This window comes from Pseudophryne corroboree, chromosome 6 (assembly GCF_028390025.1).
Source record: "Pseudophryne corroboree isolate aPseCor3 chromosome 6, aPseCor3.hap2, whole genome shotgun sequence".
Taxonomy (NCBI): domain Eukaryota; kingdom Metazoa; phylum Chordata; class Amphibia; order Anura; family Myobatrachidae; genus Pseudophryne; species Pseudophryne corroboree.
In genome coordinates this window covers 787839869-787911957 of record NC_086449.1, presented here as the reverse complement: position 1 = coordinate 787911957, position 72089 = coordinate 787839869, and positions in this window count along the sequence as shown.

Sequence of the window (72089 nt, the reverse complement as noted above, 5' to 3'; positions counted from 1 at the left end):
ATAACCCATTCTGATATTATACCGGTGGTTATCTTAGAGGAAGGCACTATAATTGATACTTTCATTGAGTCCCAGGGGTCTGTATGTATTTAATTTGAAAATCCATTCAGTTTCTCGTTTGAGCAGTTCTCTAGTCAAATCCCCTCCTCTTATTCCCATCTGTACTTTGTCCAGACCAAAGACCTTGAATTCTTTTGAAAAATCCGTGTGATGGGAATGGAAATGTCGTGCAACCGGAGTCAATTTCTTCATGCGGATTAGATCACTGGCAACATTCCGGCAATTCCCTGCGTGTTCCAATACGCGTTCCTTTAATTTGCGTGTCGTCATCCCAACATATTTCAGATTGCAACTGCACTCTATACAGTATATAACTCCTTGGGTACTGCAGTTGAAAAAGTGTTTGATCTGAATTGGTTCTCCATATCGATCGATCACTGAATTGATTTTAGATATGAGGGGGGCATGCTTTGCAATGCCCACAGGGGTAAGAGCCAGTTGGTATGTTTGATTTTCCCATTGGTTTTTGAAAATGACTCCTCACAAGGAGATCCTTTATATTCTTGGCTCTTCTCCAACTCATCTGAATTTTATCATCTATGAAAGGTGGTAGGTCGCTGTCTAATTTCAAAATAGGGAGATGTTTTTCTATTGCTTTTTTTATTATCCTCCATTCCGGGCAGAATGTCCCAATGAATCTGATTTTCTCATTCTTCTCTTGATATGTTGTTGGTTTGAGTGGAAAAATCAGAGTCTCCCTTGGTATTTTGGTTACTTCCACGCATGCTCTCTTCAGTGATCTTTTACTGTACCCCCTTTCCAGTAATCGTTGGGTCAGTTCATGACTCTTGGCTTTGAATACCTCATCTTCTGAGCAATTGCGTCTGAGTCTTAGGAATTCTCCCTTGGGGATATTTTCCACCGTAAGGGGAAAGTGTGCACTTGTTTGAAACAGTAAGTTGTTAGTTGCCGTTTCCTTCCTATACAATTCGGTAGTCAAGTATCCTTTGTGAGATTTGTATATATATACATCCTGAAAAGCTATTCATTCTTGGCTGATGGTATGTGTTAATTTCAGGTTCAGATTGTTGACATTGAGGAGTTGAATGAATTCCTGAAGTGAATCGAGTTCTCCATCCCAAATGACAAATATGTCGTCTATGTACCTCAGCCATAATATGATATGTGCTGTATATTTGTCATTGGTATCAATGAAGACAAACATCTTTTCCCACTATCCAAGAAATAGGTTCGCATACGTGGGTGCACACGCTGCCCCTATTGCGGTACCCCTAACCTGAAGATAGAAATGTTCTTGGAATGTGAAATAATTCTTCTGTAATACAAATGCTAGTAAGGTATACAGGAGATCATTGAAGGCACTCTTCTCTCCTTCATCAAGGAAATATTTGGTAGCCCTCAAGCCTGCTTGGTGATCAATGCTAGTGTACAGAGCTTTAACATCTAAAGTCACTAGATGGAAACTGTCTTCAAAGATGATATGTTGAATTTTACGCAGTAAATCTGAGGTATCCTTGAGATATGAGGGTAATTTTTTTTTCACTCTCTATCCTCTTAGCTAACAGCTGACTCAGTTTGTTTAAACAATCTATAGCCTTTGTCACAATATAAACAAATATATGTACAAATCCAACACCATTTAAAAGCTACCAATGAATTTAACTAACCCATGCCATAGTCAATTATAAATAGTGTTTCAATTGGGCCTAGAGAGAGAAATAGTGAGATAAATACTTAACTTGATGTAAAAATTACACACAGATGAAGAGTTTCCCCCCCCCCCCCCAGGATTTGTTAACCTTCTGCTTGCTACAAGATATGCTATTGAAATGTTAATGAACCTGTTCCACTTCCACCACTCTGGAACAACAAGCATGTGAACATCTGTTGATATGCAAATTAGAGGCTCTGTAGAAACTACATTCATTCAGTATGTGTGTATGAATACATGTGCTGTGTGAGGGGTTTCATAGAAGTGTAATAATAATGTGTGTATATATATATATATATATATATATAATATTATTTTATTATTATTATTATATGGGTATTTATATCAGTGTATGTTCTGCAAGATAGCTATCCAATCTGAATCATAGCATTTAAATTATAGTCAATAGCCGTATTATATTGAAGTGTTTTAAAATTGAATTTAACTAACCCATGCCATAGTCAATTATAAATAGTGTTTCAATTGGGCCTAGAGAGAGAAATAGTGAGATAAATACTTAAATTGATGTAAAAATTACACACAGATGAAGAGTCCCCCCCCCCCCCCCAGGATTTGTTAACCCTCTGCTTGCTACAAGATAGGCTATTGAAATGTTAATGAACCTGTTCCACCACTCTGGAACAAAAAGCATGTGAACATCTGTTGATATGCAAATTTGAGTCTCTGTAGAAACTACATTCATTCAGTATGTGTGTATGAATAAATGTGCTGTGTGAGGGGTTTCATAGAAGTGTAATAAATAATGTGTGTATATATATATATATATATATGTTATATTATTATTATTATTATTATTATTATTATTATTATTATTATTATATGGGTATTTTTATCAGTGTATGTTCTGCAAGATAGCTATCCAATCTGAATCATAGCATTTAAATTATAGTCAATAGCCATATTATATTGAAGTGTTTTAAAATTGATTGTTAAAGTGTTATTGTTAACGAAAATTTGCAAAATATTTGCATTTCATAAGTGAGGCTCCGTTCCTGCCTAAAAGTTTAGATAGCATATAGCGGAAGCTTTCCGGCAGGGGACTTCCGGTGCTCAAAGGGAATGTGGAAGCATTTATCTAACTACTACAATACAATACAAATAGTGTTTTTTTTTTACTTTTATTGTATTACTAGAGTTGAGTAACAGAGTGTGGCAAGCTGCGTGCAAAGGTACGCAGCGATACACATTTGCATACGCAAGTATACACGTGTCATAGTACAATAGTACGTGGACGCGTATATAGCGACGCACGGGTACACACGTGGACGCACAGGCAGGAAACGTGAGTGCATATTTATGCAAGCGGAAGTTAGCCGCATAATAGAAATTGATTGTTAAGGTGGGATAAACCACATTTTAACAGGTAACTATCTGATTTTAAAGCACATTACTATAATACTTTTTTTAAAGTGTAATACCTTTAAGGGGATGTTATCAATCACTGGTAAATGACTTTTTTTCTGTACAGAAAATCTAAAAGTATGTTGAAAAGTAAGTGTGAATGCATTGAACTCCATGACCAATTCAGGTTCCTGTAGAAGACGCTGAGTTAGCAGAGGCTTGGCGGCGTGAAGGCTAGCGACCTTACGTACTGAGATTGACGCACGTAATGAAAAAACATGCGGAGGAGCGTGATTTGATGTTACGCTCTGGCTGTGGAGCTAGTGGAATTTGACTCCCGTGATCGTAGGGCGTATAGAGAACAAGTATCTATAAGCTGTGCGATTGGACAGCACGTCTGTGTGAGATACACAGCGCAACGTGATACCATTTGCGTTATCTTGTGCAACTGCTTAATCATACACGCTGATAGCATACGCAGACGTGATTTGTATAAAGAAAAGGAAGTTTCGCTGACTCTCTCTCTTGAAACATTCCATCAGGCTTTCAACCTCCACTGAAAAAAGTGGGGTATTAATTCTGTTAATGCTCCATACTTCCAGTGCAGGTGTCTGGTAGGTACATTCCAGTGGAGAAGGAGCGGGTGAAAAGCGCTCTAAGGGACTTATCACCGTCGTCTCATGTGGGCCATTTGGTGTGTTGTGAAAAAATCCCACAATGGGAGCCAAATGGGCATGCGAGAGGCGTTCAGGAGCCAGGGTTCAGGCTGAGGAGCAGAGACCAAGAGGGTGCACTCGGTATATTATGTGTGGGAAATATGGTCCACACACAGAGGCTTTTTGTAATGATTGAGTATGTATGAATGGTGGAATATAATTTCCAGTAATTGGTGGTTTTGATCCTGAGGTATTGCAGGAAGTATGTTTAACCAAAGTCATATAAGACAAGAACGAAAACATAATAACTGTTTGAACTTGTAGCAACAATAAATAAGTAAAAAGAGAAAGCAAGTACACCACCATATGTGGATGTGGAAGCAGTTACATCCAGTATACGAACTATAGAAAAAAATAAAAATATGAAAAATATGAATGTAACCTATATATGTACTAATGAATGTCAAAGTTTTATTTAGGAGGAGAAGGTGACATGACTGGTTTCAGCCATTTCTCATGCACTCAGAGGAGCTGTAGCCTGCAGGGGAAGTGGCTGAGACCAGTGGAACTGGTAAGTATGGAGCCATTCAAGTACATATATAGTAAAACCCCCCAAAAAATAAAATAAAAATCAAGAAAGTAATGTCATAAATAGAGAATATCCTGTCCGCACATTAGTATTTCCCAGTAGGAAAGCGGACAGAGATAGGGTAACCCCCGGGTATTTCTTTTTAATTACCAAATAAGAAGTATTTATTTCTAGGAATGCCCTTGTCTAGATAAGCTCAGAAATGTTTGTGGGACCATGTACAGACCCTTAATACGGGATGAGAAGGATTGAATTAATACTTCGCATGACCTAGAACAGGGGCGGACATCCAGGCAGTGACAAAGAGCCAAAAAACCTTGTTAGGTACATCAAAGAGCCGACGGCGCACATGCAAAAATGGAATGTGGCCTTGTGCCTGCTAGACCACGCCCCTGGTATAAAATACATTGAAAAAGCCAGAACGACATAAAATAAAAAGTTTTAAAGTCAGATCCATTGAAAAAGCCACTTTCACATAAAATAATTGAAAAAGCCAGATTCACATAATAAACTTAAGTTCACCGATGTGACACTCCTGCTAGCACCCTCCTGTCACTCCAGCCAGCTCTCCCATGTGTCACTCCTGCTACCACCCTCCTATGTCACTCCAGCCAGCTTTCCCATGTGTCACTACTTCCAGCACCCTCCTTCATCACTCCAGTCAGCTCCTCCATGAGTCACTCCTGCCAGGACCCTTCTGTGTCACTCCAGCCAGCTCCGCCTTGTGTCACTCTAGCCCACCCTCATGTGTCACTAAAGTTCCCCCACTAAGTTGTGCCATTGCTGCAGCCCCTAATGTGTTCTCTGTTTGCCAGTGGGTGTCTCGCCTCTAGTATCTGGCTCCTTCAATTTTCAGTCCCTGTAGTGCTGCTGCGTGTCTTGCTGAAGTGTAGCAGTTTCTGTATCTGTTGTGGTCACATGATTTAGAGTGTTGGGAGCCACATTTAAATAATGAAAGAGCCTCGTGCGGCTCAAGAGCCACTGGCTGGCCACCGCTGACCTAGAAGCTTGTTTATTTTTTTGCTGTACTAGAAAATTCTCTGTCAGGATAAGATCACTGGTAAACACTAATTCGGCAAATGGGAGGAATGAGAGAAGTGCAACATTACCTTTTGACAAAACCTGCAGAAGTTACGATTGGGCCTATATGATGCTAAACCCTTTTCTTTTTTTTCCTAGCAGCAGTGGCCCCTGACTAACTTAATCGACAGAGATTTTGTTATGTAAATTGAAATGTGAATACATATATTGTACTCCCGCTCAGGAAGTACAAGGTATGTTAGATACTCCTCAAAGACTAATGTTGCATTCCACTGTTCTAGATTCATGTCCATCACAGGTAGAGGAAATTACAGGGTTCCCTATGGACTTAGGATGGACAGGACACTGGATTGATGGCTGAGGTAGTCCCAGTAGTGACACAGCAAGCACAAGCTTTAAGGGGGGTAGACCAAGTAGTTAATCAATTCCCCATAGTGCCCAATCCAGTTGTCATTTTAATAAAATCCTCTCCACCTCTACAAACTTTACTGTCACCAACCTCTATTCTGTTTTCTTCACAGTTTCCTCTTCATCTTTGCGTTCACAAAGGGGGTACAATACATGGACCCGATTCTCCCAAGGTTTCAAGTGACAGCCTGAGTATTTTCTCCCAAGCCCTACATGACTATTTACAGTCCTTTCAGCCTGAGAATGGGTCAGTGCTGATACAATATGTTGATGACTTGTTGTTGTGTGCTGATTCATTTGAGTCGTCCCTGGCAGATACGAAACAGTTTCTGTTTCATCTCTTCCAGACAGGACACATGGTCTCAAGGGATAAACTACAGTTTTGTAGGACAAGGGTCAAATACCTGGGACGTAGTACTGGTACATGATTTGACAGTTCATACACCACATGCCGTATTGGTCCTTCAAAGTTCTGGCCAAACCTGGTATGTTTCATCAGCACGATGGCACCAGTATATTACTGCAGTGTGCCTTGTTATGCACAAAGGGTGGAGGAAGGATGAGAATACTGGTGAAGGAAAATTTTGTATAGACACTGATATGCATGATGGTGTGGAATATCTGAATCAGACCTTTACTACGAGACCAGACATAAGTGACAGCCCATTGGTGAAAGCAGACCTGATATTTTTTTTTCTCTTTTTCCCTCTAGAGTTGTTTTTTTTTTTTTGAGTTATGCTCATGGTACTCTACATTTGCAAACACACAATAAATAAATTGAGATGCAAATTTGTGTTCCCTACAGGAAAGGGAGGTCTGGAAGGCGAAGGGGTATGGTCAGGAGTCCTCAGTATACTAAAGGATTGCAAAAAGCCCAGTTGTAGTAATGGATTTGCTATAATCAAGGTTTGTTTTGTTCTTTCTTTTTCCTGTTGAGAAACATTTTTTTTCAGGACATTCTATTTTTTTTAAACTATTTATAATAGGAGAAACAATCAGGTGCACAAAATACGTTTAGATGTACAATGACAAATACAGAAAGTTCTCCTAAACATTTTTCAAGAATAAATTTAACAGTCAAGAAATGGGGTAGTCCCACTAGGGGGGAACGAGAGACGGGGAGAAGAAAACAAAGGGGAGAAGAGGAGAAGGAAGAGGAGGAAATGGGGAGGGGAGAAGAAGAAAAAGGCAGATATAGATGAGCCAAACCAGGCCGAACCATGCCATGGGTTGAAGGTTATACCAATCATAACAGTATGCAGTGTATAAATATAGCAATATACAAAAAGATAAGTGAATAGATTGCAACTGATTAATCTAGAAGCTGCTAGGAAAAGTAGATGGGCGTCCGGAGGGAGGATCCAGGTATAGTGTGGCGAGTAGCTCCAGAAGGTCTGAACATAGGGGCAGTTAGAGTAACAAGTAGCAGGAGACATCTTAAGCAACCAGGGATTCCAAACGAGTTCAAATTTGTGTGGACAATCATGCAGATAATAAGTGATCTTTTCCATATTAGCAACAAACCACACGTAATTATTTAGTGCGGAGACAGTAGGGGCAGCGGGGGTCTTCCAATTCCTGGCTATCAAGGATTTAGCTGCCACCACTATATGGGAGAACAATTTATTTAGAAGCGGGTCAAGATCTGGATATGGACGTGCCAACAGAAATACCCAAGGGTGCAACGCGAGGGGAAGGCCAGAGAGGGATTTCAATAAGTCAAGCACCTTATTCCAGAAGTGAGCTATACGGGGACAGGTCCACCAGATATGGATGAGAGTTCCCCGATGTCCACATCCTCGCCAGCAAACCGGGGTGGCAGAAGGGAACACCCTAGACAGCTTATCTGGGGTGTAATACCACCGGATATACAGTTTATAGGATGTTTCCTTGAGTCGAGTTGAGATGAAGCTTTTAGCAATGCCCTCCCGAACTTCCTCCCAACAGGTATCATCTGGTGGGGGACCCAAGTCCCTCTCCCACTCCCGTCATGGCGAGTCTGCGGACCCGAGGAGGCCCCAACTAACATTGAGTATATTAGCGAAATTAGTCCTCTACATATGGGTCTTTTGGAGCATAAAGATTCAAAAGTGGTAAGATCCCACAGAACGTCAGGTTGAGGTAAGGAGAATAGGAAAGGTCGGATCTGGAAATGTTCAAAGAAGGGAGGGGATAGAGTAAAGAACTGGCAGGTGATATCTTCCAACGTCATCCAATGATCTCGGAGATAGAGATCATGCACCACATGAACTCCTGCGCTATACCAGGGAGTGAAACGAAGGGTCGAAACCCCAGCAAGGAATGCAGAGGGGGGTGAGAGGTGAGCAGGGGGAAGACAGTTTATATTTCGTGCGGGTTATGCCAGATAGAAAGATGGAATTTGAGAGAGGCAGAAGAGTCTGTCAAAGTGAGCTGGTATGGTTTGCCCAGACCCCATAGCGAAGCCAATGAGCGGATCCCCAAGGAGAGAGCCGCCACATCCACCCAGGCAATAGAGCCACGGGCAGGGGCGGAACTCCTGGAATCAATGGAGTCACCTGCCGCCGGGGCTCCAGGCCTGAAGGGGGCACTTTCTCCATTGTCCCGGGAGGATCGGACTGCACTGTGGGGGCCGGGGTGCCAGGTAATTTTCCCATGGTACCCATTGCTTACAGGCCATACCCCTCTCTGAAGGGGGGGGGGGGATCAACAAGCGGTGATCGCAAAGGCAAAGGGGGAGTGTATTTACTGCAGTACCCAGCACGTTCTGCACGTGTGCTTATACAGCATCATCAGCGAGCATGGGCATTGGGCATTTTCCTGTGTCCGGCTGTCAGTAAGCACTGTGCACTCCGAGTTTACACTGCAGTGGCAGCGCATCCTTCCTGACTCTGATGTGGCTGCCTGAGCTGCGGTGCGGAATGCCTTATACATGTAATCCCTCCCCTCTCTGCCAGATCCCCGAGTCTCAGCCTCAACCTGCTTAAGACAAACGCCACTCACACACGTCCCTGCCCCTCCTCTGCCCTATCTGTCTATTATAATTTCCCTCATCATGACTCCACCCCTTAGCCCGAGTCCCCGCCCACTCCTCTGCCCTATCTGACTATTATAATTTCCCTCACAATGACTCCACCCCCTCACCCTGAGTCCCCGCCCACTCCTCTGCCCTGACTATTACAATTTCCCTCACAATGACTCTGCCCCCTCACCCTGAGTCCCTGCCCCCTCCTCTGCACTGACAATTATAATCTACTCCCTACTGACCCTGCTCAAGACCCCGCCCCCCCAAGTCTCCACCCCTTCACTCTGTCTCATTCCTGATACGTGTGTGTATTCTGTTACTGTTCCCTGGAGCTCAGCAGGACAGAGACGAGTCAGAGCCTCCTACTGGGCAAGTAAGGGATGGGGAGGGGGGTTTGTCTTAATATTGACTGTGCTTGGGATGCTTTATTTATGTTTGTGTGTGGGGGGGAGGGGGGTGTTTGTATTTGTATGCCTTCTTTTATGTTGGTCACTGATGGTCTGCTATATCTAGTGGTCACAGCGGCGCTCTCTGCATTATCTGACTGTTACAGCGACGCTCTCTGCATTATCTGACTGTCAGCGGTGCTCTCTGCATTATCTGGCGGTCAAAGCGACACTCTCAGCATTATCTGGCAGTCACAGCGGCACTCTCTACATTATCTGACTGTTACAGCGACGCTCTCGGCATTATCTGGTGGTTACAGCGACGCTCTCGGCATTATCTGGCGGTCACAGCGACGCTCTCTGCATTATCTGACTGTCACAGCGACGCTCTCTGCATTATCTGACTGTTACAGCGATGCTCTCTGCATTATCTGACTGTCACAGTGATGCTCTCTGCATTATCTGACTGTTACAGCGACGCTCTCTGCGTTATCTGGCGGTCACAGCGATGCTCTCTGCATTATCTGACTGTTACAGCGACGCTCTCTGCATTATCTGGCGGTCACAGCGATGCTCTCTGCATTATCTGACTGTTACAGCGACGCTCTCTGCATTATCTGGCGGTCACAGCGACGCTCTCAGCATTATCTGGTGGTCACAGCGGCGCTCTCTGCATTATCTGGCGGTCACTGCGACGCTCTCTGCATTATCTGGCAGTCACAGCGGCGCTCTCTGCATTATCTGGCGGTCACAGCGACGCTCTCTGCATTATCTGGCGGTCACAGCGATGCTCTCTGCATTATCTGGCGGTCACAGCGACGCTCTCTGCATTATCTGACTGTCACAGCGACGCTCTCTGCATTATCTGACTGTTACAGCGATGCTCTCTGCATTATCTGACTGTCACAGCGATGCTCTCTGCATTATCTGACTGTTACAGCGACGCTCTCTGCATTATCTGGCGGTCACAGCGATGCTCTCTGCATTATCTGACTGTTACAGCGACGCTCTCTGCATTATCTGGCGGTCACAGCGACGCTCTCTGCATTATCTGGTGGTCACAGCGGCGCTCTCTGCATTATCTGGCGGTCACTGCGACGCTCTCTGCATTATCTGGCAGTCACAGCGGCGCTCTCTGCATTATCTGGCGGTCACAGCGACGCTCTCTGCATTATCTGGCGGTCACAGCGATGCTCTCTGCATTATCTGATGATCACAGCGGCGCTCTCTGCATCATCTGGCGGTAACAGCGGCGCTCTCTACATTATCTGGCGGTCACAGTGTCGCTCTCTGCATTATCTGGCGGTCACAGCGGCGCTCTCTGCATTATCTGGCGGTCACAGCGACGCTCTCTGCATTATCTGGCGGTCACAGCGGCGCTCTCTGCATTATCTGGCGGTCACAGCGGTGCTCTCTGCATTATCTGACTGTTACAGCGATGCTCTCTGCATTATCTGACTGTTACAGCGATGCTCTCTGCATTATCTGACTGTCACAGCGATGCTCTCTGCATTATCTGACTGTTACAGCGATGCTCTCTGCATTATCTGACTGTTACAGCGATGCTCTCTGCATTATCTGACTGTTACAGCGATGCTCTCTGCATTATCTGACTGTAACAGCGACGCTCTCTGCATTATCTGGCGGTCACAGCGACGCTCTCGGCATTATCTGGCGGTCACTGCGACGCTCTCGGCATTATCTGGCGGTCACTGCGACGCTCTCTGCATTATCTGGCAGTCACAGCGGCGCTCTCTGCATTATCTGGCGGTCACAGCGACGCTCTCTGCATTATCTGACTGTTACAGCGATGCTCTCTGCATTATCTGGCGGTCACAGCGACGCTCTCTGCATTATCTGGCGGTCACTGCGACGCTCTCTGCATTATCTGGCAGTCACTGCGACGCTCTCTGCATTATCTGACTGTTACAGCGATGCTCTCTGCATTATCTGACTGTTACAGCGACGCTCTCTGCATTATCTGGCTGTTACAGCGACGCTCTCGGTATTATCTGGTGGTCACAGCGGCGCTTTCTGCATTATCTGGCGGTCACAGCGACGCTCTCTGCATTATCTGGCGGTCACAGCGACGCTCTCTGCATTATCTGACTGTTATAGTGACGCTCTCTGCATTATCTGGCGGTCACAGCGACGCTTTCTGCATTATCTGGCGGTCACAGCGACGCTCTCTGCATTATCTTGCGGTCACAGCGGCGCTCTCTGCATTATCTGGCGGTCACAGCGATGCTCTCTGCATTATCTGGCGGTCACAGCGGCGCTCTCTGCATTATCTGGCGGTCACAGCGGTGCTCTCTGCATTATCTGACTGTTACAGCAACTCTCTCTGCATTATCTGGCGGTCACAGCGACGCTTTCTGCATTATCTGGCGGTCACAGCGACGCTCTCTGCATTATCTGGCGGTCACAGCGGCGCTCTCTGCATTATCTGGCGGTCACATCGATGCTCTCTGCATTATCTGGCGGTCACAGCGGCGCTCTCTGCATTATCTGGCGGTCACAGCGATGCTCTCTGCATTATCTGACTGTTACAGCGACGCTCTCTGCATTATCTGGTAGGTCACAGCGACGCTCTCTGCATTATCTGGCGGTCACATCGACGCTCTCTGCATTATCTGACTGTTACAGCGACGCTCTCGGCATTATCTGGTGGTTACAGCGACGCTCTCGGCATTATCTGGCGGTCATAGCGACGCTCTCTGCATTATCTGACTGTTAAAGCAACGCTCTCTGCATTATCTGACTGTTACAGCGACGCTCTCTGCATTATCTGGCGGTCACAGCGGCGCTCTCTGCATTATCTGGCGGTCACAGCGACGCTCTCTGCATTATCTGACTGTTACAGTGATGCTCTCTGCATTATCTGGCGATCACAGCGACGCTCTCTGCATTATCTGATGGTCACAGCGACGCTCTCTGCATTATCTGACTGTTACAGTGATGCTCTCTGCATTATCTGGCGATCACAGTGACGCTCTCTGCATTGTCTGATGATCACAGCGGCGCTCTCTGCATCATCTGGCGGTCACATCGGCGCTCTCTGCATTATCTGGCGGTCACAGCGGCGCTCTCTGCATTATCTGGCGGTCACAGCGACGCTCTCTGCATTATCTGGCGGTCACAGCGATGCTCTCTGCATTATCTGATGATCACAGCGGCGCTCTCTGCATCATCTGGCGGTAACAGCGGCGCTCTCTACATTATCTGGCGGTCACAGCGGCGCTCTCTGCATTATCTGACTGTTACAGCGATGCTCTCTGCATTATCTGGCGGTCACAGCGACGCTCTCTGCATTATCTGGCGGTCACAGCGATGATCTCTGCATTATCTGACTGTTTCAGCGACGCTCTCTGCATTATCTGACTGTTACAGCGACGCTCTCTGCATTATCTGGCGGTCACAGCGGCGCTCTCTGCATTATCTGGCGGTCACAGCGGCACTCTCTGCATTATCTGGCGGTCACAGCGACGCTGTCTGCATTATCTGGCGGTCACAGCGACACTCTCTGCATTATCTGACTGTCACAGCGACTCTCTCTGCATTATCTGGCGGTCACAGCGACGCTCTCTGCATTATCTGGCGGTCACAGCGGCACTCTCTGCATTATCTGGCGGTCACAGCGACACTGTCTGCATTATCTGGCGGTCACAGCGACACTCTCTGCATTATCTGACTGTCACAGCGACGCTCTCTGCATTATCTGGCGGTCACTGCGGCGCTCTCTGCATTATCTGGCGGTCACAGCGGCGCTCTCTGCATTATCTGGCGGTCACAGCGACGCTCTCTGCATTATCTGACTGTTACAGCGACGCTCTCTGCATTATCTGACTGTTACAGCGGTGCTCTCTGCATTATCTGACTGTTACAGCGACGCTCTCTGCATTATCTGGCGGTCACAGCGACGCTCTCTGCATTATCTGGTGGTCACAGCTGCGCTCTCTGCATTATCTGGCGGTCACAGCGACGCTCTCTGCATTATCTGATGATCACAGCAGCGCTCTCAGCATTATCTGGCGGTCACAGCGGCGCTCTCTGCATTATCTGGCGGTTACAGTGATGCTCTCTGCATTATCTGGCGGTCACAGCGACGCTCTCTGCATTATCTGACTGTTACAGCGGCGCTCTCTGCATTATCTGGCGGTCACAGCGACGCTCTCTGCATTATCTGACTGTTACAGCGACGCTCTCTGCATTATCTGACTGTTACAGCGGTGCTCTCTGCATTATCTGGCGGTCACAGCGACGCTCTCTGCATTATCTGGTGGTTACAGTGATGCTCTCTGCATTATCTGACTGTTACAGCGACGCTCTCTGCTTTATCTGACTGTTACAGCGACACTCTCTGCATTATCTGGCGGTCACAGCGATGCTCTCTGCATTATCTGACTGTTACAGCGACGCTCTCTGCATTATCTGGCGGTCACAGCGGCGCTCTCTGCATTATCTGGCGGTTACAGCGATGCTCTCTGCATTATCTGACTGTTCAGCGACGCTCTCTGCATTATCTGACTGTTACAGCGACGCTCTCTGCTTTATCTGACTGTTACAGCGACACTCTCTGCATTATCTGGCGGTCACAGCGGCGCTCTCTGCATTATCTGGCGGTCACAGCGACGCTCTCTTCATTATCTGACTGTTACAGCTACGCTCTCTGCATTATCTGACTGTTACAGCGACACTCTCTGCATTATCTGACTGTTACAGCGACGCTCTCTGCATTATCTGACTGTTACAGCGACACTCTCTGCATTATCTGGCGGTCACAGCGGCGCACTCTGCATTATCTGGCGGTCACAGCGACGCTCTCTGCATTATCTGACTGTTACAGCGACGCTCTCTGCATTATCTGACTGTTACAGCGACACTCTCTGCATTATCTGGCGGTCACAGCAGTGCTCTCTGCATTATCTGGCGGTCACAGCGACGCTCTCAGCATTATCTGGTGGTCACAGCAGCGCTCTCTGCATTATCTGGCGGTCACAGCGGCGCTCTCTGCATTATCTGGCGGTCACAGCGGCGTTCTCTGCATTATCTGGCGGTCACGGTGACGCTCTCTGCATTATCTAGTGGACATAGCAACGCTCTCTGCTTTACATGATGGCCACTATATCGTCTGTATTATTTGTCGGGCGCTGTGATGCTCCGTGTATATAATAATTATATTATAAGTCTGTATAATATGGTGGTCATTTTCAGCGCTCTATGCCACACCCCTTCAATCATCTGCCGCTTCGCACCACCTCTCATCAGTGGGCCCCTACCATTTGCCCTGTGGACCCTTCATGTCCTAGTCCGACACTACCCCATTCCCTGTCCTTTCAGACCACACATTGGCCCTCATTCCGAGTTGTTCGCTCGTTATTTCCTTCGCATCGGTGCGATTTTCCGCTAACTGCGCATGCGCAATGTTCGTACTGCGGCTGCGTCAAGTAAATTTGCTAAGAAGTTTGGTATTTTACTCACGGCATTACGAGGATTTTTCTTCGTTCTGGTGATCGGAGTGTGATTGACAGGAAGTGGGTGTTTCTGGGCGGAAACTGCCCGTTTTATGGGTGTGTGTGAAAAAATGCTGCCGTTTCTGGGAAAAACGCGGGACTGGCTGGAGAAACAGGGGAGTGCCTGGGCGAACGCTGGGTGTGTTTGTGACATCAAACCAGGAACGAAACTGACTGAACTGATCGCAGAGGCAGAGTAAGTCTCGAGCTACTCAGAAACTGCTAAGAAATTTCTATTCGCAATTTTGCGAATCTTTAGTACGCAATTCTGCTAAGCTAAGATACACTCCCAGAGGGCGGCGGCTTAGCGTGTGCAATGCTGATATAAAAGCAGCTAGCGAGCGAACAACTCGGAATGAGGGCCATTGAGAAGAAGTGGAAAGAGGGAGATCATGACAGCAGGGACACTGCTCTCCATGTTGAACAGCGCTGCACTGGCTGTTGTGTCCCTGTTTTAGCCTGCAGACATGAGAGCTGCATCAGAAATGGACCCCCTGTGCATCGCAGTAGTGCAACCCGGCAGAGTGAGACACTTGAGATCAGCAACACAAATACCCAGAAAGTGCAGACAGATAGGTACAGGGCTGTTCTGGGGCATTAGAGGGCACATTACTAGCTATAGCCATAGTTACCGACATTCTGGCTGCTCTCTGCAGGAGAGAGCAGCCAGGTCGGCTCAGAGGGCGGGCCGGGGAGGCTGTGACGTAGGGGAGGGGGTGAGCTGTAGGTGGGACGGGGCGGAGCAAGGGCGGGGTCACGATGATGCAACCCTTAAGCCACGCCCCCGCTCTGTAATGCCGCGATCACGGCATTACACTGCAGGGGGCGTGGCTATGATGACGCGATTCAGCAAGAATCGCGTCATCAACTGCCCAGACCGCCCACTTTACACACTAAGTGGGCGGACGGGCAGGGGGGACCCCGCGAATCGGGAGACTTGCCTGCTCTTCCAGGGGGCCGGGAGGGTCACCCGATTTTCGGAGAGTAGGCAAGTATGGCTATAGCACCAGCTCAGTGATGCGTGATGCCAGGGACAGCCGTCAGAGAATTCACAGCCTGTACTCGGTAGAGCTAAAGGTGGCAAATTTAAAACTGCAGACATTGAACAATGAAATGTGCATTATGTGATCCTGTGACTGAAGAAGTGACAGGGCAGCCTGCATTCCTCACCATTACACTCACTGCTCCGGAACCCCTCCAGTGATTTTATTAGGGTCCCTGGCAAGCTGACTCATGTTTAACCCTTTGGATGCAGGAAGTAGTTGTAACTTCACTGCATAGAGATGTGCTTATTGCTGCTGAGTGTGACATGGAAGGTCTATAAGTGCTTACTTTTATTATTGCAGTTTATTTATGTGTGTCTCTGTGAGTTGCGGGGGTTGGCTTTTTGGCAGGGGGGCACCAACCATTATCTTGCCTCCAGGCGCCTGGTATGAACTTACGCCACTGGCCACGGGGTACAAAAGAAGTCACTATTGGCTCAGCTGACTAGCCAGATAATAAAATGTAATATCCGGGAATCCCCGGCCACCTGCAGAGCGAGGGAGTCGGAGAACGGTAAAAGCTATTCTTGGAGGTTTATCGTTCCACGCAAACTTCGCAAATGAGGTCTGGGCATCCCAAAGAACCCTCTCCGGAACCTTGACAGGTAAGGTTTGAAAGAGGTAGAGGAGTTGCGGCATGACCGTCATTTTGAGGGCAATTATCCTACCCAGCCAGGAAATGATATGGGACTTCCATCTCGCCAGGTCAGATTTAATCTTAGTGAACATGCGTGGGAAGTTTTCTGAATATAAGGAGCTATAGTGAGATGTAATATAGACTCCTAAGTATTTGATCTTGTTCGTTTGCCAGCGAAGGTCATGGGAGGACTGTAGAGCACGTCTAAGATCCCCTGATATATGTAATAACATAGCTTCAGATTTGACAAAATTAATTTTATATCCCGATAGGGAGCCATAGTCCTTTATAATTTTATACAAGGCGGGGAGAGAAGACTGTGGCTGAGTGAGGGACAGTAGTACATCATCAGCAAAAAGTGAGATCTTAAACTCCTGCGAGCCCACCTTCACTCCCCGAATTCCACCAGAATTCCTTATCACAGCAGCCAGGGGTTCTATGACCATGGCAAACACCAGGGGGGAGAGAGGACAGCCCTGCCTCGTACCGTTGGATAATGGGAAGGGAGCGGAGAGCACTCCATTGGTAAGAACCTTAGCTATAGAGGATGAATAGAGAGCCGAGACCCCCGTCAAAAATTCAGCCGAAATTCCAAACGCCTGGAGAGTCTGAAACAAGAAGGGCCATGATATGCGGTCGAACGCCTTTTCAGCGTCAAGTGAAAGGACAATAGATGGGGTGTGTCTGCAGTTCAGTCGCTGTATTAAATCTATCGCTCTTCTAGTGTTATCTCTGGCCTGATGACCAGGAATAAAACCAACCTGATCATAATGGATCAGGCCAGGGAGCACGCCATTGAGACGGGTAGGTAAAATTTTAGCATAGAGCTTAATGTCCAGATTCAATAGGGATATCGGCCAATAGCTAGCGCAGTCTCGGGGGTCTCTACCCTCTTTGTGGATAACTATTATTCTGGCCTCCAGCATGGTGCTTGGGAAGGGGGTGCCATGCAGTACAGCATTGAACAATACTCTGAGATGCGGGATTAAAATGGTGGCAAATTTCTTATAGTACGATGCTGAGAAGCTATCGGGCCCTGGCACTTTCGAGGACTTAAAGGACTTCAGGACGGCCGCAATTTCCTCATCCGTTATATCTCTATTCAGTTCCGAGGAAGCACAGACAGACAATCTGGGGAGTTTTGCCCTACGCGAGAATTCCGAAATTAAAACGTCTGGGGGGCCAGAACCTGGGTTAATAGATTTAAATTATAGAGTTGAGCGTAAAATTCCTGAAATGCCTTATTTATGGCATCCGGGGCATATGTGGTCTCACCTGACGCAGTATGCACCGCCAAGATATTATTTCGAGAGCGCTGGGCTTGGAGACGGAATGCCAGCAACCTATCCGCTTTATCTCCTTTCTCATAAAAGGACTGATTAAGTCTCTGAAGGGTCTTAGCTGTCTGCTCTGATAAGAAAAGTGACAATTCCGACTGCGCCCTCAGCAAGGTCTCTAGATTAGCAGGGGTGGGGGAAAGCTTATGTTGTCTTTAAAGCACCTGGAGTCTAGTGGACACGGAGAGGAAGTTCGACTCCTGCAACTTTTTGTACCTAGCTGACTGACTTATCAAATGGCCGCGGAGAACGGCTTTATGTGCTTCCCATAAGATGATAGGTGAGGTCTCTGGAAGATCGTTAAATAAAAAATAGTCGGTAATGTGACTTTTAATCAAATTTGTAACTTCCAGATTATGCAATAGGGAGTCATTCAATCGCCATGAGGCAGGAGGGGGAAGGGGGGCAATAGAATGGAGCTCAGCAGTGATCGGACAATGGTCATACCATACCATAGGGAGTATACATGTAGACTTCAGTTTAGAGGAGAGGCCCTGGCTGAGCAGGATCATATCTATCCTAGAGTAGGATTTATGTACAGGGGAGTAGAAGGTGTAGTCCCTAGTGAGTGGGTCAGTAAGTCTAAAGGAATAAAAAAATAAGTGGAGCATCAAAAGATCTAATAGGGCGAGAGATCCCGAGGATGGACGTTTGGAGGTAGGAGAAAGAGAAGAGGGAGGGGAGGATCTGTCCAACGAGGCATCCAGAACCTCATTAAAGTCACCGGCCACTATGACCTCACCTCAACGGAGCTTAGTCAAGCGTGAGTTCAAACCCCTAAAAAAGGCCGCCTGATTCTGGTTCGGAGCATAGACATTAACAAGGGTACACAGGATGTTGTTTAGTTTCCCAACAAGGATTAGCCATCTACCAGATTTATCTGCATGACTGTCCAACAACTCGAACGTGAGGTGAGCAGCGAGTAATATGGAGACCCCCCTTTTTTTGTGTGTTGCATCACAAGCATGTAATGGTAGTGGGAAGGATTTAGATTTTAAGTCAGGGTGGAGGGACTATTTAAAATGGGTTTCCTGCAAGAAAACCAAATAACCTCTGGCCTGTTTAAGGGAAAGAAAGAGCTTAGTGCATTTGGTAGGGCTGTTCAAACCTTTGACATTGTGGGAATATACCCTAAGAGCCATGACGATCAACTCTCTGGAACGCCACGTCTCCTCCCTCCGGACACCGCTTCACTGCAATAGACCAAACAAAAGACAGTTCAAACATTAGAAACAGGCATGGCAATCGGCATACATCAACGAACGACTGAGTAAGAGAAATAAGAAAAAAGAACAATAAAGATAGAGTTCGGGGTAAGTAGAGAAGAGGGGAACATTGGAGACCAGAAGAAACGACATCTGGTCTAACATGCCGGTCAGGAAACGACAGAGAAGAGTCACTAAGTGACAACAACCGGACTTGGGTATAAGACCCAGTAGAGGGGACGCGGCCCAGCCAGCCCAGGCACATCAAGCACAACGGACACTCAACAACATGTGTCCTGAGTCCAGGGACCAGTGGTAAAAGGAGAAAATGAGAAAATACGGGACTTGGTGTCCCAAGGCCTACTACCGCATAAGGCAGCTAGTAACAAAAACAGAGCTACCCAGGGCTAAAACAAGTCTAGACTGGGGCATGTAACAGAACTGATCTACAACAAAGCAAGGGGCGTTGATTCCCACACAGGGGGGCACGACCCCCGTAAGGAGGGTCACGACATAAAATACACAGAAAACTTACTAAAACAGAGGAAAGGGCTTTAGATCCCACATGCACACAGAAGGTGCGGAGCAGAGCAGATCTAAAATCTAAGGCTGAAAAAAAAATTTTTTTTTATAGCCCCCACACAACATATGCATTGACAAATATAAGGAATCACAGAATGAGAGAGCATGTAGACATATGCAACATCAGGTGGCAGGGCCAGCGGAGGCAGATTTCCATACAGAGGGTACTTTCGTCCAGTCCCGATTCAAGGATCATCGGGGGGGTGGCAGTCGACTCCATAGGCGAGGCCACATGCGCCCGCTGCGGAGAAACAGATGGGGCTGGTGGAGGGGAAAGGCCCAAGGTGTGCAAAAGTCCATGCGCTTTGGCCAGGTCTCTAGCCGAATGGAGGCGGTTATGATGCCACACCAAAATGCGAAAGGGGAAACCCCACCTGTAGCGAATGCCATTGTCCCGGAGCACCAAGGTTATAGGCCTGAAATCTTTTCTCTTGGCCAGCGTAGCAGGAGCAACGTCCTGGAATATTTGAAGTGAATGGCCCAGAAATAGTAAGTTAGAGATCTTCCTAGTTTCTCTAAGGATGGCCTCCTTAGTCGTATAGTAGTGGCATCTCAGGATGACATCCCTAGGTAGAGCAGAGTCTTGCGATCGAGGGCGTAGAGCCCTATGGGCCCTATCCAACAAGAGCTGGCCCTCCGGAGTTGAAGTCGATAAGTGCACAAACAGCTTTTTGAGGTAATCGTGCAGGGACGTCACATCTTCGTCCTCAGGGACGCCTCTAAAGCGAAGATCATTACATCGTTCCCTGTTATCTTGGTCTTCTTGGTGTTCCAGGATAAGCTGTATTTCCTTCTTTAGACCATGGATATCATCGCTCATGCCCCGTTGGGAGGTGACCACTTCATCCACTCTAGTCTCCAGGTGGTCCATTCTGTACCCAAGTTCAGCAACATCTGTTTTAAGAGAAGCAATTGCCGTGTGCACCTCCGCCTGTACTGCTTGGATGGATTTCCTCATCACCCGTATCTCGCGGAAGAGCAGTTGTAAATCTTTCCGGGTCAGTGGGGAGTGGTCTGAGTCCTCTGAATCTGAAATATCAGGGTGCGGGGGGGTTTCCGGACCCGGAGAGGTAGCATGGGAGTAGGCAAATTTTTTAATGCTTTGGGTCAGGTCCGCACCACGTTGTTTTTTGTTATTTCTAGGCATGGTGGAACATAGAGACAGAGCGCTCGAGATGAGTCACTGCAACGCGTAGCTAGGTAGATCTTGGTAGCAGGGAGACAGTTCTGTAGTTATAATGACATAAAAATCGGTAAAAGAAAGTCCCAGAAATCAGGGCATGTCCAAAAGGATCTCATGTTAGGAGATACTAGCTCACTCAGGCATAGCAAGCCAAACTAGAAAAGTCACCAGCAGGTGGAGCTCCAGCATTAATAATCCCAGGGGTGTATAATAGAAATAATCCCAGCCTGTGGGGCGCAATCGATGAGGGGGGGCCCCACCTGAATCCCACACCATGGTACAGTGCGTACAAGTCCCCAACTATGAAAATGTAACAGGAGGGGCCCAGTTAGGGTGTGGAGAGGGATGTGTGCAATGAGGGATGGAGAGCTCTTTTATGACCCCACTTCACCCCTATTCAATGCTCCCAGGGGACAGGGGGCAGCACCTAGCAAGTGGAGGGCCCCAGCAACGGAGCAGCCAGTAGCCAGGGCACCCCACAGGTACCTCCAACTGCCTGGGGAGCAGGAGCTCCGTATTGCCCACTTCCAAAATGGCCACCGGCATCAGGGGAGGGTGAGGAATCTAGGGCCCAGCACCATACATGAACCGCTGATCGGGTTCTCCGGTGCCCGGGCTCAAGAGACAGGAGGCGCCGGACTGATGCTACAGGGGGGGAGCACTTCCCGTCAGTCCACGGAGACGTCCGGGCCGACCACCAGCCTCCAGGATCCCGCAGTGGCCGCCGCCTTCACCACAGCCCCCGGCTCAGCGGGCAGAAACAGGCCTCGGGGCGGACGCAGAGCACGGAGCCCGCGCGGCCGTTCCACCTGGCGCACAGAGGAGGGAGAAACAGGTCAGTTCAGGGGTGGAGGGAGCCGCGCACAATAGGATGTCGGGTCGGGCAGTCGCAACTGCGGTCTCCCTGGCGGAGATCCCCCGGCACGGATCCCGGCAGAAATTGAGCCCCCGGCTTCTAGGAGGCATGCAGGCCCCATCCTGCAAGGAGGCAGGAGGTCCCCTCCGGCTCCGGGACCCCGCACACCGGGAACAGGGGAGGCAGGGGCGGAGACTAGGGGGCACGGAGAGGTATATTTATATTGGTGCAGGGCCCAAAAGGTGACTTTAGGAGGCTCAATACAGGAGCTCCCCTCATACACGTCCTCTCTGCTTGCCTGCCAGGCCACGCCCCAGGACATTCTATTTTTGTGAGGTTTTCATGAGGAGTCGAGTGTGGGACTGGAACTGGTTCTGGAGAAAGGAGTAATGTCTTTATAGGATCCCAGGATTAGCCTATCACTTTGTTAAAGCTAGAGAAAATCAAATGTCTAGTAGTTACGGAGTTCGGAGGTAAAGTGATAGGCTATTGTCTAAGGAATACTGTATTTTGTAGTTATTGTGAATCTATAATTGAAGATGAGTGCATCCATAAATGTCCTCTAGCAATAAGGCAGCATTTGACAGACATCCCTTGAGTGATTACCATTCACTAGTGGGTAAGGTCTTAAACCAAACGGAACGTTGGATGAGCTCACAGGTACCTCTAAGACAAAATAATGCAGGACAAGTGCCATATTCTTTAGAGTTAGCTGAGGTAATTGAATTACAAGGAAAAGGGAGGGGGGGGGGGGCAGGTGGACAAGGAATATAATATAACTAGACCCCCTAGTCTTTAGATCCACCAGTACCATAGATAAATCCCTTGTATGTTTAAATCTCACCAATTTCAGGAAATCAGGAAATTGGGAGGTAATCAGGAACAATCAGACAATGGCCTATTCACACATAGCAGATAAATAGCTCATTAATATATGTGGAAGAAAAGTTTACGAATGGCTCTCCCCGAACTACGAAGGTTTATGTTATCTAGGAAGGACACTACCTGAAATAATAACCCTTGTTCAATGATGAAACAGACCTAACATGCGATCCCGAAATGGAAACAATGTTCAGGGAGTGATAGGAATATATACCATGAAAATTTTATATGTCTCTTTCATGATCTGTTTGTGTTTTCTCCCTCTACCCAGCAAAATCTCCATTGAATCCAAACATCAGTGTGCAAAGACATAGGTACATGTATGTGTGCAGCGTTCATTCAAATCAGACATCATAGGCCATAGCACTGTCCCAGCATATTCTAGGTTGAATGTCATCCCACACCCAACCAGTGGTCCCGTGACCGCCGAGCGCATATAGAGGATGTCTCGTCCTCCTCCCTGTCTTCCCCAAATATAGTCAATGTCTGATTTGCAAAATTAATACATATTTGTGTCTAGGTCACCGATTATGTGTTTGAAATATTTTTTTTTAAATTATGCTTAGTGTGACAGTTATGACAGTTATTGTCTACTGTAAAAGGGTGGACTGTTGAAGTCAAAAATATTACATACACTCAACATGCAAACTCCAAACAGATGGGTCTCTGTGTGTGCGCATACAAGCAGCGTGCACAGCGATATATGGTAGCCTACGCATTCACACAGACAAGCCACAAAGATATATTCAACACATATTTCATACAACACATAAATTAAACATGTCAAGCACCAGACATTATAAGGTAATTATATAAGAGAGTTATAACATCATATATATATATATATATATATATATCCAAAAAAGATACAGGCACTCACCACTTCCTTGATGATGAAAACTTTATTGGTGTGTCTCACATAGAGACAGTTAACAGCATGTCAGCAAAAGGTGTCGACGTTTCGGCTCCATCTGAGCCTTTTTCAAGACTAACAAGATTACAACAGGTTCTCACCCAGCAGCCCATGACACACATCAAACCCTGGAGCACTTTTATAGCAGAGGCATATCACAAACCCCGCCCATCAATCATCCAACAGGAAATAACAAAAACACTGGTATTCAAGTGTTTAACATGTTTAATCAAGGATATGTGTACAGCCAATCGAATGTCCTATGACATCAAAGAGTTACACAACATGTAAACACAATCACAACTATTTAGAACCAAGTAAACAACCGATAGCGGCTAATAGCCGCGTTAACGGAAGTGCTGTGCGTTCCATTGCCAGTGGAACGCACACGTCCATCCGGCGGAAGTGGATTAGCGGACGTGACGTGCGCTCCACTGTGTATGTGGCCGGAGGTATAAATGGCATAGGACGGCTGTACGTCGTCGCTAAGCAACCCGACTGACGCCAGTATATACGATCACATGACCGACAAAAACACATAAGTGAATATAATCATAAATTAATATAATCATAAATTGTGTGTAATAAGGCGCGCAAGTACGGGAATCATTCATAGATGTATTAAGCATAGGGCAGGGGCTCCATATTAGTCCTGAGTGCGGAACAAGCATTAACCACATTAAACATCTCTTAGTTTGATTCCAATAGATGACAAGTAATTATTGCATAATAATTCATATTTACTGTTGTCAAAACTTCATTCCTGAGATAAAAGCTTGTTAACCGCCTATCACTAACCAAAAGAACCACAAATTCTCGCCTTTGTAAGTATATAGAGAATAATTCATAATGACTTATACAGCTTAGCTGAGAAATGTGTAATAGAAGTTTAAAACACATAATATGGATATAGATGGAACCCAGGACTTAATGGAGACCGTATTGGGTGTGTGATATTGCCTCTGCCACTAGATGAACCAGAGTGATCACCAACACAAAAGACAAAAAAATCACAAACAAGACAACACACATAATTGTAAACATACATTATGAAAAATGCAAATATTAAAAAAGTCTAGTCAAAGCCCTATCCAAGAAAAATATTGAATGGATTTGCCTCATTTAGGCCTCGTGGTGTCAGAGTGTCCAGCTCGTATATCCATTTAGCCTCTCGTTGTCGTAACTGCCTCTCCCAGTCACCCCCACGTGGAGGTTTTGGTACATGATCAATCAGCATGCACTTCAAACTAGAAATTGAGTGCCCCCTACTTGCAAAATGTTGTGCTACTGGTTTGTCAGACACCTTTGAGACCAATGCAGCTCGAATTGATGTGCGATGATTAGCCATTCTGTCACGGAAGTTTCTAGTTGTCATGCCAACATAATACTACCCACAGGGACAGATGATGATATAGATTACATGGTCCATGGTACAATGTAATCGGTGACGGATTTTGATTTGTTGACCACTATGTGGGTGTGCAAAACTTGCACCAGTCATCATCGACCGACACGTGGTACAATTAGGGCACCGGTAGCAACCCTTCTTGGTATCTGAAAGCCAGGTCTTGTTAGTGGCAGATGGTTGCAAAGTAGGGCGCAATAGCATCTGTCGTAAATTCTTACCATGTCTGTAGGCACAAAGAGGTGGTTGATGGCCTAACCCTTTGAAGACTGGATCAGTGGCAATAATTGGCCAATGTTTGCGTAAAACATGTTCAGAATGTGATGAAGCAACATCAAACGTGGTCGTGAAGATAATTCTATTGGCTACTCGCTTGGCACGATGACTGTGGCTAGAATGGGAGTGCCTGTATCTTGCTTTAAGCAAACATCTTTCGACAGTTCTCCTCGAATAGCCGCGTTCGTAAAACCTTTCAGCCATCGCCTTAATCTGTATCTCAGTGTCCTCATTCAAGGTATTATTTCGGAGCACACGCATAAATTGAGAGATGGGAAGACTCTCTTTCAGATGGACAGGGTGGTGACTGGAGGCATGAAGCAGCGTATTTCTGTCAGTCTCTTTTCTATAGAGGGTTGAGGCAAGTTTACAGTTGTGTCAAAAAAGAGACACATCCAAAAAATTCACTCTGTCACGATTGATGTGATATGTGAAGCGGATAGGGCTATCTAGACTATGTAAATAATCAATCATCTCATAGAACTTTGTGTCGGTCCCTAGCCAAATGATAAAAACATCGTCAATATAACGAACAAAAAATAGACACTTGGATCCAAATCTCGGTATGATGTTATTGGATTCGTACTTATGCATGTACAAATTGGCATACGATGGGGCCAAGTTTGACCCCATCGCAGTGCCACTGCACTGCATAAAGAAATCCTTGCCATAGGCAAAATGATTTTTGTTTAATACCAAGCTAGCAAGCTCCAACAAAAATTCAGACGGTGGACCATCGTGTGGACCTGTGATCAAAGCTTCACGCATGGCCTCTAGGCCCTCTGTATGTGGTATGGCTGTATATAAGGACTGAATGTCTAAAGTTATTAACCAGGCATCTTCAGGTATAATGCCAATGGAATCAATCTTATCAAGCAGGTCTGCCGTATCCCTAATATAACTTGGCATCTTGGATACAAGTGGTTGGAGAAATGAATCGATAAAGATTGCCAATGGCTGTAAGACAGAGCCCATTGCCGAGATAATTGGGTGACCCGGGGGATCAATCATAGACTTGTGTATTTTAGGTAGCGTGTAGATGATTGGACATACTGGACTATCCACTGTCAAATAGCCAGCTATTTTTTGGTCCAACCATCCACACGCCAAAGCCCGATTGATGGTGATATCCACCAATTTTTTAATCTGCAACATTGGGTTGCCTCTACACTTCACATATACCATGGGGTCTGCTAATTGTCTGAGTATCTCAGCATTATATTTACACCAGTCCTGTACCACCACGGCACCGCCCTTATCGGCTTGTCGAATCACAATCTGTTCATTATTAATCAAGCTCTTTAATGCAACCCTTTGTGCGGGAGAAAGGTTACTGTACCGTGGTGGTACAACCCCGGTACTCATCTCATTGTTAGTCAAACGGAGAAATGTTCGTATACTCGAATTGGTTGACTGAGGGTCAAACACACTCGGTCTGGCTAAACCAGTAATTTGGGTCATTTCATTAGATTTATTAGAGAAAAACTCACGCAATCTGAGTTTTCTCCCGAATTTGTAATGGTCTACAACCCAACCAAATTTATTGTGTGGAACAGTGGGCACAAACGAAAGACCTAGTGCTAATACTTCTGTTTCCACAGGTGAGAGCGTGTGTTCTGACAGATTAAAGACAGTATCTATTGGTATTTTCTTGGGCGTCCCCTTCGCCTTATAGCCACCCCTCCTCGAGGGGAACCTCGTTCTACGTTTCTGTTGGGGTTGGTATTGGTCCGGGCGCTCTTCCCTAAAAAAGCGCCAGAGGGGGGTCTATTATCAGTCACCTCACTCTCAGAGTTTGATTGGGATGAAGAATTGTCTAAGGGACCTTGATATCTATTTCTAGTTTGTAAGCGTGGTCTCCGACCAGTATAACCTTTGGGTTCACCCCTGAACCATCTATAAACCTGATTGTTTGTGTAATCGGCATTTACAGTAACCAATTTCTTCCGCTTAAACGTGATAAGGTCCTGCTGGTAAGTGTTTACTTGTTCAGTCAAACGATCAAGCCACTTGTCAGCAGTGTCCACCAGCAATGTAGACAAATGTGTAGAATTAAACACAGCCAAATCCTCTCGCACTTGTTTCAATTCAACCCCAACCTCCTCAATAACGAGGAGGATGAGGTCTAGCGAACACTTGTTCAAGACACCACACCATTTGGTGCAAAATGTTGGACTATTGCGACCAATGGTGGGGATATTATTTACTCGAAATCCTCTTGGGATTCTCTTGTTCCTATAGTAGTCCGAGAGGAATTGGCCATGTAAGGTGAGATCCACCTCCCGCTTTCTTAATCTCAGATCTTTATGGAACAGGTCAAGTGGTGTCTCATCTGGTAGCTTAGCAAATTCAATATGGTCAAAAAGCACCTTTTCGGCGTCGTCATCAGTCAGAGAAAGAAAAGTGCTATGTGCTAATTGGAAAGTGGCCTCATCAATCACTTGATTAGGGTCAATTGACATACTGACCACGGCAAGATTTAAACAGCACTTAGTAAACTATATGACAAACACAAAACTTGGACCAGGGACCGACACTAGAGTCCAAAGACGTTTAAAAATGAAAAAATTAAAAAATACAGTTAAAAATCACCACATGTTGGTGAAAAAGGTATCAGGGCAGGTGAGGAAAAGAACTCCACAAAAATATCTCCACAAGCTTTTCATATATTCAAAGTAAGGCGGGTGTCGGACTAAAGGAACAATTTGCATCACAGACCATTCCCTAATATATCCAGAAAGTCCACACTCACTGCTCCAATTTGCAACCTGGGCGGTGCTCCATAAGAGATTCACAAGAAATCCAGAAATATATCCAAAAAAGATACAGGCACTCACCACTTCCTTGATGATGAAAACTTTATTGGTGTGTCTCACATAGAGGCAGTAAACAGCATGTCAGCAAAAGGTGTCGACGTTTCGGCTCCATCTGAGCCTTTTTCAAGACTAACAAGATTACAACAGGTTCTCACCCAGCAGCCCATGACACACATCAAACCCTGGAGCACTTTTATAGCAGAGGCATATCACAAACCCCGCCCATCAATCATCCAACAGGAAATAACAAAAACACTGGTATTCAAGTGTTTAACATGTTTAATCAAGGATATGTGTACAGCCAATCGAATGTCCTATGACATCAAAGAGTTACACAACATGTGAACACAATCACAACTATTTAGAACCAAGGAAACAACCGATAGCGGCTAATAGCCGCGTTAACGGAAGTGCTGTGCGTTCCATTGCCAGTGGAACGCACACGTCCATCCGGCGGAAGTGGATTAGCGGACGTGACGTGCGCTCCACTGTGTATGTGGCCGGAGGTATAAATGGCATAGGACGGCTGTACGTCGTCGCTAAGCAACCCGACTGACGCCAGTATATACGATCACATGACCGACAAAAACACATAAGTGAATATAATCATAAATTAATATAATCATAAATTGTGTGTAATAAGGCGCGCAAGTACGGGAATCATTCATAGATGTATTAAGCATAGGGCAGGGGCTCCATATTAGTCCTGAGTGCGGAACAAGCATTAACCACATTAAACATCTCTTAGTTTGATTCCAATAGATGACAAGTAATTATTGCATAATAATTCATATTTACTGTTGTCAAAACTTCATTCCTGAGATAAAAGCTTGTTAACCGCCTATCACTAACCAAAAGAACCACAAATTCTCGCCTTTGTAAGTATATAGAGAATAATTCATAATGACTTATACAGCTTAGCTGAGAAATGTGTAATAGAAGTTTAAAACACATAATATGGATATAGATGGAACCCAGGACTTAATGGAGACCGTATTGGGTGTGTGATATTGCCTCTGCCACTAGATGAACCAGAGTGATCACCAACACAAAAGACAAGAAAATCACAAACATGACAACACACATAATTGTAAACATACATTATGAAAAATGCAAATATTAAAAAAGTCTAGTCATAGCCCTATCCAAGAAAAATATTGAATGGATTTGCCTCATTTAGGCCTCGTGGTGTCAGAGTGTCCAGCTCGTATATCCATTTAGCCTCTCGTTGTCGTAACTGGGTGGACTGTTGAAGTCAAAAATATTACATACACTCAACATGCAAACTCCAAACAGATGGGTCTCTGTGTGTGCGCATACAAGCAGCGTGCACAGCGATATATGGTAGCCTACGCATTCACACAGACAAGCCACAAAGATATATTCAACACATATTTCATACAACACATAAATTAAACATGTCAAGCACCAGACATTATAAGGTAATTATATAAGAGAGTTATAACATCATATATATATATATATATATATATGTATTATTGGAACGGAACAAGTTAAACATATCATGCTTAGTGTCAAAATGATCAGGAGAATGTATGTGTTAATTTGATAGCTATGAGTAGATTGTAGCACATTGCAACAATTAGTTATGACCAAATGTATAAATACAAAGGATTTCCTGAAGACACATGTGCCAGCAACTGAGGACAAAAGCCCTCAAACTGACCAATAACACATCATGAATGAGAGATCTCCCTCCCCTGGACCAATAACAGAAGACTCAGTCCCAGACATGCACCTCCCCCAAATACACAGTATATAGGTATTTCCCCTCATCCAGGAAGCTCTGTTTGTTAGTTGCTGTTGGTGCAGATTGAAAGATGGAGCGGACTGTGCATTGAGCAAATAGGGTGAAGTATGCTGGCTGTAGCTGTAACGGATCCTTATGTAACTACAACTGCTTCTTATGTAATTGTAACTCTGTAACCATATTTATATATATATATCATAACTGAATGATATACTGTACATATATTATATTGTATGCATACCCTTTTATTATCAAATATATACACCTCTGAGCGTTGGACCTCAGCCTACAATGTGTGCACCGCTTGCTTTCTCTTAAGGGATATAGTGTTTGCGGCATACAGTGCACTTTTATCGTATATGGTAATAAGATGCGCCATGTGTCCGCAGCATATATTAGCGCTGGTATTTAAAAAATGTTTATTTAGAAATAATTCGAACTTTACAGCTCTGATATCGAAAAACATCACAGACAAATGTTGTATCTGGCCTTATTCAGTTAATACAGGTTGAGTATTCCATATCCAAAATTCTTGGAACCAGAAGTATTTTGGATATCAGAATTTTCCATATTTTGGAATAATTGCATAACATAATGAGATATCATGGTGATGGGACCTAAGTCTAAGCACAGAATGCATTTATGTTTCATAAACACCTTATACACACACAGCCTGAGGGTCATATTAGCCAATATTTTTTAAACTTTGTGCATTAAACAAAGTTTGTGTACATTCACACATTTCATTTATGTTTCATATACACCTTATACACACAGCCTGAAGGTAATTTAATACAATATTTTTAATACTCTTGTGTATTAAACAAAGTTTGTGTACATTGAGCCATCAGAAAACAAAGGTTTCACTATCTCAGTCTCGCTCAAGAAATTCCGTATTTCGGAATATTCCGTATTTCGGAATATTTGGATTTGGGATACTCAACCTGTACTTGAAAAGGGAAATTACTATTGATTACCACTGAGCATTGCACAAAGTTACCGTTGAGTACATCAAGCTTTGAATTATATGCAGCCAGACGAGTTAAATGAAGAATTGAAATGTAATTGTTTTATCCTTTTCCGTCTCTAAACATTTGTCTTACCCATTTACCGAAACATACATTGAAGTTATTTTAAATGACAAGAATGATTTATTGGAGTTATATTTAATAAATGATTTGTAACATAAAGAGTCATCATTCCATTTACTTCCAATTACTTTTGCCACTAATATTATACTGTCATAACGCTAAGCAGAAAATTGTATTTTATTTTATTAAGTTCCATTTTTCATTTTTTGTTCATATGACAATGTATCTGATTTATGCTTTCTCTGTTTACATTTGATACTTTTTGATACTGCAAACATGCATAAGACCATTCCCAATGCGCACTCACTGGGCAATATTTAGCAAACTGAGCATGCATTATGGGCTACATACGGGATGCGGTTATGTGACCACTATACCGACACTGGAATACCACCCGTTAGAAAACCCGACAGTCAGCATGCCGACTGAGAGGGACTATTCCCACTAGTGGGACTCCACGACACCCATGGGAATAAAATCTGTGGCGAGCGCAGTGAGCCGCCGAGCCCGCAATGGGCTTCGTTGCACTTACCCCTTCCACCGACAATCTAAACACCGGGATCCTGGCGTCGGTATGGTGACCAGCGGTATCCCAACCACCGGTCACCCATACCTAACCCCTACATACACATCATACAGTACATATGAGCAAGACGTATGCATGTTGGTCATTTCTGCATGAATATTACTGGGAGGAAAGGTGAAAGTTGCACATGTGGGAGTGCAGACAAAGTTATGACCTCTTCTGAGATGTGCATAACCGGATATTCATCCTATATAGTTAACTCTCCAGCACCATGAATGGGGCGAATACCAATGCTGACGCTAGTAATGATAACTCACCTCAAAAACTCAGGGCTATGGGTCGTGGAGTCAGGGCCGGTTCTAGCCCTTGTGGTGCCCCGGGCGAAAATAGGGGCGTGGCTTCATACAGGGACGTGGTCAGTTACGCCCCCTGTAGAGTTGTGCCCCCATTGGTGCCCCCTGTAGAGTAGCGCCGCTTACAAAAAAATACAAAAAATAAATAAATTAATACTTCCTATTCCAGCTCCTGATTCCCGTCCGCTGCAGACCTCCGCCGGCGCCGCTCCTCTCCTCGGATCTATGGGAGAGACGTCATGACGTCTCTCACATAGCACAGCATAGACACTAGTCAATTATGACCCCTAGCGTCTGTGCCAGTCCCACAATGCTGTGCGGTGCGCGATGACGTCATTGCGCACTGCACAGCAAAGGTCCTCTCCACGAAGGGAAACTAGACAAGTAGCGTCTACCCATCTAGTTTCCTTCACAGCGCCGCACAGCACCGGGGGCACTGACCAACAGTACCGGATCTTGCCATGGCGGTGGCGCCCTCCGGAAGGCGGCGCCCCAAGCATAAATCCTGTGTGCCCGTAGCAAGATCCGCTACTGCATGGAGTAGCAGAGATGTTAGCAATACGACTTCCCATTGCAGAATGTGGACATAATTGCAACCACATTACATTTGACCCAAAATCAGGTCTCCGAGCAGTGGAGGTATTTATGTGACGTGATATTTGGCTCCTCTTGGTCTCCTAATACACATAGTACCTGGGGAGCCTCAGGACACTTGCAGGGGTGCCTTGAATTGGTGGTCGAGGACCAATTCATATTATTTATAGTCAATATAATAGGCAAAACCAGTGCTGGTGGCTGCCAGTTATAAAATATGTGGACAAACAGAAGCAAATCCTATCCCTCACCACACAACTGACCCTAAGGATGACATATAAACACAATTTACTTAATTTAATATTTATTTCAAAATTTCTCAGTAAGAAGCTTTTGACCTAGGGGTGCCGTGAATAAAATTCTGATAATGTAGGGCGCAGTGATTCAAAAAAGTTTGGGAACCGCTGTTCTAGTCTATTGCTGACTTCTGGTTTTGGAAATGTGACCCAATCTAGATTTCTCCTGTACCAAAGCAGTAACACATCAGCAATAATAGGCAGTACAGACAGGAACAGAACATTCTGTTTTATGCTATAAATTCTTTTACAGCAATTTCAGTAGTTTGCAAATTGTTTATATATTTGCATTCAGAATCATGCTGCCATCACATACGACCTGTCACTTTTAGTGGGTCATTCCGAGTTGATCGCTCGCTAGCAACTTTTTGCAGTGCTGCGATCAGGTTAATTCTCGCCAAAACTGCGCATGCGTATGCACCGCATTGCGAAGGCGCATCGTACGGGTACAAAGAGGATCATTGCTGGGCGATGGATTTAACGAAGAATCCATTCGCACAGCTGATCGCAAGGTGATTGACAGAAAGAGGGCGTTGTGGGTGTTCTGGGAGTGTTTGCAAAAACGCAGGCGTGTCCAAGTGTTTGCAGGGCGGATGTCTGATGTCAATTCCGAAACCAAAAAGACTGAAGTGATCGCAGCGGCTGAGTAAGTCCAGAGCTACTCAGAAACTGCAAAAAAGTTTTTTGTGCCGTCGGCTGCAAAAGTGTTTGCACACTTGCAAAGCTAAAATACACTCCTCCATAGGCGGCTACTATCTGATCACATCACTGCAAAAAGTTGCTTGCGAGCGATCAACTCGGACTGACCCCCTTAGGGGGTCATTCCTAGTTGATCGCAGCAGCAAATTTGTTAGCAGTTGGGCAAAACCATTTGAACTGCAGGTGGGGCAGATGTAACATGTGCAGAGAGAGTTAGATTTGGGTGGGGTGTGCTCAAACTGAAATCTAAATTGCAGTGTAAAAATAAAGCAGCCAGTATTTACCCTGCACAGAAACAAAATAACCCACCCAAATCTAACTCTCTCTCTCTGCAAATGTTATATTTGCCCCACCTGCAGTGCAAATGGTTTTGCCCAACTGCTAACAAAATTGCTGCTGCGATCAACTCAGAATTCCCCCCTTAGTTCTAAGTAAATCTGGTCTAGGATGAGATTTTGTTCCATGAACACTTCTAATTGCGGTCAACAGAATCAATTCAATTTATTCATCTGCGCTTCATCTGGTCTCCAGCACATCAAACAGATTGATACTACTAATGACTAGTTTACAAAACACATGACCTTAAATGAGAGTTTATATATTAAAAATAATTTTACTATTGCACATTCAATAAATCTCCTTGCGCATTCAATTAATGTGCGTCGTGTGTAGAGAAAGGTCATGAGTTTACAAAACACATGACCTTTCTCTACGCACGACGCACATTTATTGAATGCGCAAGGACATTAATTGAATGTGCAATAGTAAAATTATTTTTAATATACAATCTCTCTAGACAGGGGAATAATTGTACTGGGTGCAGGTGGCACCATTGCTATGGGGACTTTATTTTTGCAAAGGGACCTGTAAGGGTGAGAGGAGCATTTTGCAGCTTGTGGCCACCAGCACAAATTAATTCCTCTTCTCTATAGTCTCCAGATGATAGGTCGACAGTCAATAAGTCAATAGGTCTACCCCATATGGTGGACATGCATTAGGTCGACAAGTACAAAAGATCAATATGGTCAAAAGGTCGACAGAGCTTACGGTCAACAAGTTCAAATGATTGACATGCCAATAGTTGACACACACATATGGTCGACATACATTTTTGGAAAAATATTTTCAACTTTTTCATACTTTACTGTCCATGTGGGCTATGACTGGAAATAGTAAAATTGGTCGGCGTGTGAAGAGTGAAATGAGCCCACAAGGGTACATGTTTAAACTAATTTGGCTTTTACATGGCTTAACATATAAAAGATAACAAAATTAAAAAAATTGTGTTGACCATTTTTGCATTACAATGTGGTATAATGTGAATCAGGGCACTACAATGTGGTATAATGTGAATCAGGGCACTACAAGGTGGTATAATGTGAATCAGGGCACTACAAGGTGGTATAATATGAATAAGGGCACTACAATCTGGTATATTGTGAATTAGGGCACTACAATCTGGTATAATGTGAATCAGGGCACTACAATGTGGTATAATGTGAATCAGGGCACTGCAATGTGATATAATGTGAATTAGGAAACTACAATCTGGTATATTGCGAATTGGGGCACTACAATCTGGTATAATGTGAATCAGGGCACTACAGTACAATGTGAATCAGGGCACTACAATGTGGTATCATGTAAATTAGGCCACTACAATCTGGTATAACGTAAATTAGGGCACTACAATGTGGTATAATGTGAATTAAGGCACTACAATGTGGTATAATGTGAATTAGGACACTACAATGTGGTATAATGTGAATTAGGGCACTACAGTCTCGTATAAGGGCCCTCATTCCAAGTTGTTCGCTCGCTGCTAATTTTAGCAGAATTGCTCTTAGGCTAAAATCCGGCAGTTCTGCGCATGCCTATGCATTTCAGTGCGCACGCGCTAGGCAAATTTTCACAAAACTATGCTATTTTACTCACAGGCGAACGAAGCTTTTCAATCGCTCTGCTGATTGACAGAAAGTGGGAGTTTCTGGGAGGAAACTGGCCGTTTTCAGGGAGTGTGCTAAAAAACGCAGGCGTGCCAGGTAAAAACGCAGGAGTGTCTGGAGAAACGGAGGAGTGGCTGTTCGGACGTTGGGTGTGTTTGTGACGTCAAACCAGGAGCTAAACGGACTGAGGTGATCGCAATCTAGGAGTAGGTCTGGAGCTACTCAGAAACTGCAAGGAAATTGCTTTCGTTAGCAATTCTGCTAATATTAGCAGAATTGCTAATCTTTCGTTAGCAATTGCTAATCTTTCGTTAGCAATTCTGCTATGCTAAAATACACTCCCAGAGGGCGGCAGCTTTGTGTTTGCATTTCTGCTAAAAGTAGCTAGCGAGCGAACAACTCGGAATGAGGGCCCATGTGAATCAGGGCACTACAATCTGGTATAATGTGAATCAGGGCACTACAATGTGGTATAATGTGAATTAGAGCACTACAATGTGGTATAATGTGAATTAGGGCACTACAATGTGGAATAATATGAACTGAGGCCACTATGTCATAATGAGATCTAGGGCAATACTCTGGGGCATAATATCATCTAGGCACTGGCATATCTATAAAGGGTGCAGGGTGTGCAGTCCAGATGGGCCCCATGGTCCATGGGGGGGTCCACTACGCACAAACTGTACCCATATAATTATACTTACCCCTCTTGCCCACACTGCACATCCTGAACGAATATAATTATACTTACCTCTCCCGTCCCACACTGCACACCCTGTACCCATATACTGTAATTATACTTTCCTGTCAGGACCCACAACGTACACCCTGTACCCATACAATTATACTTACCCCTCCGGGCCCACATCGCACACCCTGTACCCATATAATTAAAGTTACCCATCCAGACCCACACCGCACACCCTGTACCCATATAATTATACGTACCTGTCCGGACCCACACTGCACACCCTGTATCCATATAATTATACTTACCCCTCCGGGCTCACACCGCACACCCTATACCCATATAATTATACTCACCTCTTCAAACGCACCCTGTACAACCTGTACCCATATAATTATACTACCCCTCTGGCCCACACTGCACACCCTGTACCCACATAATTATACTTAACCCTCCAGGCCCACACCGCACACCCTGTACCCATATACTGTGATTATACTTACCTGTCCGGACTCAGACCATACACCCTGTACTCATATAATTATACTTACCTGTCTGGACCCACACCGCACACTCTGTATCCATATAATTATATTTACCCCTCCGGGCCCACACCGCACACCCTAAACCCATATAATTATACTTACCCCTCCAAGCACACACTGCACAAACTGTACCCACATAATTATACTTACCCCTCTGGCCCACACTGTACACCCTGTGCCCATATAATTATACTTACCTCTCCCGGCCCACACTGCACACCCTGTACCCATATATTGTAATTATACTTTGTTATCAGGACCCACAACATACACCCTGTACCCATATAATTATACTTACCCCTCCGGGCCCACATCGCACACCCTGTACCCATATAATTATACTTAACCCTCCAGGACCACACCGCACACCCTGTACCCATATACTGTAATTATACTTACCTGTCCGGGGACTCACACCATACACCCTGTACCCATATACTGTAATTATACTTACCTGTCCGGACTCACACCATACACCCTGTACCCATATAATTATACTTACCCATCCAGACCCACACCGCACACCCTGTACCCATATAATTATACCTACCCCTCCAAGCACACACTGCACGCCCTCTACCCATATAATTATACTACCCCTCTGGCCCACACTGCACACCCTGTATCCATATAATTACACTTAACCCTCCAGGAGCACACCGCACACCCTGTACCCATATAATTATACTTACTTGTCAGGACCCACACCGCACACCCTGTACAGATATAATTATACTTACCCCTCCGGGCACACACTGCACACCCTGTACCCATATAATTATACTTAATTGTCAGGACCCACACTGCACACCCTGTACCCATATAATTCTACTTACCCCTCCGGGCACACACTGTATACCCTGTACCCATATAATTATACTTACCTGTCAGGGCCCACACCGCACACCCTGTACCCACATAATTATACTTACCTGTCTGGACCCACACCGCACACCCTGTACCCACATAATTATACTTACCTGTCTGGACCCACACCGCACACCCTATACCCATATAATTATACTTACCTGTCTGGACCCACACTGCACACCCTGTACCCATATAATTATACTTACCCGTCCAGACCCACACCGCACACCCTGTACCCATATAATTATACTTACCTGTCCGGACTCACACTGCACACTCTGTACCTACTATATACTATTATACTTACCTGTCTGGACCCTTACCGCACACCCTGTACCCATATAATTATACTTACCTGTCTGGACCCACACCGCACACCCTATACCCATATAATTATACGGTTCCGGTATGAATGGTCGACCATGTTATGGTCGACAGTCATTAGGTCGACCACTATTGGTCGACATTGACATGGTCGACATGGACACATGTCGACACATGAAAATGGTCGACATATGAAAAGGTCGACATGAGTTTTTTAACTTTTTTTGGTGTCGTTTTTTGCGTAAAGTGACTGGGAACCCCAATTAGTGCACCGCGTCCCCTCGCATGGCTCGCTTCGCTCGCCATGCTTCGGGCATGGTGCCTTCGCTGCACTCGGCACACTTTACCGTTCCAATCGTAGTCCATGTGGATCGTAAAGTATGGAAAAGTTCCCCAAAAGAAAAGAAAGTTAAAAAACTCATGTCGACCTTTTCATGTGTCGACCTTTCATGTGTCGACCATTTTCATGTGTCGACCATGTGTCCATGTCGACCATGTCAATGTCGACCAATAGTGGTCAACCTAATGACTGTCGACCCCTAACATGGTCGACCATGTGAACGGATACCTAATTATACTTACCCGTCCGGACTCACACCATACACCCTGTACCCATATAATTATATTTACCCATCCAGACCCACACCGCACACCCTGTACCCATATAATTATACCTACCCCTCCAAGCACACACTGCACGCCCTCTACCCATATAATTATACTACCCCTCTGGACAACACTGCACACCCTGTACCCATATAATTACACTTAACCCTCCAGGAACACACCGCACACCCTGTACCCATATAATTATACTTAATTGTCAGGACCCACACCGCACACCCTGTACAGATATAATTATACTTACCCCTCCGGGCACACACTGCACACCCTGTACCCATATAATTATACTTAATTGTCAGGACCCACACTGCACACCCTGTACCCATATAATTCTACTTACCCCTCCGGGCACACACTGTACACCCTGTACCCATATAATTATACTTACCTGTCAGGACCCACACCGCACACCCTGTACCCACATAATTATACTTACCTGTCTGGACCCACACCGCACACCCTGTACCCACATAATTATACTTACCTGTCTGGACCCACACCGCACACCCTATACCCATATAATTATACTTACCTGGAGGTGGTATGCAGGAAGGAGGTGGTATGCATTGCTAAGGATCGTAATGCAAAACTGCTAAGAGCAGATTTGCAATTATGATCCAGCCTGAATAAGGCCCAAAATACAATCAGTTCAGTTGATGGCCCTCATTCCGAGTTGTTCGCTCGCTAGCTGCTTTTAGCAGCATTGCACACGCTCAGCCGCCGCCCTCTGGGAGTGTATCTTAGCTTAGAAGAATTGCAAACGAAAGATTAGCAGAATTGTGAATAGAAATTTCTTAGCAGTTTCTGAGTAGCTCGAGACTTACTCCTACACTGCGATCAGTTCAGTCAGTTTCGTTCCTGGTTTGAAGTCACAAACACACCCAGCGTTCGCCCAGACACTCCCCCGTTTCTTCAGACACTCCCGCGTTTTTCCCAGAAACGCCAGAGTTTTTCCGCACACTCCCAGAAAACGGTCAGTTTCCGCCCAGAAACACCCACTTCCTGTCAATCACACTCCGATCACCAGAACGATGAAAAATCTTTGCAAGGCCGTGAGTAAAATACCAAACTTTTGTGCTAATTTACTTGGCGCAGGCACACTGCGAACATTGCGCATGCGCAGTTTGCGACTAATCGCTCCGTAGCTGAAAAAATTAACGACCGGACAACTCGGAATCACCCCCTGTTCTAAGAAGTAAAATTCCCGGAGCAAAAAAAATCACTTTTGGAAATGCACGCTACAAAACTACAAAATGGTTAAATAAACATTTGCCATTGTAGCATATATTATACAGGCAATGATAGACTATGTCGGAATGAATTCCTAAAAGCAGCAGGGCAGAGTGCACCAATCAAATTCTGCATTAGCATGTCATTACAGCCTGGCTTGCCGGCAATACAGTACACTGAGCTGCAGTCCCAGGGGAACAGATGACATTGCAGTTGTGTAGCAATCATGAGCTTTCTCACTTTGAAGCAGTAACCTCTTCCCTCTTGTGAATCCCAGATAACTAATCCCAGCCAACTTCTGTGGCTCACTGCCAGGCAGCATGGCAATGTACATTGCTTGTATAGTGTGTGTGCGGCAGACGCAGCTGGCAAAACCTATGGGGGCACAGTGGGATTACTCAGTTTGTGGGGTTGCTGCTGGTATAAACTGAATACATTACTTTTACAATAATGAACAGGTGTGGGAACTGAAATAGTTCGCCTGCAAACAGAACAATGCTCTGCAATGTACTGCGTACCGTTAGTAATCATTCAGTGAAAAATAAGGTCACGGAATACAGAACAGAGGAGTTCTCCAGATCAGAGATGGGAGTATACATGGAGAACTTATTTCTCATCTTGTAGAGAGTTGCTACAGTATAAGTGCATGGATTTAATAATGTGAAACTGCCAAGAATGTGCCCTTGAATAAAAGGTGTATAGTCTCTGATTGTAATTATATCCTAACTTAAGAATCACTATCATACTGTAGTGTATATAGAATGTATATGAGATGTAGCCATGGCCGTATTAAGGGGGGAGGGGGGGGGGGCAAGTAAACCACATGCCCCCCTGTCTCAAGGGACAAGGGACCCCCCCCCCCACCCCCACCCAGAGCTGGTCCTAACCAATAGGATGCCCTAGGCAAGATTTTGGCTGGTGCCCCCTAGCAACACCGCTAGTTCTGCCTCTGACCCTGCACCCCTTTCCCAGCACCATCACCCCTCCCCTATAGCAGCCCTTATTTTGGTGTTCCTGCCCCCTATATTTGAAATAGGAACAGTGCGCACATTTTGCGCACAGCCCAAAGTGTGGCATGTTCTTGCTGGGAAGGGGCATGGCCACACAATAGTACCGCCAATTCAAATTCCGCCACACAGTAGTGCAACTTTATTCACATTTTATCATGCGATAGTGTCCCTTATTCACGTTACATCACACAGTAGTACCACTTTACCTTATATACGTTACCTCTCACAGTAGTGCCCCTTATTCACATTACATCACACTGAAATGCTCCTTATTCACGTTACACACCACAGACCACACAATAGTGACCGTTCTGTACATTACACCACACAGTAGTGTACCTTTTTCACAATACATGACACTGAATTGCTCCTCATTCACATTACATGACACTGAATTGCTTCTTATTCACATTACATCACATCATATTGCTCTTTATTCACATTAAACCACACAGTAGTGCCCTTTTTATACATAACACCACACAGTAGAGCACCTTATGCACATAATGCCACACATTAGTAATATATTTATACACATAATACCATACAGCAATGCCCCTTACACATATGACATACATTATTAATGTTCTTATAAACATAATAAATCTTACACATTATGCCAAATTTTATTAATGCCCTTATACACATAATGTCCCTTACACATCTGCTGCACAATATTAATGCATTTATACACATGACACGCATAATGCCCCTTACAAATTTGCTGAACGCTATTGCACAAACAACCCACAACCCACTCACACACAGCAATCACACAGCCGTTAACACTGTGACCTCTGCCTGCTTGGATACAGATGTGTCCTCATAAATCTTAGCCACAATGCGCCATGCAGCAGGAGATGCCTGGCATGAATCAGCTGGCAGCTCCCAGCCAGCTCTGATAACATCGGGCACCTTTTTATGAGAAATCATCTTATTTGCATTGGTATGTGGCTAGGATGCACAAGCAGATTCTGCTCATTAAAATGATATGCAGCTTGCCTATATTCTGTGTGTTACTGTGGCTGTATCTGCGTGCAAAGTGCTACAAACAGAATATAGGCATGCTGCCGGAGAGCAGGGGGATGGAGATGCCGCACAGTCGCATGCTGCCTGAGAGGAGGGGAAAGGATGATGCTGCATGCTGCTTGAGAGGAGGGGGAGGGAGATGTCACACAGTCGCATGCTGCCTGAGAGGAGGGGAAAGGGCGATGCTGCATGCTGCCTGAGAGGAGGGGGAGGGAGATGCCGCACAGTCGCATGCTGCCTGAGAGGAGGGGACAGGGCGATGCTGCATGCTGCCTGAGAGGAGGGGGAGGGAGATGCCACACAGTCGCAAGCTGCCTAAGAGGAGGGGAAAGGGCGATGCTGCATGCTGCCTGAGAGGAGGGGGAGGGAGATGCCGCACAGTCGAATGCTGCCTGAGAGGAGGGGAAAGGGCGATGCTGCATGCTGCCGGAGAGCAGGGGGATGGAGATGCCGCACAGTCGCATGCTGCCTGAGAGGAGGGGAAAGGGCGATGCTGCATGCTGCCTGAGAGGAGGGGGAGGGAGATGCCACACAGTCGCATGCTGCCTAAGAGGAGGGGAAAGGGCGATGCTGCATGCTGCCTGAGAGGAGGGGGAGGGAGATGCCGCACAGTCGCATGCTGCCTAAGAGGAGGGGAAAGGGCGATGCTGCATGCTGCCTGAGAGGAGGGGGAGGGAGATGCCACACAGTCGCATGCTGCCTAAGAGGAGGGGAAAGGGCGATGCTGCATGCTGCCTGAGAGGAGGGGGAGGGAGATTCCGCACAGTCGCATGCTGCCTGAGAGGAGGGGACAGGGCGATGCTGCATGCTGCCTGAGAGGAGGGGGAGGGAGATGCCACACAGTCGCAAGCTGCCTAAGAGGAGGGGAAAGGGCGATGCTGCATGCTGCCTGAGAGGAGGGGGAGGGAGATGCCGCACAGTCGCATGCTGCCTGAGAGGAGGGGACAGGGCGATGCTGCATGCTGCCTGAGAGGAGGGGGAGGGAGATTCCGCACAGTCGCATGCTGCCTGAGAGGAGGGGAAAGGGCGATGCTGCATGCTGCCTGAGAGGAGGGGAGGGAGATTCCGCAAAGTCGCATGCTGCCTGAGAGGAGGGGACAGGGCGATGCTGCATGCTGCCTGAGAGGAGGGGGAGGGAGATGCCGCACAGTCGCATGCTGCCTGAGAGGAGGGGAAAGGGCGATGCTGCATGCTGTCTGAGAGGAGGGGAAGGGAGATGCCACACAGTCGCATGCTGCCTAAGAGGAGGGGAAAGGGCGATGCTGCATGCTGCCTGAGAGGAGGGGGAGGGAGATTCCGCACAGTCGCATGCTGCCTGAGAGGAGGGGAAAGGGCGATGCTGCATGCTGCCTGAGAGGAGGGGGAGGGAGATGCCGCACAGTCGCATGCGGCCTGAGAGGAGGGGAAAGGGCGATGCTGCATGCTGCCTGAGAGGAGGGGGAGGGAGATGCCGCACAGTCGCATGCGGCCTGAGAGGAGGGGAAAGGGCGATGCTGCATGCTGTCTGAGAGGAGGGGGAGGGAGATGCTACACAGTCGCATGCTGCCTAAGAGGAGGGGAAAGGGCGATGCTGCATGCTGCCTGAGAGGAGGGGAAAGGGCGATGCTGCATGCTGTCTGAGAGGAGGGGAAAGGGCGATGCTGCATGCTGTCTGAGAGGAGGGGGAGGGAGATGCCGCACAGTCGCATGCTGCCTAAGAGGAGGGGAAAGGGCGATGCTGCATGCTGCCTGAGAGGAGGGGAAAGGGCGATGCTGCATGCTGTCTGAGAGGAGGGGGAGGGAGATGCCACACAGTCGCATGCTGCCTGAGAGGAGGGGAAAGGGCGATGCTGCATGCTGCCTGAGAGGAGGGGAAAGGGCGATGCTGCATGCTGTCTGAGAGGAGGGGGAGGGAGATGCCGCACAGTCGCATGCTGCCTGAGAGGAGGGGAAAGGGCGATGCTGCATGCTGCCTGAGAGGAGGGGGATGGAGATGCCGCACAGTCGCATGCTGCCTGAAAGGAGGGGAAAGGGCGATGCTGCATGCTGCCTGAGAGGAAGGGGAGGGAGATGCCGCACAGTCGCATGCTGCCTGAGAGGAGGGGAAAGGGCGATGCTGCATGCTGCCTGAGAGGAGGGGGATGGAGATGCCGCACAGTCGCATGCAGCCTGAAAGGAGGGGAAAGGGCGATGCTGCATGCTGCCTGAGAGGAGGGGGAGGGAGATGCCGCACAGTCGCATGCTGCCTGAGAGGAGGGGAAAGGGCGATGCTGCATGCTGCCTGAGAGGAGGGGGAGGGAGATGCCGCACAGTCGCATGCTGCCTGAGAGGAGGGGACAGGGCGATGCTGCATGCTGCCTGAGAGGAGCGGGAGGGAGATGCCGCACAGTCACATGCTGCCTGAGAGGAGGGGACAGGGCGATGCTGCAAGCTGCCTGAGAGGAGGGGGAGGGAGAAGCCGCACCGTCGCATGCTGCCTGAGAGGAGGGGAAAGGGTGATGCTGCATGCTGCCTGAGAGGAGGGGGATGGAGATGCCGCACAGTCGAATGCTGCCTGAGATGAGGGGAAAGGGCGATGCTGCCTGAGAGGAGGGGGAGGGAGATGCTGCACAGTCGCATGCTGCCTGAGATGAGGGGAAAGGGCGATGCTGCATGCTGCCTGAGAGGAGGGGGAGGGAGATGCCGCACAGTCGCATGCTGCCTGAGAGGAGGGGAAAGGGCGATGCTGCATGCTGCCTGAGAGGAGGGGGAGGGAGATTCCGCACAGTCGCATGCTGCCTGAGATGAGGGGAAAGGGCGATGCTGCATGCTGCCTGAGAGGAGGGGGAGGGAGATCCCGCACAGTCGCATGCTGCCTGAGATGAGGGGAAAGGGCGATGCTGCATGCTGCCTGAGAGGAGGGGGAGGGAGATGCCGCACAGTCGCATGCTGCCTGAGATGAGGGGAAAGGGCGATGCTGCATGCTGCCTGAGAGGAGGGAGATGCCGCAAAGTCGCATGCTGCCTGAGAGGAGGGGAAAGGGCGATGCTGCATGCTGCCTGAGAGGAGGGGGAGGGAGATTCCGCACAGTTGCATGCTGCCTGAGAGGAGGGGAAAGGGCGATGCTGCATGCTGCCTGAAAGGAGGGGGAGGGAGATGCCGCACAGTCGCATGCTGCCTGAGAGGAGGGGACAGGGCGATGCTGCAAGCTGCCTGAGCGGAGGGGGAGGGAAATGCCGCACCGTCGCATGCTGCCTGAGAGGAGGGGTAAATTTCTCACAATCCGCATTTTTAAAGCTGATGCTATATTTTTTGCTCAAATTCGCAATGTGAAATTTTATATTTTCACACAAAGTTACTTAATTCCTCTTGTAAAATTACAGCCCATAAGCTACAATAGGGATGCACCATCCTGCTAAATGCGGCTGCACAGAAGCCCCCATAGAAATCTATTGTGGCTTCATTTGCAGGTGTAAATGAAGGGACATTTGGGGGATCCTTAATATTTGCGGGTACCCCCAAACACGTCACTGTTCAGTGACTTTCCATCAAACACTTAATGCTGAATAGGCCCCATGCTCCTGTGAGCGTCCCCCCACGCATGCCTCCTATTATTATTTGGTCTGATTATATGTTTGTGTTCATTTAGACTTTCTGGATTTCATTGTAAAGTTTTTGAAGAATTCAGTTTTTTTTTCCTGTTTTCTGTTTGTTTCATACACACACAAAAAAGATTTTGGGGCATATTCATGATGAAAAAAACTGTGCAATTAGAATTTTTAGTTTTAAATTATAATTGCATTCTCCTACAATTTTTTCATTATTCCTGATTGACCCCTTTTAAAATTATCACTTCTGAAAAACTGGACTTTTTGCGAAGTCAGTTTTTCGGGAAGTGATCATTTTACCCTCAGGCAGTTGAGGCCCCTCCTTCCTCCCCCGCAGCCAGGGCTGCTGTGCAGCGGCGGCCTTCCCGCTACCATCACTTTATTCTGTGCTCCCAGGGCTGGCCGCTGCTGCACACTCCATGTAGAGGCAGCCCCCCCCCCCCCGCACCCACCGCAGCCGGCACCTAAGTGGACACCCCCCTCAGCTGCACAAGCTGCCATGTAAACAGCAGCTTGTGCAGAGGTTCGGGGACTGATGATAAACAGATTCTCAATCAAACTCCGAAAAAAATGCTTTTTCGGAGTTTGATGAATGTCACAATTTCTACAATACATCCCCTGGGGACTGTAGAAATTGTGACATTTTAAGGATGATGAATATGCCCCTTAATCTTGTACAAGATATTATGGTGTCAGTGGTCAGAGAGGGTCATTGGAAAGTATGTCTGGGGATGGGGGTAGGGGAAGGTGGGGAGGGGAACCTAGGGAACAGAGCGCCAAGCGAGACAGGCAATGACTACAGCATGTACCTAGGAGAATGGACTCGGTGACAGTGGATGGTGTCAGGAGATAGGATCTGAGGCAATAGAGAGTAATTTTGTGTTCTCTCACCAATATGTACTTATACCTAAACATGTATTTTTATTAACATAATAATAATAATAATAATAATAATAATATAATGTGTGTGTGTGTGTGCGTGCGTGCGTGCGTGCGTGTGTGTGTGCGTGTGTGTCCAGCCTCACCCCCAATGTAATGTGAAGCAAGCATCTTATATTAATACATTTAACAGATTCGGGTCTACTTTCAGCATTGCAGGACGCTGGAAGCTCTTTTCTGATGCTCTAGTAATGTTTCAGTTACTCTGCTACCGTCCTTACTTCCTGCACATCCATTGTAGTATCACTGCATCCACAAACTGCTCCATCAACACCTCTAAATACAATGGTACGAGATCCTAAGGTGCCCCAGTTTGAATTAGGATTGAGGCAGCTGGAGAAATGTGGATGGTGGGGTATAGTGGCTGTGGCTGCGGCATCAAAAGAAGTACTGTACCCTGCCATTTACTATTAAAATTACCCTGTTTGATACTATCGCTTTCCTGGGGTTTGCAGTGCAAAGTAGCTCTACAAAACTCTGTGAGAATGGCACACCAGCCATTTTGGCTGTGTTTTGCAAATGCGCAGTAAAACTCTGTGACAGCGCTAGGGTCTCCTAGTGACCCTAGTGCTGACAAAGCCACTGCGCTGCCAACTAGAGGGGAGGGGGCCCACGAGGAGACTGCGCATGAGCCCCCTCCTCTCTAAATGCTGCAATTCACAGGTTCTTGTGGAGGGGGTGGGGCTAAATGGCCTGATTTTCATAATTTAGTCCCGCCCCTCCGCACAGACCTGAATTTTCCCATCATTTAAGCCCACCTCCTCCACAGGGAGACATATTTTATCTCTCTCATCCTGCCCTCTTCATTGGGAAGCGACCGGGATGTGGAAGATCCACCAATTCTCGTGGGGGTGCTGGTGACTACCCGAAAAATCAGGAGTCTCCCGCAACTTCTGATTTCAAAAATACACCTCCCATATAGATTTTGGAATGTTGTGGATTATATTTTGGGGGTCATTCCGAGTTGATCACTCGCTAGCAGTATTTAGCAGCCGTGCAAACGCAATGCTGCCGCCCACTGGGAGCGTATTTTAGCTTAGCAGAAGTGCGAACGTTTTTATCGCAGAGCGCCTGCAAAAATTTTTTGGCTTGTTTCAGTGCAGCTCAAAACCTACTCAGCGTTTGCGATCACTTCAGACTATTCAGTTCCGGATGTGACGTCACACACCCGCCCAGCGTTCGTCCAGCCACGCCTGCGTTTTCCCTGGCACACCTGCATTTTTCCAAACACTCCCTTAAAACCTACTCAGCGCTTGCGATCACTTCAGACTAGAGATGAGCGGGTTCGGTTTCTCTGAATCCGAACCCGCCAGAACTTCATGTTTTTTTTCACGGGTCCGAGCGACTCGGATCTTCCCGCCTTGCTCGGTTAACCCGAGCGCGCCCGAACGTCATCATGACGCTGTCGGATTCTCGCGAGGCTCGGATTCTATCGTGAGACTCGGATTCTATATAAGGAGCCGCGCGTCGCCGCCATTTTCACACGTGCATTGAGATTGATAGGGAGAGGACGTGGCTGGCGTCCTCTCCGTTTAGAATAGATTAGAGAGACACTTGATTTACTAATTTTGGGGAGCATTAGGAGTACTCAGTACAGTGCAGAGTTTTGCTGATAGTGACCAGTGACCACCAGTTTTATTTATAATCCGTTCTCTGCCTGAAAAAAGCGATACACAGCACACAGTGACTCAGTCACATACCATATCTGTGTGCACTGCTCAGGCTCAGGCCAGTGTGCTGCATCATCTATTATCTATATATAATATTATATATATCTGTCTGACTGCTCAGCTCACACAGCTTATAATTGTGGGGGAGACTGGGGAGCACTACTGCAGTGCCAGTTATAGGTTATAGCAGGAGCCAGGAGTACATAATATATTATATAGTGAGTGACCACCAGACACACAGTGCAGTTTATTTAATATATCCGTTCTCTGCCTGAAAAAAGCGATACACACAGTGACTCAGTCAGTCACATACCATATCTGTGTGCACTGCTCAGGCTCAGGCCAGTGTGCTGCATCATCTATATATTAGAGATGAGCGGGTTCGGTTTCTCTGAATCCGAACCCGCCAGAACTTCATGTTTTTTTTCACGGGTCCGAGCGACTCGGATCTTCCCGCCTTGCTCGGTTAACCCGAGCGCGCCCGAACGTCATCATGACGCTGTCGGATTCTCGCGAGGCTCGGATTCTATCGCGAGACTCGGATTCTATATAAGGAGCCCGCGTCGCCGCCATTTTCACACGTGCATTGAGATTGATAGGGAGAGGACGTGGCTGGTGTCCTCTCCGTTTAGAATTAGAATAGATTAGAGAGACACTTGATTTACTAATTTTGGGGAGCATTAGGAGTACTCAGTAGTGTACAGTGCAGAGTTTTGCTGATAGTGACCAGTGACCACCACTTTTATTTATAATCCGTTCTCTGCCTGAAAAAAGCGATACACAGCACACAGTGACTCAGTCACATACCATATCTGTGTGCACTGCTCAGGCTCAGGCCAGTGTGCTGCATCATCTATTATCTATATATAATATTATATATATCTGTCTGACTGCTCAGCTCACACAACTTATAATTGTGGGGGAGACTGGGGAGCACTACTGCAGTGCCAGTTATAGGTTATAGCAGGAGCCAGGAGTACATAATATATTATATAGTGAGTGACCACCAGACACACAGTGCAGTTTATTTAATATATCCGTTCTCTGCCTGAAAAAAGCGATACACACAGTGACTCAGTCAGTCACATACCATATCTGTGTGCACTGCTCAGGCTCAGGCCAGTGTGCTGCATCATCTATATATATATTATATATCTGTCTGACTGCTCAGCTCACACAGCTTATAATTGTGGGGGAGACTGGGGAGCACTACTGCAGTGCCAGTTATAGGTTATAGCAGGAGCCAGGAGTACATAATATTATATTAAAATTAAACAGTGCACACTTTTGCTGCAGGAGTGCCACTGCCAGTGTGACTAGTGACCAGTGACCTGACCACCAGTATATAATATTAGTAGTATACTATCTCTTTATCAACCAGTCTATATTAGCAGCAGACACAGTACAGTGCGGTAGTTCACGGCTGTGGCTACCTCTGTGTCGGCACTCGGCAGCCCATCCATAATTGTATATACCACCTAACCGTGGTTTTTTTTTCTTTCTTTATACATACATACTAGTTACGACGAGTATACTATCTCTTTATCAACCAGTCTATATATTAGCAGCAGACACAGTACAGTGCGGTAGTTCACGGCTGTGGCTACCTCTGTGTCGGCACTCGGCAGCCCGTCCATAATTGTATATACCACCTAACCGTGGTTTTTTTTTCTTTCTTTATACATACATACTAGTTACGAGTATACTATCTCTTTATCAACCAGTCTATATATTAGCAGCAGACACAGTACAGTGCGGTAGTTCACGGCTGTGGCTACCTCTGTGTCGGCACTCGGCAGCCCGTCCATAATTGTATACTAGTATCCAATCCATCCATCTCCATTGTTTACCTGAGGTGCCTTTTAGTTGTGCCTATTAAAATATGGAGAACAAAAATGTTGAGGTTCCAAAATTAGGGAAAGATCAAGATCCACTTCCACCTCGTGCTGAAGCTGCTGCCACTAGTCATGGCCGAGACGATGAAATGCCAGCAACGTCGTCTGCCAAGGCCGATGCCCAATGTCATAGTACAGAGCATGTCAAATCCAAAACACCAAATATCAGTAAAAAGCCTCTTTTTTTCTTTGCGTCATGTGCTATTTGGGGAGGGTTTTTTGGAAGGGACATCCTGCGTGACACTGCAGTGCCACTCCTAGATGGGCCCGGTGTTTGTGTCGGCCACTAGGGTCGCTAATCTTACTCACACAGCTACCTCATTGCGCCTCTTTTTTTCTTTGCGTCATGTGCTGTTTGGGGAGGGTTTTTTGGAAGGGACATCCTGCGTGACACTGCAGTGCCACTCCTAGATGGGCCCGGTGTTTGTGTCGGCCACTAGGGTCGCTTATCTTACTCACACAGCGACCTCGGTGCAAATTTTAGGACTAAAAATAATATTGTGAGGTGTGAGGTATTCAGAATAGACTGAAAATGAGTGTAAATTATGGTTTTTGAGGTTAATAATACTTTGGGATCAAAATGACCCCCAAATTCTATGATTTAAGCTGTTTTTTAGTGTTTTTTGAAAAAAACACCCGAATCCAAAACACACCCGAATCCGACAAAAAAAATTCGGTGAGGTTTTGCCAAAACGCGGTCGAACCCAAAACACGGCCGCGGAACCGAACCCAAAACCAAAACACAAAACCCGAAAAATTTCAGGCGCTCATCTCTACTATATATATTATATATCTGTCTGACTGCTCAGCTCACACAGCTTATAATTGTGGGGGAGACTGGGGAGCACTACTGCAGTGCCAGTTATAGGTTATAGCAGGAGCCAGGAGTACATAATATTATATTAAAATTAAACAGTGCACACTTTTGCTGCAGGAGTGCCACTGCCAGTGTGACTAGTGACCAGTGACCTGACCACCAGTATATATAATATTAGTAGTATACTATCTCTTTATCAACCAGTCTATATTAGCAGCAGACACAGTACAGTGCGGTAGTTCACGGCTGTGGCTACCTCTGTGTCGGCACTCGGCAGCCCGTCCATAATTGTATATACCACCTAACAGTGGTTTTTTTTTCTTTCTTTATACATACATACTAGTTACGAGTATACTATCTCTTTATCAACCAGTCTATATATTAGCAGCAGACACAGTACAGTGCGGTAGTTCACGGCTGTGGCTACCTCTGTGTCGGCACTCGGCAGCCCGTCCATAATTGTATATACCACCTAACCGTGGTTTTTTTTTCTTTCTTTATACATACATACTAGTTACGAGTATACTATCTCTTTATCAACCAGTCTATATATTAGCAGCAGACACAGTACAGTGCGGTAGTTCACGGCTGTGGCTACCTCTGTGTCGGCACTCGGCAGCCCGTCCATAATTGTATATACCACCTAACCGTGGTTTTTTTTTCTTTCTTTATACATACATACTAGTTACGAGTATACTATCTCTTTATCAACCAGTCTATATATTAGCAGCAGACACAGTACAGTGCGGTAGTTCACGGCTGTGGCTACCTCTGTGTCGGCACTCGGCAGCCCGTCCATAATTGTATATACCACCTAACCGTGGTTTTTTTTTCTTTCTTTATACATACATACTAGTTACGAGTATACTATCTCTTTATCAACCAGTCTATATTAGCAGCAGACACAGTACAGTGCGGTAGTTCACGGCTGTGGCTACCTCTGTGTCGGCACTCGGCAGCCCGTCCATAATTGTATATACCACCTAACCGTGGTTTTTTTTTTCTTTCTTTATACATACATACTAGTTACGAGTATACTATCTCTTTATCAACCAGTCTATATATTAGCAGCAGACACAGTACAGTGCGGTAGTTCACGGCTGTGGCTACCTCTGTGTCGGCACTCGGCAGCCCGTCCATAATTGTATATACCACCTAACCGTGGTTTTTTTTTCTTTCTTTATACATACATACTAGTTACGAGTATACTATCTCTTTATCAACCAGTCTATATATTAGCAGCAGACACAGTACAGTGCGGTAGTTCACGGCTGTGGCTACCTCTGTGTCGGCACTCGGCAGCCCGTCCATAATTGTATATACCACCTAACCGTGGTTTTTTTTTCTTTCTTTATACATACATACTAGTTACGAGTATACTATCTCTTTATCAACCAGTCTATATTAGCAGCAGACACAGTACAGTGCGGTAGTTCACGGCTGTGGCTACCTCTGTGTCGGCACTCGGCAGCCCGTCCATAATTGTATATACCACCTAACCGTGGTTTTTTTTTCTTTCTTTATACATACATACTAGTTACGAGTATACTATCTCTTTATCAACCAGTCTATATATTAGCAGCAGACACAGTACAGTGCGGTAGTTCACGGCTGTGGCTACCTCTGTGTCGGCACTCGGCAGCCCGTCCATAATTGTATATACCACCTAACCGTGTTTTTTTTTTCTTTCTTTATACATACATACTAGTTACGAGTATACTATCTCTTTATCAACCAGTCTATATTAGCAGCAGACACAGTACAGTGCGGTAGTTCACGGCTGTGGCTACCTCTGTGTCGGCACTCGGCAGCCCGTCCATAATTGTATATACCACCTAACCGTGGTTTTTTTTTCTTTCTTTATACATACATACTAGTTACGACGAGTATACTATCTCTTTATCAACCAGTCTATATATTAGCAGCAGACACAGTACAGTGCGGTAGTTCACGGCTGTGGCTACCTCTGTGTCGGCACTCGGCAGCCCGTCCATAATTGTATATACCACCTAACCGTGGTTTTTTTTTCTTTCTTTATACATACATACTAGTTACGAGTATACTATCTCTTTATCAACCAGTCTATATATTAGCAGCAGACACAGTACAGTGCGGTAGTTCACGGCTGTGGCTACCTCTGTGTCGGCACTCGGCAGCCCGTCCATAATTGTATACTAGTATCCAATCCATCCATCTCCATTGTTTACCTGAGGTGCCTTTTAGTTGTGCCTATTAAAATATGGAGAACAAAAATGTTGAGGTTCCAAAATTAGGGAAAGATCAAGATCCACTTCCACCTCGTGCTGAAGCTGCTGCCACTAGTCATGGCCGAGACGATGAAATGCCAGCAACGTCGTCTGCCAAGGCCGATGCCCAATGTCATAGTACAGAGCATGTCAAATCCAAAACACCAAATATCAGTAAAAAAAGGACTCCAAAACCTAAAATAAAATTGTCGGAGGAGAAGCGTAAACTTGCCAATATGCCATTTACCACACGGAGTGGCAAGGAACGGCTGAGGCCCTGGCCTATGTTCATGGCTAGTGGTTCAGCTTCACATGAGGATGGAAGCACTCAGCCTCTCGCTAGAAAAATGAAAAGACTCAAGCTGGCAAAAGCAGCACAGCAAAGAACTGTGCATTCTTCGAAATCCCAAATCCACAAGGAGAGTCCAATTGTGTCGGTTGCGATGCCTGACCTTCCCAACACTGGACGTGAAGAGCATGCGCCTTCCACCATTTGCACGCCCCCTGCAAGTGCTGGAAGGAGCACCCGCAGTCCAGTTCCTGATAGTCAGATTGAAGATGTCAGTGTTGAAGTACACCAGGATGAGGAGGATATGGGTGTTGCTGGCGCTGGGGAGGAAATTGACCAGGAGGATTCTGATGGTGAGGTGGTTTGTTTAAGTCAGGCACCCGGGGAGACACCTGTTGTCCGTGGGAGGAATATGGCCGTTGACATGCCAGGTGAAAATACCAAAAAAATCAGCTCTTCGGTGTGGAGGTATTTCACCAGAAATGCGGACAACAGGTGTCAAGCCGTGTGTTCCCTTTGTCAAGCTGTAATAAGTAGGGGTAAGGACGTTAACCACCTCGGAACATCCTCCCTTATACGTCACCTGCAGCGCATTCATAATAAGTCAGTGACAAGTTCAAAAACTTTGGGTGACAGCGGAAGCAGTCCACTGACCAGTAAATCCCTACCTCTTGTAACCAAGCTCACGCAAACCACACCACCAACTCCCTCAGTGTCAATTTCCTCCTTCCCCAGGAATGCCAATAGTCCTGCAGGCCATGTCACTGGCAATTCTGACGAGTCCTCTCCTGCCTGGGATTCCTCCGATGCATCCTTGCGTGTAACGCCTACTGCTGCTGGCGCTGCTGTTGTTGCCGCTGGGAGTCGATGGTCATCCCAGAGGGGAAGTCGTAAGCCCACTTGTACTACTTCCAGTAAGCAATTGACTGTTCAACAGTCCTTTGCGAGGAAGATGAAATATCACAGCAGTCATCCTACTGCAAAGCGGATAACTGAGTCCTTGACAACTATGTTGGTGTTAGACGTGCATCCGGTATCCGCCGTTAGTTCACAGGGAACTAGACAATTTATTGAGGCAGTGTGCCCTCGTTACCAAATACCATCTAGGTTCCACTTCTCTAGGCAGGCGATACCGAGAATGTACACGGACGTCAGAAAAAGACTCACCAGTGTCCTAAAAAATGCAGTTGTACCCAATGTCCACTTAACCACGGACATGTGGACAAGTGGAGCAGGGCAGGGTCAGGACTATATGACTGTGACAGCCCACTGGGTAGATGTATGGACTCCCGCCGCAAGAACAGCAGCGGCGGCACCAGTAGCAGCATCTCGCAAACGCCAACTCTTTCCTAGGCAGGCTACGCTTTGTATCACCGCTTTCCAGAATACGCACACAGCTGAAAACCTCTTACGGCAACTGAGGAAGATCATCGCGGAATGGCTTACCCCAATTGGACTCTCCTGTGGATTTGTGGCATCGGACAACGCCAGCAATATTGTGTGTGCATTAAATATGGGCAAATTCCAGCACGTCCCATGTTTTGCACATACCTTGAATTTGGTGGTGCAGAATTTTTTAAAAAACGACAGGGGCGTGCAAGAGATGCTGTCGGTGGCCAGAAAAATTGCGGGACACTTTCGGCGTACAGGCACCACGTACAGAAGACTGGAGCACCACCAAAAACTACTGAACCTGCCCTGCCATCATCTGAAGCAAGAAGTGGTAACGAGGTGGAATTCAACCCTCTATATGCTTCAGAGGTTGGAGGAGCAGCAAAAGGCCATTCAAGCCTATACAATTGAGCACGATATAGTAGGTGGAATGCACCTGTCTCAAGTGCAGTGGAGAATGATTTCAACGTTGTGCAAGGTTCTGATGCCCTTTGAACTTGCCACACGTGAAGTCAGTTCAGACACTGCCAGCCTGAGTCAGGTCATTCCCCTCATCAGGCTTTTGCAGAAGAAGCTGGAGGCATTGAAGAAGGAGCTAAAAGGGAGCGATTCCGCTAGGCATGTGGGACTTGTGGATGCAGCCCTTAATTCGCTTAACAAGGATTCACGGGTGGTCAATCTGTTGAAATCAGAGCACTACATTTTGGCCACCGTGCTCGATCCTAGATTTAAAGCCTACCTTGGATCTCTCTTTCCGGCAGACACAGGTCTGCTGGGGTTGAAAGACCTGCTGGTGACAAAATTGTCAAGTCAAGCGGAACGCGACCTGTCAACATCTCCTCCTTCACATTCTCCCGCAACTGGGGGTGCGAGGAAAAGGCTCAGAATTCCGAGCCCACCCGCTGGCGGTGATGCAGGGCAGTCTGGAGCGACTGCTGATGCTGACATCTGGTCCGGACTGAAGGACCTGACAACGATTACGGACATGTCGTCTACTGTCACTGCATATGATTCTCTCAACATTGATAGAATGGTGGAGGATTATATGAGTGACCGCATCCAAGTAGGCACGTCACACAGTCCGTACTTATACTGGCAGGAAAAAGAGGCAATTTGGAGGCCCTTGCACAAACTGGCTTTATTCTACCTAAGTTGCCCTCCCACAAGTGTGTACTCCGAAAGAGTGTTTAGTGCCGCCGCTCACCTTGTCAGCAATCGGCGTACGAGGTTACATCCAGAAAATGTGGAGAAGATGATGTTCATTAAAATGAATTATAATCAATTCCTCCGCGGAGACATTGACCAGCAGCAATTGCCTCCACAAAGTACACAGGGAGCTGAGATGGTGGATTCCAGTGGGGACGAATTGATAATCTGTGAGGAGGGGGATGTACACGGTGATATATCGGAGGGTGAAGATGAGGTGGACATCTTGCCTCTGTAGAGCCAGTTTGTGCAAGGAGAGATTAATTGCTTCTTTTTTGGGGGGGGTCCAAACCAACCCGTCATATCAGTCACAGTCGTGTGGCAGACCCTGTCACTGAAATGATGGGTTGGTTAAAGTGTGCATGTCCTGTTTTGTTTATACAACATAAGGGTGGGTGGGAGGGCCCAAGGACAATTCCATCTTGCACCTCTTTTTTCTTTTCTTTTTCTTTGCATCATGTGCTGATTGGGGAGGGTTTTTTGGAAGGGACATCCTGCGTGACACTGCAGTGCCACTCCTAGATGGGCCCGGTGTTTGTGTCGGCCACTAGGGTCGCTAATCTTACTCACACAGTCAGCTACCTCATTGCGCCTCTTTTTTTCTTTGCGTCATGTGCTGTTTGGGGAGGGTTTTTTGGAAGGGACATCCTGCGTGACACTGCAGTGCCACTCCTAGATGGGCCCGGTGTTTGTGTCGGCCACTAGGGTCGCTAATCTTACTCACACAGCTACCTCATTGCGCCTCTTTTTTTCTTTGCGTCATGTGCTGTTTGGGGAGGGTTTTTTGGAAGGGACATCCTGCGTGACACTGCAGTGCCACTCCTAGATGGGCCCGGTGTTTGTGTCGGCCACTAGGGTCGCTAATCTTACTCACACAGCTACCTCATTGCGCCTCTTTTTTTCTTTGCGTCATGTGCTGTTTGGGGAGGGTTTTTTGGAAGGGCCATCCTGCGTGACACTGCAGTGCCACTCCTAGATGGGCCCGGTGTTTGTGTCGGCCACTAGGGTCGCTAATCTTACTCACACAGCTACCTCATTGCGCCTCTTTTTTTCTTTGCGTCATGTGCTGTTTGGGGAGGGTTTTTTGGAAGGGACATCCTGCGTGACACTGCAGTGCCACTCCTAGATGGGCCCGGTGTTTGTGTCGGCCACTAGGGTCGCTTATCTTACTCACACAGCGACCTCGGTGCAAATTTTAGGACTAAAAATAATATTGTGAGGTGTGAGGTATTCAGAATAGACTGAAAATGAGTGTAAATTATGGTTTTTGAGGTTAATAATACTTTGGGATCAAAATGACCCCCAAATTCTATGATTTAAGCTGTTTTTTAGTGTTTTTTGAAAAAAACAACCGAATCCAAAACACACCCGAATCCGACAAAAAAAATTCGGTGAGGTTTTGCCAAAACGCGTTCGAACCCAAAACACGGCCGCGGAACCGAACCCAAAACCAAAACACAAAACCCGAAAAATTTCAGGCGCTCATCTCTACTTCAGACTGTTCAGTTCCGGATTTGACGTCACACACCCGCCCAGCATTCGCCCAGCCACACCTGCGTTTTCCCTGGCACGCCTGCGTTTTTACCGAACACTCCCTGAAAACGGTCAGTTGCCACCCAGAAACGCCCTCTTCCTGTCAATCACTCTGCGGCAACCAGTGCGACTGAAATGCATCGCTAGACCCTGTGCAAAACTGCAACGTTCGTTGTGCCCGTACGCCGCGCGTGCGCATTGCGCCGCATGCGCAGAACTGCCGTTTTTTAGCCTGATCGCTGCGCTGCGAACAAATGCAGCTAGCGATCAACTCGGAATGATCACCTATATTTTATAAGGGAGCAACTTGTTTGTTGCTGAAATGTCATTCTTGTAACTGTTGACGTTTACCAACAGAGCCTGATATAATTGTATCTGTTTCTCTTTCCTGTCCTGCATGAAAGCCGATGCCATTGCTAGCACTTCTATAATTGGCAGGCAGAACACAAATGAAAGTAAAAGTTACTGCTGTTGGCTGGTAACCTAGCAACTAGGAATGATAGACAGTCTACACTGGGAAATCAAGTGTCCTCAACTCATCTTTTTCAAACAGCGTGTTTGTTTAGCATTCATCCTGTGCTGGCGGAATATGGGCCCTGGCTGGCGCTGCCAGATTGGTGTCTGTGTTTAGCAGTATGTTTTAACAGTTTTATGAGTGGTCTCGCTGCGCTGGAAAGAGTCCGACAACATAAAGAATCAGCATTTACAGCCGAAACGGTCCGCTTCACGCGCAGAATGAATGCTGGATCAGACTGTAATGGGTTCTACCACCACAATAAAATAATAGAACATGAGCAAGCTGCATTAATTCAGAGATATGGAAAATCACAAATGCATTGTGGGAAATGATTATATTAAAAGAGTATACGGTTTATTTTGCACATAATAGTAGAGGCTTGCCTTGGAGTGCTCATAACAGGGCTGCTGCCTCTATATCCATAGTAAGCATACGGGTTAAGTATGTAATCCCGATGGACGGGGTGCCGATGGTCAGAATACGACATAGGCATCCCGGCCATTAAAATCCCGACAACCCCACAGTTTACACCCTGAAGTTCCCCTGTCCCCTACCCTAACCCTCCCTCCCCCGCTGCCTAACCCTTACCCTCCCCGCTTGGTGCCCAACCCTAACCTCCCCTTCTACGTGCCTGTACATAACCCTTACTCCCCGGTACCTAACCCTAACCTTCCCGTCCCTGCACCCTAACCCCTCTTCTCTTGCCTAAACCTAACCCACCCCACCCCTGCGGCAGGACGCGAGTGCACCCCGCTGAGAGGTCGTTTGGGATTTTTGGCATCAGTGTTTTGACGCCGGGAATCCCACCTCTGTCGGCATTGTGTCGTCTGTATTGTGGGCACAAGGAGAGATCTTAGTGTAGGTATTGTGACTGCCGGGATCCCGCCCTGCGGCATTTTAACTGCATCCCGTACACTCAATACCCCAAATAAACATAATGTGATAAGTGATAATAGTGGAAAAAAATGTCTCACATACAAAATTAAAATCTAAGGGGGAAGTTCAATTGTTTTGAGTGTGGCGATAATTAATAGGTGCCCACTTGCACAATTCTTATGTTTAGAGCGCCCATTAATAATCGCTATGGCGCTTATGCAAAGTTGTTAGCAAAACAAAAAAGCAAGCAATTGGGCAAAACCATTCTGCACTGCAGGTGGGGAAGATGTAACATGTGCAGAGAGATTTAGATTTGGGTGGGTTATATGTTTCTGTGCAGGGTAAATACTGGCTACTTTTTCACACTGCAATTTAGAATTCAGTTTGAACACACCCCACCCAAATCTAGCTCTCTCTGCACGTTACATCTGCCCCACCTGCAGTGCAACATGGTTTTGCCCAATTGCTAACTTTTTTGGTTTGCTAACAACTCTGAACCCCCTATGTGTGGCTAAACCCATCTATGGTCATGGTTAGAGCGTCCAAACTAACTTTTGGGCGCCCAAAGAACTGACTTCTCGTACTCCTGGAGAGTGTGAACAACCACATTCTTTTTACAATACTATTTGAGGTACGCTCTACTGAATTCTGATGTAATGCAAACTCAGTGGTGGTGTAATGCGAAACAGTGTTTTTAAGTGCGGGTTTGCAGGCCTCTTTCTGCACTAGGAGTGAGTTGGGTACGCCTATTTGTTCAATTCGGGTGATTACATATAAAGGGAGCACAATTCAGGGTGTTGTAGAGGATTCCAGCTGAAAAGAAACCTTGATACAGTACAAAATAGGCAGCCTCCTCTAGTATCTTTAATTACTGTCTCCTCTGAGGCGGTGGCCATTTTTGGAGGGATGTTTACAATAGAAGCTTACAGCATCCTCTCCTGTGACAGTGCCAGGACTCTGTCATGAAAGTGGGCGGAGCATCGCGGAGGGCGGGCGGCGGAATGAGCGGCCAGGGCCCTCTCCTTCCTGTTAGGAGGCAGGGCCCAGCACAGCTGTATCCACAGCACCTCGCTAATGGAGGGCCTGATTGCTACTAATTCATAAAGTGTGAGTCCGGGTATGCCTTTTTTTCTCCAGTACCTCTCATTTATATCGTTCTTCCACATGGAGTGATTATAACCAGATGTGATTATTATAGACTGTTCTACACATATGTCCTTTTTCTATCTCTCCGCATAATATTGTGGCTCCAGACACAGCATCCACGAAAAGTGTTGGAAGAAAAGGTGAAAGATAATAAAGGCACAAAAGGAGTATGAGGATTATCATCAAACACTCCACACACCCAAAAAAAGAAAGTCCAATTACTCTTTATTAGCGCCTCTGGGATTTAGGCCCTCATTCAGCTTCAGTTGCAGTTTTGCTATGTCAGCAAAACTGCAACTAGCTGTGATCGCATATTGGTGGCCACCCAGCATGCAAATGCCCGGCAGTGATGCGATTGCAATGTAATTGTGATCGCATTGCTAAATTTTTGGATTTCCCCCCTGCATGGCTACGAAGGCAGGGGGACAATTTTCCAGGTCGCAGCGGGCACGTGTGATGCCATGCGGCTGTCCTTAAACCCGCCCCCATTTCATCACCATGTCTGCCCAACGCCACTTCACCACCCCAGCAACGGCGTGTCACTGCCCTGTACCGCCCCCCGAACAGCCTTGGCATGTCATTCAGGCAGAGGCGTTTGCATAACTGAGATGCGATTGCATCTCCCCACCCGCTCCCGCGAAGTGCACACTGCAGCTGCATCTCAATTCTGTGTGCTACTGAATACCCCCCCTTAGTCCATCTACTTTTTCTATTTGAATGACTGAAGCTATCTACCAATCAGAGTGCAGTATTCACTGCCTGCCTTCCAGTGCAGCCAGACAGTGAATGGCAGTCAGCATGCTGATTGGTAGATGGCTGAAGCTACTGTATCTTCCAATCAGAAAGCAGCATTCTCTACCTGCCTCTCAGCCCGCAGCCAGGCAGTGAATGGCTGTCAGCATGCTGACTGGTAGATGGCTGGAGCTATCCACCGGTCAAAGTGCTGAAAGCTATTGACTCAGGGGCAAACGCAGGATTTTTAGAGGGGGGTTTCCAGATGTGAATGTACATACACTGCTCAAAAAAATAAAGGGAACACTAAAATAACACATCCTAGATCTGAATGAATGAAATATTCTTATTACATACTTTGTTCTTTACATAGTTGAATGTGCTGACAACAAAATCACACAAAAATTATCAATGGAAATCAAATTTATTAACCCATGGAGGTCTGGATTTGGAGTCACACAAGATTAAAGTGGAAAAACACACTACAGGCTGATCCAACTTTGATGTAATGTCCTTAAAACAAGTCAAAATGAGGCTCAGTAGTGTGTGTGGCCTCCACGTGCCTGTATGACCTCCCTACAATGCCTGGGCATGCTCCTGATGAGGTTGTGGATGGTCTCCTGAGGGATCTCCTCCCAGACCTGGACTAAAGCATCCGCCAACTCCTGGACAGTCTGTGGTGCAACGTGGCATTGGTGGATGGAGCGAGACATGATGTCCCAGATGTGCTCAATTGGATTCAGGTCTGGGGAACGGGCGGGCCAGTCCATAGCATCAACGCCTTCGTCTTGCAGGAACTGCTGACACACTCCAGCCACATGAGGTCTAGCATTGTCTTGCATTAGGAGGAACCCAGGGCCAACCGCACCAGCATATGGTCTCACAAGGGGTCTGAGGATCTCATCTCGGTACCTAATGGCAGTCAGGCTACCTCTGGCGAGCACATGGAGGGCTGTGCAGCCCCCCAAAGAAATGCCACCCCACACCATTACTGACCCACTACCAAACCGGTCATGCTGGAGGATGTTGCAGGCAGCAGAACATTCTCCTTGGCGTCTCCAGACTCTGTGACGTCTGTCACATGTGCTCAGTGAGAACCTGCTTTCATCTGTGAAGAGCACAGGACGCCAGTGGCGAATTTGCCAATCTTGGTGTTCTCTGGCAAATGCCAAACGTCCTGCACGGTGTTGGGCTGTAAGCACAACCCCCACCTGTGGGCGTCGGCCCTCATACCACCCTCATGGAGTCTGTTTCTGATCGTTTAAGTCGACACATGCACATTTGTGGCTTGCTGGAGGTCATTTTTCAGGGCTCTGGCAGTGCTCCTTCTGTTCCTCCTTGCACAAAGGCGGAGGTAGCAGTCCTGCTGCTGAGTTGTTGCCCTCCTACGGCCTCCTCTACGTCTTCTGATGTACTGGCCTGTCTCCTGGTAGCACCTCCATGCTCTGGACAGTACGCTGACAGACACAGCAAACCTTCTTGCCACAGCTCGCATTGATGTGCCATCCTGGATGAGCTGCACTACCTGAGCCACTTGTGTGGGTTGTAGGGAGGTCATACAGGCACGTGGAGGCCACACAGACTACTGAGCCTCATTTTGACTTGTTTTAAGGACATTACATCAAAGTTGGATCAGCCTGTAGTGTGATTTTCCACTTTAATTTTGAGGGTGACTCCAAATCCAGACCAAATTTGATTTCCATTGATTTGTGTGATTTTGTTGTCAGCACATTCAACTATGTAAAGAACATAGTATTTAATAAGAATATTTCATTCATTCAGATCTAGGATGTGTTATTTTAGTGTTCCCTTTATTTTTTTGAGCAGTATATATATATATATATATATGAAAATATAAAAGTTTATTGTGATGTATTGAATACACGTTTCTATTTTAAAAAGCCTCCGAGTGCCGCTGCCTTCTTACCATTGCTGTACTACTAGTTTCAGAGGGCACCGGAAAGCGAATCTGCCTGACTGATAGGGAGTGTCGATTCATGTACTGTGCTATATATATATATATATATATATATATATAGCAATATGGCGGCACTCAGAGACTTGCTAAAGTGCAAAACGGTGCTGTTTATTGATATAAATAGCACCTTTTTCCAGTTTATCAATTATATTGATATTTTGGGGAACATTACTCAGGGATGTAGTTATGTGACCCGTGGTTAGAAGATCGACAGTCACAATACCGACACCTCCATGCCAACTAACAGGGACTATTCCCACTCGTGGGTGTCCACGACACCCATAGAGTGGGAATAGAAATTGTGGCGAGCTAAGCTCGCCACAGAGTCTGCAGCGTGGCGAGCACAGCAGCCCGCAAGGGGCTTTGTTGCGCTCACACACACCCCGCCGGCATTCTGCGGCCGGGATCTCGGCATCAGAATGCTGACTGTCGGGATTCCAGCCTGCCGGCAAAACAGTCCCAACCCATGGAGGGCGAGAGCAAGTATATACTGCTGATGAGCACAGCAAGAGAGACAGAGCAGAAGAGAGAGAAGGAGACATGGGAAGGGAGGAAGAGAGAGACACGTGGGAAGGGAGAGGGAGAGACTCATGGCGAGAAAGAGAAACATGATGAGAGGGTCCCCGTCTGAGTGCACTACTGGACCCCCTCCACAAATAGACACCATCACCCCCCCCAATCCACCCCTTACCAAGACAGACTGCTTCGGTAACATGATCATTCCACCCAACACCCCCCCTCCATAGACAGACAGCAAAAGCACCATTATCCCCCCCCCCCCACAGACAAACAGATAACACACACACACAACAGACAGACCGACTATGATCTTTCCAGACCCCCCCCCTCCCCCACGCTTCTCCACTCACCACACTGATGCTAGTCCAAGAGCATACTCTGTTAAAAAAAAAAAACGGCTCCAGCCCGCTCCCGTCATATTCAGCCACTTTGCACTGCTGCACAGGAGTGACTCACCTCCGAAACCACACCATCAGGCCACGAGTGAACAGGCTGAGAGGAGCTGCTCCTACTACATGTCAGCAGCTGCCAGCCTCTGAGCATGTACATAACGGAGGCAGCTGCTAAAGCCGCGCAGGGAGCCAGCCACAATGCCTGAGGCTGAGCTCCGGCGGACTGTACTATTAAATAAATAAAAAACGGTCAGCTTCTGCGCGATAGATCGTGGCCAGGGGGGGTTTCTAGGTACACGGAAACAGCCCCTGCGTGCGCGTGTGTGACTGTATGGAAGCATGTGGGTGAATAGGTGGATAGGGGCCCCAGTACATTGCTTTGTCCAGGGCCTACAATGCTGTTAAGACTAGTGATGAGCGGGTTCGGTTCCTCGGAAACCGAACCCTTCCGAACTTCACCCATTTTACACGGGTCCAAGGCATACTCGGATTCTCCCGTATGGCTCGGTTAATCCGAGCGCGCCCGAACGTCATCATCCCGCTGTCGGATTCTCGCGAGATTCGGATTCTATATAAGCAGCCGCGCGTCGCCGCCATTTTTACTCGTGCATTGGAAATGTTAGGGAGAGGACGTGGCTGGTGTCCTCTCCGTTTATTAATAATATTTGTGCTGCTTATTGCTTAATTGTGGGGACTGGGGAGCAGCTGTGTTATATAGGAGGAGTACAGTGCAGAGTTTTGCTGACCAGTGACCACCAGTATACGTTGTCTGCCTGAAAAACACTCCATATCTGTGCTCAGTGTGCTGCATATATCTGTGCTCACACTGCTTTATTGTGGGGACTGGGGAGCAGCTGTATTATATAGGAGGAGTACAGTGCAGAGTTTTGCTGACCAGTGACCACCAGTATACGTTGTCTGCCTGAAAAACACTCCATATCTGTGCTCAGTGTGCTGCATATATCTGTGCTCACACTGCTTAATTGTGGGGACTGGGGAGCAGCTGTATTATATAGGAGGAGTACAGTGCAGAGTTTTGCTGACCAGTGACCACCAGTATATGTTGACTGCCTGAAAAACACTCCATATCTGTGCTCAGTGTGCTGCATATATCTGTGCTCACACTGCTTAATTGTGGGGACTGGGGAGCAGCTGTATTATATAGGAGGAGTACAGTGCAGAGTTTTGCTGACCAGTGACCACCAGTATACGTTGTCTGCCTGAAAAACACTCCATATCTGTGCTCAGTGTGCTGCATATATCTGTGCTCACACTGCTTTATTGTGGGGACTGGGGACCACCAGTATATTATATAGGAGGAGTACAGTGCAGAGTTTTGCTGACAGTGACCACCAGTATACGTTGTCTGCCTGAAAAACACTCTATATCTGTGCTCAGTGTGCTGCATATATCTGTGCTCACACTGCTTTATTGTGGGGACTGGGGACCACCAGTATATTATATAGGAGGAGTACAGTGCAGAGTTTTGCTGACCAGTGACCACCAGTATATATAGCAGTACGGTACGGAAGGCCACTGTTCTACCTACCTCTGTGTCGTTAAGTATACTATCCATCTAGATTCTATACCTGTGGTGCATTTTACTTTTGCAGTTTGCTGACAGTGACCACCAGTATATATAGCAGTACGGTACGGAAGGCCACTGCTCTACCTACCTCTGTGTCGTCAAGTATACTATCCATCTAGATTCTATACCTGTGGTGCATTTTAGTTTTGCTGCTTGCTGACAGTGACCACCAGTATATATAGCAGTACGGTACGGAAGGCCACTGCTCTACCTACCTCTGTGTCGTCAAGTATACTATCCATCTACATTCTATACCTAGTTTTGCAGATTGCTGACAGTGACCACCAGTATATATAGCAGTACGGTACGGAAGGTCACTGCTCTACCTACCTCTGTGTCGTCAAGTATACTATCCATCCATACCTGTGGTGCATTTCAGTTGTGCGCAGTATATATAGTAGTAGGCCATTGCTATTGATAGTTACTGGCATATAATTCCACACATTAAAAAATGGAGAACAAAAATGTGGAGGTTAAAATAGGGAAAGATCAAGATCCACTTCCACCTCGTGCTGAAGCTGCTGCCACTAGTCATGGCCGAGACGATGAAATGCCATCAACGTCGTCTGCCAAGGCCGATGCCCAATGTCATAGTAGAGAGCATGTAAAATCCAAAAAACAAAAGTTCAGTAAAATGACCCAAAAATCAAAATTAAAAGCATCTGAGGAGAAGCGTAAACTTGCCAATATGCCATTTACGACACGGAGTGGCAAGGAACGGCTGAGGCCCTGGCCTATGTTCATGGCTAGTGGTTCAGCTTCACATGAGGATGGAAGCACTCATCCTCTCGCTAGAAAACTGCAGTGCCACTCCTAGATGGGCAAGGTGTTTGTGTCGGCCACTTGTGTCGCTTAGCTTAGTCACACAGCGACCTTGGTGCGCCTCTTTTTTTCTATGCATCATGTGCTGTTTGGGGACTATTTTTTTTGAAGTGCCATCCTGCCTGACACTGCAGTGCCACTCCTAGATGGGCCAGGTGTTTGTGTCGGCCACTTGGGTCGCTTAGCTTAGTAACACAGCTACCTCATTGCGCCTCTTTTATTCTTTGCATCGTGCTGTTTGGGGACTATTTTTTTGAAGTGCCATCCTGTCTGACACTGCAGTGCCACTCCTAGATGGGCCAGGTGTTTGTGTCGGCCACTTGGGTCTTTGTGTCGGCCACTTGGGTCGTTTAGCTTAGTCACACAGCTACCTCATTGCGCCTCTTTTTTTCTTTGCATCATGTGCTGTTTGGGGACTATTTTTTTGAAGTGCCATCCTGTCTGACACTGCAGTGCCACTCCTAGATGGGCCAGGTGTTTGTGTCGGCCACTTGGGTCTTTGTGTCGGCCACTTGGGTCGCTTAGCTTAGTCACACAGCTACCTCATTGCGTCTCTTTTTTTCTTTGCATCATGTGCTGCTTGGGGACTATTTTTTTGAAGTGCCATCCTGCCTGACACTGCAGTGCCACTCCTAGATGGGCCAGGTGTTTGTGTCGGCCACTTGGGTCGCTTAGCTTAGTCACACAGCGACCTTGGTGCGCCTCTTTTTTTCTTTGCATCATGTGCTGTTTGGGGACTATTTTTTTGAAGTGCCATCCTGCCTGACACTGCAGTGCCACTCCTAGATGGTCCAGGTGTTTGTGTCGGCCACTTGGGTCTTTGTGTCGGCCACTTGGGTCGCTTAGCTTAGTCACACAGCTACCTCATTGCGTCTCTTTCTTTCTTTGCATCATGTGCTGCTTGGGGACTATTTTTTTGAAGTGCCATCCTGCCTGACACTGCAGTGCCACTCCTAGATGGGCCAGGTGTTTGTGTCGGCCACTTGGGTCGCTTAGCTTAGTCACACAGCGACCTTGGTGCGCCTCTTTTTTTCTTTGCATCATGTGCTGTTTGGGGACTATTTTTTTTGAAGTGCCATCCTGCCTGACACTGCAGTGCCACTCCTAGATGGGCCAGGTGTTTGTGTCGGCCACTTGTGTCGCTTAGCTTAGCCATCCAGCGACCTCGGTGCAAATTTTAGGACTAAAAATAATATTGTGAGGTGTGAGGTTTTCAGAATAGACGGAAAATGAGTGGAAATTATGGTTATTGAGGTTAATAATACTATGGGATCAAAATGACCCCCAAATTCTATGATTTAAGCTGTTTTTGAGGGTTTTTTGTAGAAAACACCCGAATCCAAAACACACCCGAATCCGACAAAAAATTTTCAGGGAGGTTTTGCCAAAACGCGTCCGAATCCAAAACACGGCCGCGGAACCGAATCCAAAACCAAAACACAAAACCCGAAAAATGTCCGGTGCACATCACTAGTTAAGACTAGTGATGAGCGGGTTCGGTTTCTCGGAAACCGAACCCCCCCGAACTTCACCCATTTTACACGGGTCCGAGGCATACTCGGATCCTCCCGTATTGCTCGGTTAACCCGAGCGCGCGCGAACGTCATCATCCCGCTGTCGGATTCTCGCGAGATTCGGATTCTATATAAGCAGCCGCGCGTCACCGCCATTTTCTCTCGTGCATTGGAAATGTTAGGGAGAGGACGTGGCTGGCGTCCTCTCCGTTATTGTTGAACTTGATTGTGCACTATTGCTTAATTGTGGGGAGGGCTGGGGAGCAGCTGTATAATATAGGAGGAGTACAGTTATCCGTTCTCTGCCTGAAAAAAACGCTCCATATCTGTGCTCAGTGTGCTGCATATATCTGTGCTCACACTGCTTAATTGTGGGGACTGGGGAGCAGCTGTATTATATAGCAGGAGTACAGTGCAGAGTTTTGCTGACAGTGACCACCAGTATACGTTGTCTGCCTGAAAAACACTCCATATCTGTGCTCAGTGTGCTGCTTTATTGTGGGGACTGGGGACCACCAGTATAATATTATATAGGAGGAGTACAGTGCAGAGTTTTGCTGACCAGTGACCACCAGTATATAATATATAGCATTACGGTACAGTAGGCCACTGCTGTACCTACCTCTGTGTCGTCATTAAGTATACTATCCATCTAGATTCTATACCTGTGGTGCATTTCAGTTGTGCAGTTTGCTGACACAGTGACCACCAGTATATATAGGAGTACGGTACGGAAGGCCACTGCTGTACCTACCTCTGTGTCGTCATTAAGTATACTATCCATCTACATTCTATACCTGTGGTGCATTTTAGTTTTGCAGTTTGCTGACACAGTGACCACCAGTATACTATATATAGCAGTACGGAAGGCCACTGCTGTACCTACCTCTGTGTCGTCATTAAGTATACTATCCATCTACATTCTATACCTGTGGTGCATTTTAGTTTTGCAGTTTGCTGATACAGTGACCACCAGTATACTATATATAGCAGTACGGAAGGCCACTGCTGTACCTACCTCTTTGTCGTCATTAAGTATACTATCCATCTACATTCTATACCTGTCGTGCATTTTAGTTTTGCAGATTGCTGACAGTGACCACCAGTATATATAGCAGTACGGTACGGAAGGCCACTGCTCTACCTACCTCTGTGTCGTCAAGTATACTATCCATCCATACCTGTGGTGCATTTCAGTTGTGCGCAGTATATATAGTAGTAGGCCATTGCTATTGATAGTTACTGGCATATAATTCCACACATTAAAAAATGGAGAACAAAAATGTGGAGGTTAAAATAGGGAAAGATCAAGATCCACTTCCACCTCGTGCTGAAGCTGCTGCCACTAGTCATGGCCGAGACGATGAAATGCCATCAACGTCGTCTGCCAAGGCCGATGCCCAATGTCATAGTAGAGAGCATGTAAAATCCAAAAAACAAAAGTTCAGTAAAATGACCCAAAAATCAAAATTAAAAGCGTCTGAGGAGAAGCGTAAACTTGCCAATATGCCATTTACGACACAGAGTGGCAAGGAACGGCTGAGGCCCTGGCCTATGTTCATGGCTAGTGGTTCAGCTTCACATGAGGATGGAAGCACTCATCCTCTCGCTAGAAAAATGAAAAGACTTAAGCTGGCAAAAGCACAGCAAAGAACTGTGCGTTCTTCTAAATCACAAATCCCCAAGGAGAGTCCAATTGTGTCGGTTGCGATGCCTGACCTTCCCAACACTGGACGGGAAGAGCTTGCGCCTTCCACCATTTGCACGCCCCCTGCAAGTGCTGGAAGGAGCACCCGCAGTCCAGTTCCTGATAGTCAAATTGAAGATGTCACTGTTGAAGTACACCAGGCTGAGGATATGGGTGTTGCTGGCGCTGGGGAGGAAATTGTCAAGGAGGATTCTGATGGTGAGGTGGTTTGTTTAAGTCAGGCACCCGGGGAGACACCTGTTGTCCGTGGGACGAATATGGCCATTAACATGCCTGGTCAAAATACAAAAAAAATCAGCTCTTCGGTGTGGAATTATTTCAACACAAATGCGGACAACAGGTGTCAAGCCGTGTGTTGCCTTTGTCAAGCTGTAATAAGTAGGGGTAAGGACGTTAACCACCTCGGAACATCCTCCCTTATACGTCACCTGCAGCGCATTCATCATAAGTCAGTGACAAGTTCAAAAACTTTGGGTGACAGCGGAAGCAGTCCACTGACCACTAAATCCCTTCCTCTTGTAACCAAGCTCCTACAAACCACACCACCAACTCCCTCAGTGTCAATTTCCTCCTTACCCAGGAAAGCCAATAGTCCTGCAGGCCATGTCACTGGCAAGTCTGATGAGTCCTCTCCTGCCTGGGATTCCTCCGATGCATCCTTGAGTGTAATGCCTACTGCTGCTGGCGCTGCTGTTGTAGCTGCTGAGAGTCGATCGTCATTCCAGAGGGGAAGTCGGAAGACCACTTGTACTACTTCCAGTAAGCAATTGACTGTCCAACAGTCCTTTGCAAGGAAGATGAAATATCACAGCAGTCATCCTGCTGCAAAGCAGATAACTCAGGCCTTGGCAGCCTGGGCGGTGAGAAACGTGGTTCCGGTATCCACCGTTAATTCAGAGCCAACTAGAGACTTGATTGAGGTACTGTGTCCCCGGTACCAAATACCATCTAGGTTCCTTTTCTCTAGACAGGCGATACCGAAAATGTACACAGACCTCAGAAAAAGACTCACCAGTGTCCTAAAAAATGCAGATGTACCCAATGTCCACTTAACCACGGACATGTGGACAAGTGGAGCAGGGCAGACTCAGGACTATATGACTGTGACAGCCCACTGGGTAGATGTATTGCCTCCCGCAGCAAGAACAGCAGCGGCGGTACCAGTAGCAGCATCTCGCAAATGCCAACTCGTTCCTAGGCAGGCTACGCTTTGTATCACCGCTTTCCAGTGGCACACAGCTGACAACCTCTTACAGAAACTGAGGAACATCATCGCAGAATGGCTTACCCCAATTGGACTCTCCTGGGGATTTGTGACATCGGACAACGCCAGCAATATTGTGCGTGCATTACATCTGGGCAAATTCCAGCACGTCCCATGTTTTGCACATACATTGAATTTGGTGGTGCAGAATTATTTAAAAAATGACAGGGGCGTGCAAGAGATGCTGTCGGTGGCCCGAAGAATTGCGGGCCACTTTCGGTATTCAGCCACCGCGTACAGAAGACTGGAGCACCACCAAACATTCCTGAACCTGCCCTGCCATCATCTGAAGCAAGAGGTGGTAATGAGGTGGAATTCAACCCTCTATATGCTTCAGAGGATGGAGGAGCAGCAAAAGGCCATTCAAGCCTATACATCTGCCCACGATATAGGCAAAGGAGGGGGAATGCACCTGACTCAAGCGCAGTGGAGAATGATTTCAACGTTGTGCAAGGTTCTGCAACCCTTTGAACTTGCCACACGTGAAGTCAGTTCAGACACTGCCAGCCTGAGTCAGGTCATTCCCCTCATCAGGCTTTTGCAGAAGAAGCTGGAGACATTGAAGGAGGAGCTAAAACAGAGCGATTCCGCTAGGCATGTGGGACTTGTAGATGGAGCCCTTCATTCGCTTAACCAGGATTCACGGGTGGTCAATCTGTTGAAATCAGAGCACTACATTTTGGCCACTGTGCTCGATCCTAGATTTAAAACCTACGTTGTATCTCTCTTTCCGGCAGACACAAGTCTGCAGAGGTTCAAAGACCTGCTGGTGAGAAAATTGTCAAGTCAAGCGGAACGTGACCCGTCAACATCTCCTCCTTCACATTCTCCCACAACTGGGGGTGCGAGGAAAAGGCTAAGAATTCCGAGCCCACCCGCTGGCGGTGATGCAGGGCAGTCTGGAGCGAGTGCTGACATCTGGTCCGGACTGAAGGACCTGCCAACGATTACTGACATGTCGTCTACTGTCACTTCATATGATTCTCTCACCATTGAAAGAATGGTGGAGGATTATATGAGTGACCGCATCCAAGTAGGCACGTCAGACAGTCCGTACGTATACTGGCAGGAAAAAGAGGCAATTTGGAGGCCCTTGCACAAACTGGCTTTATTCTACCTAAGTTGCCCTCCCTCCAGTGTGTACTCCGAAAGAGTGTTTAGTGCAGCCGCTCACCTTGTCAGCAATCGGCGTACGAGGTTACTTCCAGAAAATGTGGAGAAGATGATGTTCATCAAAATGAATTATAATCAATTCCTCCGTGGAGACATTCACCAGCAGCAATTGCCTCCACAAAGTACACAGGGACCTGAGATGGTGGATTCCAGTGGGGACGAATTAATAATCTGTGAGGAGGGGGATGTACACAGTGAAAGGGGTGAGGAATCGGAGGATGATGATGAGGTGGACATCTTGCCTCTGTAGAGCCAGTTTGTGCAAGGAGAGATTGATTGCTTCTTTTTTTGGTGGGGGCCCAAACCAAACAGTCATTTCAGTCACAGTCGTGTGGCAGACCCTGTCGCTGAAATGATGGGTTCGTTAAAGTGTGCATGTCCTGTTTATACAACATAAGGGTGGGTGGGAGGGCCCAAGGACAATTCCATCTTGCACCTCTTTTTTCTTCAATTTTTCTTTGCATCATGTGCTGTTTGGGGACAATTTTTTTGAAGTGCCATCCTGCCTGATACTGCAGTGCCACTCCTAGATGGGCCAGGTGTTTGTGTCGGCCACTTGTGTCGCTTAGCTTAGTCACACAGCGACCTTGGTGCGCCTCTTTTTTTCTTTGCATCATGTGCTGTTTGGGGACAATTTTTTTGAAGTGCCATCCTGCCTGACACTGCAGTGCCACTCCTAGATGGGCCAGGTGTTTGTGTCGGCCACTTGTGTCGCTTAGCTTAGTCACACAGCGACCTTGGTGCGCCTCTTTTTTTCTTTGCATCATGTGCTGTTTGGGGACTATTTTTTTGAAGTTCCATCCTGCCTGACACTGCAGTGCCACTCCTAGATGGGCCAGGTGTTTGTGTCGGCCACTTGTGTCGCTTAGCTTAGCCATCCAG